Below are 72089 nucleotides of genomic sequence, written 5' to 3'. Positions count from 1 at the left end.
GCTATTTCAATATAGATTAGAAACATTAATGTTTTCTTACAGAATGGGTAGATAAACGGAAAACCAAAATAAAAATAGTAATCTGGTTTCAAACACAAGGCGCAGAACTTTGAAGCTGTGTCGCTAGCAACTGTGTTCCCTTTGAAAAATGATATATGGCTGTGCTTAAACTGACACACAATATTTTTAGCGCAACGCAATCTGACTCAATAATCCCTACAAAAGAATGGCCCTGACGAACATTAACCCATACCTTTCACAAATCACTTACCTCACAAAACTCTTCGTTACTCTAACTACTGCAATACAGCGAACGCCACTACTGCCAGCTAAATAAAAGATTCAAACTACGGAAGGCACTAACTACTGATAGGCATAGTTAGCAAATGAAAGATTTTAATAGAGAACAAACAATGTATTTACCTTAATAGTCATAATATATATAGCAGTTCATGACATTCAGTCTTACAAATTTCAAAACTCCGCCATCTCTCTCCCCACATCCACCACTGCTGGCGGCTCACCTCCAACTGCGCAACGCTACGCGCTGCTTACATCCATCTGCCCAACACTACAATGGCAGACAACAATGCAAACCAGCCACAGACTGCACACAGCACAGCCAGTGATTTTCATACAGAGCGCTACGTAACGTTGCCAATAAGCAAACATAAACAGCCTACTTACAACTGTGCCAGATCTTCGGTTGACCTCTTTGCTCGCTAGAAGGCACATGGAGTACATCGAAAAACTTTGACATCGTTTCGTCAGAACCGGTCGAATGTCTGCGGAGAAACCGAAACACGTGTTTGCTTATTTTGACCCGTCTTCCAATGAGCGAAGTTTCTCTGAAATCGGGTTATGGCATTTGCCGTGCTCTCCTCGTGAGTCGCAGTCTGCAAAAATCAGCGTCGCCCGGAGCACGTCTGAAGGCGTCCACGCAGCTCTGGACGACCAGTCAGGAACTGCGGAGTTCCTTTTGCCACGGCCGTACAGCCCACAAGACTCATCAGCGACTAATCTAATACTCCATCTTTTCTACTGGCGGTGCCGCCTCTGTACATGTATTATGAAATTTTTTGTATTGAAGGTCCACGGTATTGATTCATTTCTCTTCAACTCGCAGTCTTTGATTGTGAATCACAGGGAAGCTTAAACCACATGACGAAGGGCGGGCTAAGCTATGCTCAGGCACACACACACACACACACACACACACACACACACACACACACACACACACACACAGAGAGAGAGAGAGAGAGAGAGAGAGAGAGAGAGAGAGCGCTGTAAAACGCGAATGGCACAACAGGACGGAGAACGGACGGAGTCAGCGGTGTGCAAGTTTTGTAATTTCCCGTCTGCGCCGCATCCTGAATTAACGCCCGTGGCCGGGCCCGCGGCTGCGCAGCATCGCCGCTGGTGATTCCTTCCAGAGCGGCGCAGCGCGTATCGGGGAATTGCGGAGTAACTCGCGCCATTAGATTAGGCTGCGGCGCGGTGCCGCATTGCATTACATTACCGAGCTGCGGCTGCCGCGAGGTGGCACACCGCACTGTGCAGAGCCGGAAACCGCCAAACGCTTTCTTTCACCGGCTGCTCGTCCTCTGCGGTTTACTGCAAATGTGGTTAGAAGCCCACCTCGGTGAACAGTTTGGGTTCCAGAGAAATGCAGGAATATGCGACACAATACTGACCCTACCACTTACGATGTGTGTGAGAAAAGTAGTGAAACTGACAACGATGCGAGCGATTTGGCAACACTGTGTTGTTCCACTTGGGTAGCCCGGTGTATTCATCCCTTCCAGATGCTCAGTCAGGATTTCAGTTCCGTACAACAATCGTGTAATTTTTTAGAGCGCCGTCTGTGACGTGCTGTTTTTCTGTATTAAGGCAGAGGAAGATTGAAATTTAGAGCAACATGTGACATCTAGAATGAGATTTTCACTCTGCAGCGGAGTGTTCGCTGATATGAAACTTCCTGGCAGATTAATACTGTGTGCCGGACCGAGACTCGAACTCGGTACCTTTGCCGTTCGCGGGCAGTTTGGAAGGTAGGAGACGAGATACTGGCAGAAGTGAAGCTGTGAGGACGGGGCGTGAGTCGTGCTTGGGTAGCTCAGTTGGTAGAGCACTTGCCCGCGAAAGGCAAAGGTCCCGAGTCCGAGTCTCGGTCCGGCACACAGTTTTAATCTGCCAGGAAGTTTCATGTGACATATAGTTTCGTGTTAAATTGAGGAATCCGCGAATGTGACTTTTGAGAAACTGAAACAGGTCTGTGGGGATCATTCCATATCGAGAGCACAAGTTTTTCGCTGGCAAAAATCATTTTTGAAAGGCTGAGAACATGAAGATGAACCTCGCTCAATTTCAACAACTGAAGGAAACGTCAAACATGTGCATCCTCTTCCGAGATTGTTCCCTAGGACAAATTGTCAAGTAATACGATAGTGATGAACGCTGAAGAACTGAATTAAAATTTGTGCCACAGCCCAGATCATCTTGCTTTCTAGGCAGGTACGCCAGACATTACACAACCACAGGATTATAACTAACAACTTCACAGGGCACCATAACCCAATGTTCTCCTCCCCAACACAAACCTCACGTCAAATCTTCAGCTTATTTCCCCCCCCCCCCCATAGACTATTGCCGATGCTCTCTGGTACTGGAATAGCACCTCAGCATTGCACTTAATGGAGAAATCCTGCCTTATCTCAGCCAGAAGATAGATCTGATATTATCAAATTTTCCTTGAGACATCTTTATTGTAGATAAAGATGAGTCTCAAATGTCTGGAGGAACATTTGATCATATCAGATCTATGTCAAGTAAGTGTTTTACAAATACATTCTTGAAAGGATGAGGGAAAAGGTGGATTGAGTGAGACTGGACACCGCAGATAAGGGGTTTCTGCATCATGACAACGTCCCATGTCTCACAACCACTTCCATCACTGAATTTTAGACCTCAAGTGGCATTCCTATTATTCCACAGCCCCTTATTCACCCGATCTGAGACATTATTTTATTTTCCCGAAACAGAAAATTCCTTAAAAGGACGTAATTTTGAGACAGTGGAAAACATTTAAAAAAATGTGATCGGCATGTTAAAGGCCCTACCAGTTGAAGTTTTTCAGCGCTGCTACGAAGACTGAGTGAACGCATTATTGCGGCCAAGATAGACACAAAGCCCATGCCTACTACAGTAGTACAAGTTTATATGCCAACTAGCTCTGCAGATGATGACGAAATAGATGAAATGTATGAGGAGATATAAGAAATTATTCAGGTAGTGAAGGGAGATGAATTCCAGTCACGCATGACTATTAAATTTTCGAGAGTAGAAAAAGGCAGAGAAGGAAACATAGTAGGTGAATATGGATTGGGGGTAAGAAATGAAAGGGAAGCCGTCTGGTAGAATTTTGCACAGAGCATAAATTAATCATAGCCAACACTTGGTTCAAGAATCATGAAAGAAGGTTGTATACATGGAAGAATCCTGGAGATACTAGAAGATACCAGAAAGATTATATAATGGTGAGACAGATTTAGGAACCAGGTTTTAAATCGTAAGACATTTCCAGGGGCAGATGTGGACTCTGACCACAATCTATTGGTTATGAACTGTAGATTAAAACTAAAGAAACTGCAAAAAGGTGGGAATTTAAGGAGATGGGACCTAGATAAACTGAAAGAACCAGAGGTTGTACAGAGTTTCAGGAAGAGCATAAGGGAATAAATGACAGGAATGGGGGAAAGAAATACAGTAGAAGAAGAATGGGTAACTTTGAGGGATGAAGTAGTGAAGGCAGCAGAGGATCAAGTAGGTAAAAAGATGAGGGCTGGTAGAAATCCTTGGGTAAGAGAAGAAATGTTGAATTTAATTGATGAAGTGAGAAAATATAAAAATGCAGTAAATGAAGCAGGCAAAAAGGAATACAAATGTCTCAAAAATGAGATCGACAGGAACTGCAAAATGGCTAAGCAGCGATGGCTAGAGGAAAAATGTAAGGATGTAGAGACATATATCACTAGGGGTAAGACAGATACTGCCTGCAGCAAAATTAAAAAGACGTTTGGAGAGAAGAGAACCACTTCTATGAATATCAAGAGCTCAGATGGCAACCCAGTTCTAAGCAAAGAAGGGAAGGCAGAAAGGTGGAAGGAGTATATAGAGGGTCTGTACAGGGGCTATGTACTTCAGGACAATATTATGGAAATGGAAGAGGATGTAGATGAAGATGAAATGGGAGATATGATACTGCGTGAAGAGTTTGACAGAGCACTGAAAGACCTGAATCGAAACAAGGCCCCGGGAGTAGACAATATTCCATTAGAACTATTGACGGCCTTGGGAGAGCCAGTCCTGACAAAACTGTACCATCTGGTGAGCAAGATGTATGAGACAGGTGAAATACCCTCAGAATATAATAATTTCAATCCCAAAGAAAGCAGGTGTTGACAGATGTGAAAATTACCGAACTATCAGTTGAATAAGTCACGGCTGCAAAATACTAACGCGAATTTTTTTACAGACGAATAGAAAACTGGTGGGAGCCGACCTCGGGGAAGATCAGTTTAGAGTCCGCAGAAATGTTGGAACACGTAAGGCAATACTTACCTTACGACTTATCTTAGAAGAAAGATTAAGGAAAGGCAAACCTCGGTTTCTAGCATTTATAGACTTAGAGAAAGCTTTTGACAGTGTTGACTGGAATACTCTCTTTCAAATTCTGAATGTGACAGGGGTAAAATACAGGGAGCGAAATGCTATTTACAATTTGTACAGAAACCAGATGGCAGTTATAAGAGTCGAGGGACATGAAAGGGAAGCAGTGGTTGGAAAGGGAGTGAGACAGGGCTGTAGCCTGTCCCCGATTTTACTCTTTCTGTATATTGAGCAAGCAGTAAAGGAAACAAAATAAAAATTCGGAGTAGGTATTAAGATCCATGGAGAAGAAATAAAAACTTTGAGGTTCGCCGATGACATTGTAATTCTGTCAGAGACAGCAAAGGACTTTGAAGAGCAGTTGAGCGGAATGGACAGTGTCTTGAAAGGAGGATATAAGATGAACATCAACAAAAGCAAAACGAGGATAATGGAATGTACTCGAATTAAATCGGGTGATGCTGAGGGTATTAGATTAGGAAATGAGACGCTTAAAGTAGTAAAGGAGTTTTGCTATTTGGGGAACAAAATAACTGATGATGGTCGAAGTAGAGAAGATATAAAATGTAGACTGGCAATGGCAAGGAAAGCGTTTCTGAAGAAGAGAAATTTGTTAACATCGAGTATAGATTTAAGTGTCAGGAAGTCGTTTCTGAAAGTATTTGTATGGAGTGTAGCCATGTATGGAAGTGAAACATGGACAATAAATAGTTTGGACAAGAAGAGAATAGAAAAGTTTGAAATGTGATGCTACAGAAGAATGCTTAATATTAGATGGGTAGATCACTTAACCAATGAGGAGGTATTGAATAGAATTGTTGACGAGTTTGTGGCACAACTTGAGAAGAAGGGACAGGTTGGTAGGACATGTTCTGAGGCATCAGGGGATCAGAAATTTAGCATTGGAGGGCAGCGTGGAGGGTAAAAATCGTAGAGGGAGACCAAAAGATGAATACACTAAGCAGATTCAGAAGGATGTAGGTTGCAGGAAGTACTGGGAGATGATGAAGTTTGCACAGGATAGAGTATCATGGAGAGCTGCATCAAACCAGTCTCAGGACTGAAGACCACAACAACAACGAAGGCTGGGAACAACGACTCGACTAGTGTATAGCTGTCGAAGGGAACTACTTCGAAGGTGACAATACTGTTGTTAGAAAAAGAAAAAAGAAAAATCTTTGCTAGTTACACCTCGTATCTTGTGAGATAGGTTAAAGAGAAGCAAGCCTACTTTCACAGCATTTGAAAATGTTGGCAAGGATGCAACCTTCCGAATTATGACTGTAGCAAGAGTAAGCACAACGAGTGATAGGTAACTTGCAGAGTAGTCATCGGACTAAAAAGTGAAAGGAACTGAGAGAAGATTGAAGTTAATTCCTTATTATTCGATCAGAATTATGAGCGAATAGTATAGGGAACCAAAGAGAAATTTGGAAAGGTAATAAAAATTCATGATAAACCAATAGCTACTTTGAGTTTTGCCAAGGACTGCTATTCTGTTGGAGATGGCAAAGAACTTTGTAGATTAGTTGAACGGAATAGAGAGTGTCTTGAAATAAGGCAGTACCATAAAAATCGAAAGGAAAAATGTAACGGATTCAATCAGGGGGTTCTGGAGAAGTTAGATTCCATGTTGGCAAAGGGAATATGGAAATGTACAGCGTATTAAGATTAATCAATTGTATAAATGCGTAATTCCCTTGACTACAGTGATGCAGTGAGAATTTATGAGCGTACTGTCATCACCTTAAGCAATATTTGAACATTAATGGTAGCAGTACCAGTTTTCCGCAACGCTCATTACACGAGGTGGGGTAACTTCGTGCCCACCATGAAGCAGTTTAAAAAACAAAATTTGTTACTTGTTGTTGACTTATATCAACAAAATGCTTTTTAACACAGAACGGTGGAAGCGGTCAAAATGACCTCTGTCATATGTTTTTCGTTTATTTTCATATCCAGTTTATTTACTTCGTTAATGAAATTTATGATTGATTTTTTTCTTCTCTTTCTGAAAGATGTTTTAGCATTTACAAAATATTTTAATTTTCTTCGCCATTTCATTCGATATACCTAGAACGGCGGAAGGGGTCAATTTGACCCCACCGTAATTTCTCTTCTGAATGTAAGTAAATTATCCAACAATGCAATGGCAACAGTGAGCAGTTGCTCTTCATTGTTGCAACGTGGCATATGTACATTCCAGTTCGCCACAGTTTACGCTGTGTCACTCAGGTAGTCTTTGTCAGTGACAAGTTTTCGAACGTGTATCGTCAGCGAGGGCTTCCTGATGAAGTGCTCCATCTCATAGAGAATTCCGAAGTTGAATCGGAAACTGGCTTCACTGATGAAGATGATGATTACGTACCCAGCAAGTGAAGATTAAGACACTGTGAACAAGAGACGAATACTGGAAGAGGATTTAGATGCTGATATACGTCAATAATCACCTGTTTCACTACAGCAGGTACAGTTGGAGGCGTCTACAAAGATGATTGCAAGGGATGGAACTATGTGGGGAAATTGGAAATTATTTATCTTCTGGAGGGCGGTGAGCTGTGAATGTACTGAAGGAGAGAGGACGTCCCGCTGCTTATACCTGCCAACGAGTGGAAAGCTCTGTCATCGGTATCTTCTTATTTGTGATCAGGTTCATGAAGAAACAAATTCTCGAAAAGTACTGAAAAACAATGACTTGACTGTGTCACTTAAGGAACTGGAGAAACGTATAGCCATCATGGATGTTCCGGGTGTGTTGTGTAGAAAAGGTACGTCAGTGGATGATCTCTGGTCGCACTCTTTGGGGCTTGCATTTATCAAGGATATTATGCGAAGGGATATATTTCAGGAGCTTCTCGGATTTCTCCGTTTGAACGAAAAATCAGCCCGCACTGGACACCTGGCAGCCAACAAATTTTCGATGTTGTATATGAAATTTGGGGAAGTTAATTGAAAACTGTTTGCACTTACCGCCGTGGAGAAAATGTAACCACTGACGAGCAACTGTTACTAAGTAAAGCAAGATACAGTTTTCTCAATTCATGTCCAGCAAACCAGACAAATATGGTCTCGAAGTCTGGTTGGTTGGTGGTGTAACAAGGTGTATATATATCCAATGCTTTCCCATACCCCAACAAAGAGGACACGCTTATAGAGAAACAACAACTTTAAGAATATGTCGTTCTGCGTCCCATGGAGCCATTTGTAAATCTAGGAAAAAATGTGACCGCAGGCAACTTCTTTACGTCTCTTCAACTTGCTAAAAAACTCAAATGCATTAGTTGGTACAATGAAAAAGATCCGCCTTGAAGTCCCCAATGAAGTAAGGAACCCAAATGCTGCAATACACTCCACCACAATACTGCACAATAGTGGCAACAGAGACTGCACCTTTGCTGTATACCCAGTAAAGAAGAATAAAAATGTTATTCTTCTTAGTATGCTGCATGCTGAAGTAGCAATAAGCAAGAAAGGAAAGAAAAAACCTGAAACCGTAACGTTCTGCAATGCAACGAAATATGGGGTGGACACGGTTGACGAAATGACCTCTAAATGTACTATGAAGGTCGCATGTAGGAGATGGCCAGTGTATGTCTTCTACAACATACTCGACTTGGCGGCAATAAATGCGTAGGTCATCTATAACGGAGTAACGAACAAGAAAATGGAAAGGCAGAAGTTCATAATTCAACTAGCAAATGAACTCAAGGGAACGAAAGAGCAAGGACATCAGGCAAAGGAAGAGCATGTAGGACTGAAATCATGTAGAAAGTGAAGGAAGTGCCAAATCAGCCTCTGCAAAGGCAACAAGACCAGTGAAAACTTAAGTGCCACAAAGCTGTGTGCAGAAAATGTGCGCGTAAAACAGAAATCACCTGTGCTACAGATTCAGGAGGATATAGGTTGCAGTAAGTACTGGGAGATGCTTGCACAGGATAGAGTAGAATGGAGAGCTGCATGACACCAGTCTGTGGACTGAAGACCACAACAGCAACAACAACAACAACAACAACAACAACAAGTGGGTCTAGCAGCTTCAAATGACTTGGATGAAAAGTAATACAAAGCTGTTTCTAAAACACATGTGAGAGTAAAATGGACCAAATATACTAAATGTGTCTAGAAGGTTGCAGTTAATAAAACAAAATCTATAGTTAAGAAACTTGTTAACAGTAGGAGCAATAAATTTGTATGATACATTGTTGTTCGGATTGATTAGTAATTATTGTTTATAATTGTTGTGATTACTAGAAATAAATTATGGATTAACAAAAACTAGGGAAGTACTTGTTTCAGTTAAATATGAAAATATTTTCTGTGGCGTCAAAATGACCTCTTTCCGCCTTTTTAGGAATGTCAAAAACTCCGCCATTCTAGTGTTAAAGAGGTACCGTAGTGAAGAAAATATCTTTTAGCGCGCTCTTAACAATATCAACCCATGTTCATTAACGTGTAATACCAAGCTGGCGGTGCATTTTACATCTACATCTACATTTATACTCCGCAAGCCACCCAACGGTGTGTGGCGGAGGGCACTTTACGTGCCACTGTCATTACCTCCCTTTCCTGTTCCAGTCGCGTATGGTTCGCGGGAAGAACGACTGTCTGAAAGCCTCCGTGCGCGCTCTAATCTCTCTAATTTTACATTCGTGATCTCCTCAGGAGGTATAAGTAGGGGGAAGCAATATATTCGATACCTCATCCAGAAACGCACCCTCTCGAAACCTGGCGAGCAAGCTACACCGCGATGCAGAGCGCCTCTCTTGCAGAGTCTGCCACTTGAGTTTATTAATCATCTCCGTAACGCTATCACGGTTACCAAATAACCCTGTGACGAAACGCGCCGCTCTTCTTTGGATCTTCTCTATCTCCTCCGTCAACCCGATCTGGTACGGATCCCACACTGATGAGCAATACTCAAGTATAGGTCGAACGAGTGTTTTGTAAGCCACCTCCTTTGTTGATGGACTACATTTTCTAAGCACTCTCCCAATGAATCTCAACCTGGTACCCACCTTACCAACAATTAATTTTATATGATCATTCCACTTCAAATCGTTCCGCACGCATACTCCCAGATATTTTACACAAGTAACTGCTACCAGTGTTTGTTCCGCTATCATATAATCATACAATAAAGGATCCTTCTTTCTATGTATTCGCAATACATTACATTTGTCTATGTTAAGGGACAGTTGCCACTCCCTGCACCAAGTGCCTATCCGCTGCAGATCTTCCTGCATTTCGCTACAATTTTCTAATTCTGCAACTTCTCTGTATACTACAGCATCATCCGCGAAAAGCCGCATGGAACTTCCGACACTATCTACTACGTCATTTACATATATTGTGAAAAGCAATGGTCCCATAACACTCCCCTGTGGCACGCCAGAGGTTACTTTAACGTCTGTAGACGTCTCTCCATTGAGAACAACATGCTGTGTTCTGTTTGCTAAAAACTCTTCAATCCAGCCACACAGCTGGTCTGATATTCCGTAGGCTCTTACTTTGTTTATCAGGTGACAGTGCTGAACTGTATCGAACGCCTTCCGGAAGTCAAGTAAAATGGCATCTACTTGGGAGCCGGTATCTAATATTTTCTGGGTCTCGTGAACAAATAAAGCGAGTTGGGTCTCACACGACCGCTGTTTACGGAATCCATGTTGATTCCTACAGAGTAGATTTGGGTTTCCAAAAACGACATGATACTCGAGCAAAAAACATGTTCTAAAATTCTACAACAGATCGACGTCAGAGATATAGGTCTATAGTTTTGCGCATCTGCTCGACGACCCTTCTTGAAGACTGGGACTACCTGTGCTCTTTTCCAATCATTTGGAACCTTCCGTTCCCCTAGAGACTTGCGGTACACGGCTGTCAGAAGGGGGGCAAGTTCTTTCGCGTACTCTGTGTAGAAACGAATTGGTATCCCGTCAGGTTCAGTGGACTTACCTCTGCTGAGTGATTCCAGTTGCTTTTCTGTTCCTTGGACACTTATTTCGATGTCAGCCATTTTTTCGTTTGTGCGAGGATTTAGAGAAGGAACTGTAGTGCGGTCTTCCTCTGTGAAACAGCTTTGGAAAAAGGTGTTTAGTATTTCAGCTTTACGCGTGTCATCCTCTGTTTCAATGCCATCATCATCCCGGAGTGTCTGGATATCCTTTTTCGAGCCACTTACTGATTTAACGTAAGACCAGAACTTCCTAGGATTTTCTGTCAAGTCGGTACATAGAATTTTACTTTCGAATTCACTGAACGCTTCACGATAAGCCCTCCTTACGCTAACTTTGACATCGTTTAGCTTCTGTTTGTCTGAGAGGTTTTGGCTGCGTTTAAACTTGGAGTGAAGCTCTCTTTGCTTTCGCAGTAGTTTCCTGACTTTGTTGTTGTACCACGGTGGGTTTTTCCCGTCCCTCACAGTTTTACTCGGCACGTACCTGTCTCAAACGCATTTTACGATTACCTTAAACTTTTTCCGTAAACACTCAACATTGTCAGTGTCGGAACAGAAATTTTCGTTTTGATCTGTTAGGTAGTCTGAAATCTGCCTTCTATTACTCTTGCTAAACAGATAAACCTTCCTCCCTTTTTTTGTATTCCTATTAACTTCCATATTCGCAAATTTCGCAAATTTCATTAATTGTTGTTGACTTTTATTCACAACACAAGATTTGAACAGAGATTTGTGTGCAAGTAAGGTCCTGAACCAGTTTTCGAAATTGTAAAATACAAGGTAACTTACTGGATTACAGTATCTTCACAATTTGGGTTGAAAGTACCCCTCCCTTGGTATGTAGCGCGTCGGCGCTTGTAGTGTGGTTTGAGGCGTTGTCGCTGGAGCTGATAATTGTCGTCAGCGTTCGTTTGTAAACACGCTAAGAACTGTAGAGTGCCGTATCGTTGTGCGGAAAGTGGTGATATTTATACTAATCCTTTATTGCAATGTAGTTTGAATGTTGTAAAGAATCGGCCAAAGGTAATATTGAAGAAGTGTAGCATGCTCGGTAACGAATGGTAAATTTTTGCTCACTGGGATTCTGCAGAGGATGGTTGTAATCTAACTTTCGCTACGGGTAAACCAGTCTAGATGGAATATTTTTCACCAAATTTTTGTATTTAAGTTATTTATTAATTGCTATTATCTATATACATCAAGAGATTGAATGTTGCACGTAAATTGGCGTGAATACAGCTGAAGCATTATCTGTTTAAGGGGGAGAAATTTACATAGAACAGCTACAGAAAAAGAGAAATAATAATTATGGAAGTCTACATACTACTATTTGACCATCTGGAGTACAGATATATGCTCATCCGGAATCCAAAAGCCACATGCTACTTGTGTGTTACACTGTGCCGAACTGGTACATCACAAATTTAGTAATTAATAATTAACGACTACTACTGTAGAACACTTCAGTACACAGCACTGCACTTCAGAACAATACTGTACTCAACTTTAGAGGAATGATGTTCAAACTGTGCGCTGCAGGATTTGGGAGGTTAGTGATATGAATCGCCATTAGCCGCCGGTACTGGTACGGCGACGCAGTGTCAAACGAGCTTCAGTGTGCATTAGAGTTGTAGACACTTAACTTGGGTCTGGAGAAGATGAGCGAGGATTTACTCGTAAAGCTGTTTTATTTAAACAGTAATAGTGCTGCTGTTCCTCGCGACTATAGACGCATTTAAGGAATACGGAGTGTTCCTCTTTCCGCGCCGTGCCTGAAGAAGGTAATTGGGAAGTTCGAATTAACTGACTCCTGGAAGAAGCATACCGCCTGTTGCGCAAGACATTGTTGAAGTGCTTGTTGCCATGGCTGGGACTGCTTGTGTGATCTTCAGGCAGCACAGGTGCTGTGTCACGACAGCTGAATATTCCGTGATTCACGTTAGAGAATTGCTACGAATACTTGTTAAATGATACCTCCAGTGTAGTCCCAGGCTCTCGTCACATTGTCGAACACTTGTAGCCTGGAAAGTAAACATGGCACGCAATTAAGAGATGTTAACCCTTTCATGTGGAAATTAAAATATGATTCTTTCAATGGGTTATTCGTTATTTACCTTCCTCATGTCCTTAAAAATGTATCCACGAAGTTTCGTTGTATCACTCGTTTCTCATGGGGGCCCTCTGAAGTAGCTTAAGTTTAATTACGACCACCTCATCCTCGCGAATATGCATAATTATGAAGGTACTGCGGAAACTGTAGCTATGATGTCGAACTGAACTGTGCCGTTTGTGTGTAAACCAGTTTACCAACTGTATGACGCCAGTATTTGTAAACGTTATTGCAGTAGTATGTAGCAACAAAAAATATGAACTTGCTGGTAAAACAGTCAATCAAGAATTAGATCTGGCCACGCCGTAAAAAAAAAAAAAAAAAAAAAAAAAAGTTAAGTGCAATTATTTATGATGATTTAAGGAGTTTCACAATATATGTAAGTATAGTTACGAGTCTGTGGTGCGTATTTAGCAACTCTTCTCGGGTCCTACGTAGCTCTTTCAGGTCCTGTCTGCAGCTGTGTTGACATTTAGTGGTTCCTGTCCATGTAGCTGCAAAAGTTTGCATGGCCGATATAAACTGGGTCATGCTCTGGTTGGACGTGCCAATGTACCATACATGTGTTTCTTACTGCATCATGTGCAAGCACAGCAACGTGATCAAATACCGTAATAAAAATAATACCGGTATATGGAAGCAGTATGAGAAAGGCTCACAACTTTACCTAACTTTTTTTGTTATTGCCGTCACACTAAGAGTGATCCCATATTGGATGCTACAACAATTATATGCTGTCTGGTGATGGTTTAGATTGAGACTGGTAGCAGGTGGAGGTTTGTAAGTTTCTTTCAGTAAGTGTTGTACCTATATATCTGGCTTTCTGCAAATATTTACTAGGCACGGAGCACCTCCTGCACACATTATTTCAACCCACCTGTTGCAGTGGCTGGCAAAGGCAAAGGCGAACAGTGTTATGCCATGTTAGTGGCTTATCGTGGTGGGAAGTGTCAACAGAGTGAGGTATCGAGCGATGCTGATTAAGTGCAGTGTAAGAGAATGTCACTCAAAGTTTAGTATCGTTACTTTTCTCCGTGTATTTATTGTTAGCACTGGAATCAAAATCATATTAGGCTATTGTGACACCCATCACGCTGAACACATCTGCTTGAAGAGCTACTGTAAAGGTAGGGCCGGGATGTCGACTCAAAGGTACGCAAAGTGTCCCCGTTAATCTGCCATAATTACCTGTTGCCCTCTAAAGCAATGAATAAGGAAGTTATTAATTACAAAACAAAATAAGAGTTACAATTATGTAAGTTTGTTATATTTACATTAAAAGTTAAAATATGATTCTTTCAGTGGGTTACTCGTTATTTCCCTTCCTTATGTCCTTACAAAAGTATCCACAAAGTTTAGTAGTCCTATTACTAGTTTCTCATAGGGACCTCTGAAGTAGCGAATCTTGGCAAATCTGGTTGAAGGAGCCGGTGGGGTCTAACTGTAATAAATGTGTGTCAATACGAAACAATTATATTTATGAAGTCGTGGCATGATTGATGGACTGTTAGCATTAAAAGACGTATAGTTCCAGAGGAGGCCATAGGTTTGCATCTGTGGGCAGAGTTCAAAGGTTATTGACTGTAAATTCTGCAAGCATATCTTCAGATTGAATGTAAACAGTACTTAAGCTCAGTAAAAATGTTTTGACTGCCCCTACCGGTGTCTCACTGTAGCAGCTACATCTCACTCATTTAATCTGTAGGTGTGGACTGAAGTCGCTGGGAAGTCAGTCGTTGATTTCATACCAGTGACATGCGTTGAGGCTAAGTCCAACTCTGTCGGAAAATTGTGTGTGTTCCCTGTCCACCTATTCGAAGAGGCGCCTGGGTGCAGAGACACTCGGCTGGTGAGTTGGCAGACAAGATGTATGGAGGACAAGTCATGTTGAGGAGGAGAAGAAGATTAGCGGACAAGTGATTTTATACCGATTTCTAAAAAGACAAACTTGTGTTTCGCCTTTTTCGCTCGTTCCATTTTGATTGACTGAAGTACTGATATTCCGAGCACCTACAAGTAAAAAGATGCCTCTTAAAGACATTGGTCATCTTCCCTGACTCTTGTGTCAAGTAGTTAACCGTAAATGCTCTCCCTAAGACTTGGTGCTGAAAAACGGTGGCCTGGTGTCTCTGTTTTTGTGGGACCTCGGCAGCATAGGCGAGTTTCTCTCCCTGTAACTTCTTAACTATTTATGTTAGCCAGTCCTGGTCGCGCTTTCGCTGTGTTGAACATTTGAGTTATCTAGTGCCTGAGCTCGGCGGCAGCCCATGCATAGAAATTTTGAAACGTCCCCTTAGAAAAAATTATGAATTACTCTGCTGGTAAACTTCTACGTTATTTTATTTACAAACAGCTGAGCAAAACTGAACGTACTCAGACAGTTCTCTCTTTACTTATTCAGATCGTCACTGAACTGACAATATTTTTTTAGCGCAACGCGATCTGACTTCCAATAACCCTTACAAAAGAATGGCCCTGACTAACAATAACCTATACCTCTCATGAATCACTTACCTCACAAAAATCTTCGTTACTCGAACTACTGCAATACAGCGAGCGCCACCACTGCCAGATAAATAAAAGATTCTAACTACTGAAGGCACTAACTACTGATAGGCATAGTTAGCAAATGAAAGATTTTGACAGAGAAAAAACAAAGTATTTACCTCAATAATGTTCAAAAGTAATGATATTAATGTTTCAGTTCATGATATGCAGTATTACAAATTTACTCTTTCTGATGGAAAAATGGTTCAAATGGCTCTGAGCACTATGGGACTCAACTGCTGAGGTCATTAGTCCCCTAGAACTTAGAACTAGTTAAACCTAACTAACCTAGGGACATCACAAACATCCATGCCCGAGGCAGGATTCGAACCTGCGACCGTAACGGTCTTGCGGCTCCAGACTGCAGCGCCTTTTAACCGCACGGCCACTTCGGCCGGCTCTTTCTGATGGACACACGTCCAGATCGTCCGCTCCCAAAATTCTGCCATCTCTATCCCGACGTCCACCACTGCTGGCGGCTCACCTCCAACTGCTCAACTCTATGCGCTGTTCACATGCAACTGCCCAACACTACAATAGCGGATATTACAATAATGCCAACCAGCCACAGACTGCACACAGCACAGTCAGTGTTTTTCATACAGAGCGATACGTGGCGTTACCAACATAAAAACCTAAGCAACGTACTTACAATTTTATCTAACTATGGGTCCTCACTCCACTTTTTCAATGCCGTCTATTGTGGATGATTTATTTCGAAGAAACTCTGCTTTCTATGTGATGTTCACAGTAATGTTCAAGGCCTCAATAAAAATTCCATTTCTCCTCCTTGCACATTCAGATTATTAAAAACAGACTCTTCCAATAGCCTTACACTTAAGGAAATGTCATCTGCATTGTGATTCCTGGCAAGCGACACACAGGGGCGGTTCTTGAACGGGAGGACGGTCCGACGCAGTGGCATTGACCCGTGCAACTGCTGGCTGGTGCCTTCCGGACCTTCTCTTGTGGGCCGCCTCCCCTGTCCAGCTAACGTGACCCTCTGTACACCCGTGTACTTGCAGCTCCATGGTGTTCCTTCATAGTGCCCTTTTATTTAGGTGAACCATACAGTTCAGTATGAAATGTACTCTACGTTAGCTAAATACTGGCCATCACTGCTACTGAGAAGCATCTCATTTATCGACGCGGATTACTTATTCCAATTTGATTGGTCCTTTTGATTCTAGTTTTATATCTATGACAGGACAGTTTTGGGAGAAACGGTAGTATAACACAATCAATATTCATTCCTTCCTTCCACTAGTACACTCTGGATTCCTCCAGACTGTCTTACGCTAAACTCTCATAGTGTGTTAAATTTAAGATGGCAGAGTTTAGAGAGGGCAATGGGGAGCAGAGGAAGCAAGCCCGGCCACCACATAGACCGGTGCGGGTTACGGAGCCTTGTGTGTGGGTATGGTGGGGGCAGCAAGTCACTCCAGGCCTCTGCATTGCTGGCACCAAATACACGTCGTGCTTCCGCGAAAAGCAGGAGTCAAGCACGGAAGTAAAAATCGCTAAACGAGACTGAATTGGCCTTAGGCATTAACGTCGTCCATGAAGATCGTAACTGCAGTAGTTAAGTACACTTGTCGCAAGGAAAGGAAACAGTAGGACATAAAAATAAAACTTACGACTCACTGAATGGCAGACTGTTTTCGGCGTTTATTGAGGCGGTCACATTTTGGTAGAAACATTTTAAGCCATGTGGTCATTCGCTTTCACTGTTATGATCTTACACTTGTGTGGTCTTTTCTTGCTTACAACTGATGTGGCTGTATTAATGATAATTTCATCGATAATAGAACTGTACTGTATTATCAGTATGTTTAGAAATAATACAAAAACCAGTGGTATTTTAATACGAAGCAATACGGCAGTAATCGAACGTACGATGTAAAGTAAGTCGAATCAAATAGAGGACTTCTTCGAAACGATGTCCAACAAAATAAAATGAAAACTTTTCCTTCCTTCCCAGACGTTTCCCGTGATTCGCCCGGATGACTCTTCGGAAGTGTTTGAACCTACCAGCGCTACGCATGCTTTGTCCTGTGTAGGCAGCAGCTCTCACGGAAGATTTTTGGAAGGGGCGGAGTAACTCTTTCCGCTCCCTTTCCGTCTCGCAGCAATCAGTCGCACTTAATACAATTTTGCGTGCTTTGCTACGTGGCACTAATTTTCCCTCCAACAGTAGGCCCACCGAAGGCGTTGTAGGCGACTCCCAGATTGAACAGGAACTGTCATCACTCATTCTGATGAAGTATCGTACACTAAAGGAACTAAGAACACTGCAGTGCAAAACAGTAATAAAAGAAGACAACAGCTACCTCACACAATGTAGTCAGCTACCTACTTTTAGCTGCAGCCAAAAAAAAAAAACAACAATAATAATAATTAGTGCCGTCCGAAGCCTACCGACGTCTAGTGATTTCTACTAGTTCGGGATTAGGGAGCGGACAACGCTTTTTGTTTTGTATTCTGCATTTTGTAGGCTTTAGGTAGTGAGCACCTACTGCGCACAGTAAGTAAGAACTTTGGGTTACTCTACGTTTAATGATGGTGTTATACAGGAAATTAGTATGATATCGCATTGCTGTTCAGCCAGTTTTCAGTATCAGTTTATGATACGCTATTTAGTGAAAGATTAGTAGATAGAGATTGTTTACTACATTAAGTAACAGTTTTAAATAATGTTACAGAGTAACCCTCGTGAACGAACTGTGGAACTGTGTCCATATAAGGGTACCCCAGGAGGAATGTAAGTATTCAGAGATGTGACAGGATATATCATTCGAAGTAAAAAAAAAATCTAGCAAATATGAAATCTAAAATGTATACCTTAGTAACTATTAGCACCTTCTGATCTTCTTTGTCGCGAAAAATTTCTTCTGCGGGGAAAGTGCTCATAGCTCTTAAGGTAGGCATAATAACGCCCTTGTTTCCTAGACTTGTTGGCTCTGGTTAATTATTCCGATCATATCCTTGAATACTGGCTAATCTTCCTGTTACACTGTGTGTGTTTAGGCTCTCGCTCTTTTTCTAATTAATTATGTAAATGTTACTCCATGCTCTGAATTTGCTGGAAGCTCTTTAGCATTTCCATGCATCCTTTGTGCTCGTTAGATTTGTGTTATACGGTGCCCTATTCATTTTTTAAGGAACTGAAATCGCAGTACACTAATCTTTTACACCTACGTATGTAATTTTGTGTTTTAGAATCATGTTTCAGGCAGCAGACAGCACCGACTTCAACACATTTTTGTTTAGAAAGTAGTGAGGTGTGATGTGAACACAGAAGGACTGCATGTTATAGGAAGTGTGCCTACAAGAAAGGTACGTAGGTAGATGGATGGATGGATGGCTACAGACGCTGAGCACAATGATTGTTGAAGGAAGAAGAGAGATCGTGATTTCATGTCCCATGCGAGCACATTGCAAATGGATTTTAAGTTCAGACTATGGAAAGCCATCAGTAGCTTATTAACGAGTAATCCTCACAGTTGTCCAAAGAGGTTTGCAGAACCCACGAGAAACAAAGGGAGTAGGATGGGAAAGTAGGAAACAAATTATTGGAATTATATGACAGTGATAAGCATCGTCCAGTGTAGAGCTATTCGATTAGAGATTACAGAGCCGACTACAGACCCGACTACAGATTTGTAGCATCATGAGTCGGATGTTCTAAGAGTGCATTAGAACCTTGGCCTGTGGTGTTTTAGGAGCAATCCTGAACACCTGAAAAATTTATCAACATACTGAAACTTTTTTTCTCTTAGGAACACATGTGTACGTTGCTAGTGCAAAATGTGATGGAGAGAAGAAATGATCTGTATAACCCCCCCCCCCCCCTCACCTATATTTTTTCTTCTTTAATTTAAGTGGGAAGGTTGCTCTGAAAGGAGAACAGTTTATACCATTTACTTCGTTCATTGAGCTTTTGAGTCTCACTTTTTCTGACGAGCCAACCATGCCAATTATAACAGTCAGAATCAGTCTCATTTTCATACTGACGTGTGCCACTGATGTATAGTTTTTCCAAATTAAATTAGTGCATTTCAAAATTATCTGGTTGGCGTAATAACTGTTCCAGTAGTAGTATGGACCGGCAACGACTGTTACTGCTAAAAATAACGAAACATATTTGTCGATTGATTTAGTGCTCAGTCACAATCTTCACGTATAGACAGGTTAATCACTGTTACCGTACCGCACGACGGAAAACTTCGGAACTCATTTTTGTAAAAGAGACAAAGCACTTGGGCATTGTTGACGAAAAACCAAAAGAAAGTGTTTGTTGGAAGCGCTCCAGCTGCGAATGTTCCAGAGAACTACAGTAGCAGACACGAAAAATATAGGGCTTTAAGATCATCTCGCTGTCTTACAGCATTGCCCGTTTTTTGTAGTGATAATTTAGAATGTTCGTAAATATTCATAAAAATATTGGATAACTATTTTTAGTCTAGAATATGATGGAGTCCTTTCGAAAAGAAAATTATCACTAGCTGCTAGGGAAAAAAATGGAAACTAACGTTAAAAGAAATTTTGGAGCAAAATAATTTTTTACTTCAACCTGTGGTAGTAACACTATCACTAGTGTAACTGGACTGAGAAAAAAATGAACATCTTCAAAGTTTACAGATGCAGATACTGCGTCTTTTATTTCGGATTCATAAAAGTATTCTGAGATAAAAAAAATATTGTAAGAGGTGTGAAACTTTGCCGACTGCGTAGCGGAAAATGTAGTCGCTGATGAATTTTCGTCCTGTAGGGCTGCGAAGAAACTTCCCACGATTAAGTTGTTAAGAAAACTACGAAATTATTTTGCTAACATTTCAGACATCATCATTGTATCGTATGACGTACAGAGGAAAATTACTTCCGCTATATTCCGTGCGCAGCAGCGCGCGAGTCGTCATAGGCCATCACCGAGAGTTTTGTTCGGTGGAGGGCTTTAATATGGCCGAGAATATTCCTTACTTCCCAAAAATATTTTACTGGCTGCGAATATATATCCTTCATTGCATCCCTCACTCAAAACGCCAATATATGAGAAGCAAAAGTAATTGTAGTTATTTTGAAGGCAATATTTTTACTGAAGTCGAGCAAAGTATTTGGTTTTGTGATGCCCAAGTTTTATCTAAATTTGCCGTAAACCTATTATTCCCAGTACGCAACACGTGCTTGGTACACAAAAACCTCGTTCTTACTACTGCAATGTCCCTGTCTTGTGTTATAAATTTCGTTCATCATTACAGTTTCTGAATTAAAAACCAAAAGGGCAGAGAAGACAGTGCATTGAGGTGAATGGCCAGAATAATCTGTTTTATCACGGACGTCACCCTGTATTTCTCTAGCCATTTGATACTATCCTCTGTCTACATTGTAGCTTTTTGTAAAAGTCATCAAATGTCAGATTTCTATGTTGTTCTTGGAGAATCAGAATAGGTGCTGGGACTGTTCTGATGTTATTGCACTGTTTATGTATACAGGCTATACAGAAGCACCACAACGTTTTGTCATTTTATGAACTACATTACGCTTACTAATAAACAGCCATTAAATCATCCTATGAAAAAAACGAGTTAAATTTCGAATGTACAAGTAAACCGACTGCAATAAAATTATATCCGAATGTAAAGACATTAGATACAGGTTTTTAGGAAAACAGTTGTTAATTAATGCGGAATTGAAAATATTTTAATTGACAGTTAATGTGGAGTAAACTAATCGCCACCACTTGTGATAAATGTATCAGACACCTACTGTAAGGGAGAAACATTCGCAGTGTGTGCTCCATAACTGGTTGGTTGGTTGGTTGGTTGGTTGGTTGGTTGGTTGTTTGGGGGAAGAGACCAAACAGCGAGGTTATCGGTCTCATAGGGTTAGGGAAGGATGGGGAAGGAAGTCGGCCGTGCCCTTTCAAAGGAACCATCCCGGCATTTGCCTGGAGCGATTTTAGGGAAATCACGGAAAACCTAAATCAGGATGGCCGGACGCGGGATTGAACCGTCGTCCTTCTGAATGCGAGTCCAGTGTGCTAACCACTGCGCCACCTCGCTCGGTACTCCATAACTGAAATGAATAGACAAGTAAATCAAGTCAGATTTCTACATAGACGGCACTTACCTGAACTGAAGTATGTTCTGGCTCCATGTCTTCAGATTCAATGTCGCTTTTTTCCGCCGGGTGTATCATCACAGATTCCACTATGGTGTCTCAAATTCTGTTTCAAGAAATCAGTTTCTCGCAATGCTTCTGCATGTCTTACGCACCTCTCCCAGTCCTGCTGAGTAACATTGTCAAGAGCTTCGTGTGTTAGCTTCTCGGCGTCAGCAAGCTTGAAAGTAGTATTTTACTTGAGCCTTTATCAATCCAATGGAATTATACTGGCAGTGATACGGTGGTAGACATACCATTTGGTGTCCCATTTCATTTGCCAGTTGATCTAATTCTTGAGTCTTTTTGACACCTACTATTTCTTCGTTAGACTGGAGTTCAGCCTTCGCTTCATGGACTGAACATGGAACATTCTTTCTGTTTAACCACTCCATAATATCTGCCTTGCGCCAATTTGGACGTGGCAGCTTTTTTATCTGAATGATGTGGTAGCTGGCGTTATGCATCACAATAATTGACCTTTCTTCAAGTGCAGACAACAATCGGATAAACCAATTCTTAAAATCTTCTCCATTCATTTCTGAATGGTAAGTGGATTGGCAAAAACTTTTCCCACCACGAAAAACAAGTTTGGCCTCTGGTATGAAGCCTACGGTTAAGGAACCAGCATGCTGTTTCCTTTGGAGTCGTGCCATATATACTTATTGGTGTGGTTCTGTGAAACCCAAGTTTCTGTGAAACCCAAGTTTCATCCAGGTACACTACAGGCCTGGTGTCTTCAGCACGCAGGAAGTTCACTGCACGCACAACCTTCTCTCTTGCTGCTGCAATGTCTCTGTGTTCCATTAAGAATTTCCGTTTGTCATTACATTTCTTGAATCGGAAACCAAGGGAGTGGAAAGGACGAAGAAAGGAGGTCTCTGAGGACGAGTAATTAATTTTTTCATAGAGGCCAGCCTTTTTTTTTTTTTTTTTTTTTTAGACGTTGGATACTCTCCTCTGATGTAATACCCAAGCACACGTCCATGCAGGAGCTCTTTATTAAAATCGTCAAAGTCGGTTGATTTCTATTGACGTTTGTATCCCTTTCTTGGAGGACCGAAACACTCATTCATGTCCGGAGATTTTGCCAATGACATTTGCTAATATGGCCTACAGTTGACTGGAAGACACCATACACTTTAGAAGCAAGTTTATGAATTCGCGCAAAATTTAAGTTATTCCTCACTTCTTCATTGTCGGCCAGATCAGTAAAAAACTTGAGTACATTCGATACGACGATAAGTATCGATTGTTTACGAATGTCTTTCCGTCGTTTACGCACACCGACCAGTGGAGTACTGCAAGTAGGTCATTGCTTCAGCATTGTTGTGGACCACTGAACACACATCAAAGCACCTTTCTGAAGGCAGTAAGACACAGAGATCAGACGTGAACACTCGATATAGCACGCTAACACTGAGCTTCCAGCTGTTGTGACCATCCGCATGTCTATTAGTACCTTCATCGCAACAAAGCAGAGAGGTGGGCGAATCACGGCCCTCAGCCCCTGCTGGCGGCAGGCAGCAGCCGTGACCTTGACGGCTCTAGTTTAGTGCCAGCCACTATAGCGACGCTTGAAGGGTTAGATTGACTACTTCATACCACTCCTGGGAGTATTACCCTTGTATCTTGTAATGACGCAGTTAACTACTGCCAATATACATTGAAGAGGTACATTTTTTGAAACAAAGGTGCAACATAATCTTTGTTCATATATTTGTTAATTTCAATTGATAATGTTGTTTTGGGTATTTTAACTCAGTGTATGTCACAAGTAATGCCTTCTGTTAGTGGCGTAGGGAACTGTTTACATAAATGTCATTTTTCTATCTGAGCAATATAGTATTTCTAGATTTTTGTGAACTATTCACTCAAAAGTTGAACAGAGAAACTGGAGAATGTATAATAAAAAGAAACTGAAATAAAACGTTTTTTATACCTGCAAGAAACCACATTAGTGGGGCAGCGACTTTATTCTAACACCATGTGGTCTAATGCGTAGTCTGTTGATGGCAGTGTAGTGATGAATATTGTTTGGAGTGCAGCTTAATAAAACAAAATTGTAAGGTGCAAATGTACCACATCATTGCCACTGAAATATGATGTACACGTCAGTACATTCTTCTGTGAAATGCTATTTCACGACGACTCTTTCCGTTTATACTGTGAAATTTACAAATTAAGTACAGTGTAAAGCGCTTGCTTGTTTTATTGATTATTTTGCAACCCATCTTAATAAAGTTGTAGTGATATTTAATCGAAGTTTGGAATCAAAATATGAATTTGCTTTTTGAACCCACTTTTCGCCATTGCATTAAACTAATAGATTTGTTAACTACATAAATCATTTGTGTTAGTATCAGTGTTGCTTAGTGTTTGATAGTATAGATGGCGTGTATGTTTGTGTTATTACCGTATTATTACGATTACAGACTGCTGTGTGATTCAGTATTGCAGTATAATATAAAGCATCATTAGATATATCTAAGTCAACCTTCCAATTACAGCGGATTTTTTTCTTAACTTTTAAGTTATTAGTATGTTCAACTAATAGCGAAATATTATTACCCTATGTACTTAAAATTTTGCTGTAACGTGGTGTTGGCTAGCCCGTTGTTCACTGTCACATTGATTAATGAAGCAGGATAGATAAATAGTAAATTTCGTCGGTCGAGGTTTAGCCTGTAAACCAATTTTACGAGCGATTTACGGAATTCAAGACGTTATGATCTTTCTGGCAAAGCAGTCCGGCGTAGAAGAGAACGAACACTTCCAGTTTACATCACACACGGTCGATGTTTCGCAGATTCTACACACAATATTTTTCCGATAAGGCCGACGAGTATAAAGTTCTTCACTTAATCCTAGTCCTTAGACTGCTTTTGATTATCCGCTTTCCGAATTTGTAGAAAGTTCTCATGCATTTCTTAAGAGGAAAACTACCTGTTTCACCATTTTCTGAAATATGTACTTTAAAAAAATTATAACCTCGAACAATTTGATGTATTTGACAGTTCTCAATATGAAGACGAAGTAACTGACACTGTGCCGTAACGACTTTATTATGAAGACTGATTACCTGTGACAAAACAGGTTTTACTACTTGACAACGCACGGGACTATTCCAGGTATTTTTGACCTATCTCATGTGCATCTGTTACATTACCGCCATTGCAATTACCAAATTTGCATGTTCCAGCTGATGTGTTTCTCGCAAACACGGAACACTGTGCGATCGATGCAGCATGCAAACTTAAGCACGTGCAAACACGCACCGTTGCAGCTCTTAAAAAATTCATTTTGCGTGTTATCAGGTACCAACGTGCAAAGCAGCTACTGCTCTGCTGGCATAGAAAAGGTGATATAAATTCCTGTCAATGATCAACGTTTAGATGTTACCGAGACACGCTAGGGCCCCTGTATTGAGAATGGACGCTGGGGTTAAATGGTAGGGATGAAAGCTGCTTTTGTTTGGCAGTCAGGACAATCTTATTAAATCACAGTCCTCCCCGCAGTGTCTCAGGTCATCTGACACCGCTGATAGCCACTTGAAACTGCGTAATTTACAACGTGCCGCAGTAATATTCTAGTGTTATATTTCTACGGTTATCTGAAATCAGTCACTACACACACATTTCGGTAGGGTTATCTTGCTTAAGCAGTGAGCCTCATTCGCTGGAGGTGTGCCCTGCATATAGAACACTATATTATGCTATACAACACTATATTAAGCCGTTCCAGTGCAGTTTCCCAGTCAAATAACGTACTAATAACCATACGCGCCTACGTTCCTGACCGTCACAAGATTCTCAGATAACGTATTAAGTTGACAGTACGCCAGGAGTGATAAAATGAAAGCAATTTCTGACTTTCGGCTGACACATCTAATTGATTGATGCTCTATTAAACGTATCTGGACGATCCAGCAAAATAAACCAGAAAATTAATTGGTTGGTTGGTTGGTTGATTTATTTCGGGAAGGGACCAAACAGCGAGGTCATCGGTCCTATATGATTAGGGAAGGACAGGGAAGGAAAATATCCCGTGCCCTTTCAAAGGAGCCACCCAGGTATTTGCATGTAGCGATTAAGGTAAATCGCGGAAAATCTGAATCAGTGTGGCCGGACGCGGTTTTGAACCCTCGTCCTCCCGAATGCGAGTCCAGTGGACTAACCACTGCGCCACCTCGCTCGGTAACCAGAAAGTAAGAAGTTAATATCTCTCCCTACGTCTCTGTACTATGAACTTCAGGCTTCTCCGCGACCTCGATCAAGTCAAGCTGCTTACGTAAACAAAGTCTGGTGAATTCCAAGAAACGATGACATCGAAATCGTCGCCTCACTACGAGCGATATGCACCGATGCGCCGAAGAAACTGGTGTAGGCATTCAAATACAGAGATATGTGAACAGGGAGAATACGGCGTTGCCGTCGGTAACGCCTATATAAGACAATGTGTCTGGCGCAGCTGTTAGATCGGCTATTGCTGCTACAAAGGCAAGTTATCAAGATTTAAGAGAGTTTGAAGGTGGCATTATAGTCGGCGCACGAGGGCTGGGACACAGCATGTCTGAGGTAGCGATGAAGTAGAGACATTGCCGCACGACTATTTCACGACTGTACCGTGAGTATCAGTAATCACGTAAAACACCAAATCTCCGACATCGCTGTGGCCGGAGAAAGATCCAGCAATAACGGGACCAACGGCGACTGAAAAGAATCGTTCAACTGGACAGAAGTGCAAACCCTTCCACAAATTGCTGCAGATTTCAATGCTGGGCCATCAAAAAGTGTCAGCGTGCGAACCATTCAACATCATCGAAATGGGTATCGGAGCCGAAGGTCTACTCGTGTACCCTTCGTGACTGCACGACACAAAGGTTTACGCCTCACCTAGGCCCGTCAACATGGGACTGTTGATGACTGGAAATATGTTGCCTTTTCGGACGAGACTCATTTCAAATTGTATCGAACGGATGATGTACGTGTACGGGTATGGAGACAACGTCATGGATCCATGGACCCTGTATGTCAGCAATGGACTGTTAAAACTGGGGGAGGATCTGTAATAGTGTGGGGCGTGTACAGTTGGAGTGATATGGCTCCTCTGATACATCTACACACGACTCTGACAGGCGACACGTACGGAAGCATCCTGTCTGATCACCTGCATCCATTCATGTCCATTGTGCATTCCGACAGACTTGGGCAATTCCAGCAGGACAATGCGACACCCCAAACTTCTAGAATTGCTACAGGGTGCATCCAGGAACAGTCTTCTGAGTTTAAACACTTCCGCTGCACACCAAACTCCCCAGAGATGAACATTATCCAGAGTATCTGGGATGCCTTGCAACGTGCTGTTCAGAAGTGATCTCCTTCTCTCGTACTCTTACGGATTAATGGACAGACTTGCAGGATTCATGGTGTCAGTTTCCTCCAGCACTACTTCAGACATTGGTCGAGTCCATGTCACGTCGCGTTGCGGCACTTCTGCGTGGTCGCGGGCCCCCTACACGGTATTAGGCAGAGATGCTGACAAGGAAGGCGACAGAAGATGAAGATACTGAAAATGGAAAGTCATCAAAAATACTGAAATTTATTAAAGAAATGAATAATATCACGTTACTCATTAAGTATATCATCTTCGTGTACAATACCGTGTGTGGTGTGGGCAATGGGCACCATTCCTTTTTCTGTACCAGGGTACACTTTTAAGGAAGTTGTTGAGTGTCACGTGAAAGAGATGTGCCAGATTTAAGTTTTGAAAATAATTCCTCTCGATCTTCCTGGTCTCCCCTCTTTCTTAACAGACGATTTAAATGACTTCCAGAGACGCTCTATGTCCTGCGTGTACACAGAAGGGTCGTCGGACGATACAAATTCTATCGAATGATTGACGAATTCGTGAATAATTCAAAGTTTATAATGATTTCGAACAATCGGGCATCACCTTCGTACGTGGTGAAATGAAATTTTAGAAGAGTGGTACTAATATTTTCTTTCCGCTGGAACACAAATGTAAAATGAGGCACTTTCTTGACTATCGTTCAATTCCTCCAAACACCCAGACGTGTTCAAATATTCAAATGTGTGAATTCCCAAGGGATCAAACTGCTGAGGTCATCTGTCCCTAGACTTACACTCTACTTGAACTAATACAAACTAACTTATGCTACGAACAACACACACACACACACACACACACACACACACACACACACACACGCCCACGCCCACGCCCACGCCCGAGGCAGGACTCGAACCTTCACTCAATCCGTGACATAGCGCCTCAAACCTTACGGCCACTCCGTACAGTTCCAGACGTGTTCTAGACTATACTTGCGGGTGACGATGTGAGATTCATCTACTTCTGCAATTTCGTTTTGACATCCAATGGGACACTATCATTAGAAATAGTAACACAAAACATCTTCCAAAAACCCTAATAGCCAGAAAAAGTGTTCACTGAAAGTTCGCACTCGGACGCTATCTCTTTTCATTGTAAAATTAAGTTACCAGCGTGCAATAAGTATTACGCTCTGATCAATCCATAATTTTGTACTGCCCAACTACATTTTCTAAGTTGTACTACTACCCTTGCAGCATTTCTTACAATTTAGCTGGTAAGGAAAATTAAATTTGAGTGTCCTCTTCGACAGCGTCACAGAACTTTCGAAGCCAGAGTGAACGTAATTTCTCGCAGGTGATTTGAAAGCAATCCATATTGCGGAAAGAATTCTAGGTCTTTTTCAGTATCACAGAAACGGGAAATCAACTGCTTCCATGTAAGAGAATTCGACAATGACCTTGCACTTGATTCACTCATAACTTGTGCTACTCTCACGCGACGTTCCGTTATCAAAGCGGAAACCAATATCCATATTTTCCGTTTCGAGAGTTGGGCGTGCGATATATATTGCTCGCTGTGATGCCGCGACCTCGATGTGTACCTTTTGTTGGAAATTAAACAGAATCTAGAAGTTCAGCATTAAATCAAATTTCTATGGCATTTAAAACGTTTAAGTTTGCTTTATCAACATCTTCCGAAGTCAGAAGAGCCCAAACATTCCTCGCTGGTTTGTTTAAAAGAGGGGAGAAGGGACCGAACTACGAGGTCATCGGTCCCTTGTTCCTAAGAAAACGATACCACAAGTGAGAGAATAAAAAAGACGCGACATGTACCACAAAACGGAAAGAAAGGAAAAACCACAAGAACGAAGAAAGACAACGAACACTAAAAGGAACAAAAGAGGACAAGAAAGCAACAGAGATATTCTAGAAACAGAAGAGCGTAAAACATGAAAGCAGATTACAGTGGCTAGCCAACCACGAGAATAAAAAGGGAAAGCCAGCCAGTCTGCAATACATTAAAACCTCCACCCTAAAAGCAATAGGTTGGAGGACACAGAAGGACAAAGGACATGCACTAAAACTTAGATTAAATGATAAACCACCCCCCCCCCCCCCCCGTCACGAAAAAAACGTGTAAGTAAAGCTGCTGTGGAGGCATTGTCGCCCAACACCGAAGGCAGGGTGCTGGGAAAGTTAAATGTCTGCCACAGAGCGGCTAAAAGTTGGCAGTCCAGCAAGAGGTGGACGACTGTCATTTGGGAGCCATAGCGACACTTAGGAGGGTCCTCGCGACCGAGTAGTTAACCCATGCATTAGCCACATATGGCCAATGCGGAGCCGGCAGAGGACAACTGATTCCCTGCGAGAGGCTTGCATGGAAGATTTCCACACATTCATAGTCTCCTTAATGATACGCAGATTGTTGTGCGTACTGTTATGCCATTCCATCTACCAAAGCCGGAAAACCCTGCGGTGTAAGACAGAACGCAGGTCAGCTTCGGAAATGCGGTTTCCGCGTCGCCTGTTTGGCCAGCCTGTCGGCAAGTTCGTTGCCGGGGATTCCGACGTGTTCTGGGGTCCACACAAACACCACGGAACGGCGGGATTGTTCCAGAGCGTAGATGGACTCCTGAATGGACGCTACCAGAGGGTGGCGAGGGTAGCACTGGTCGATAGCTTGTAGGCAAGGAGTGCTGCTCAATATGTCCTCCATGAACATAAGCGAAGCCTACGTGACCATCAGCCATTGAGCCGTCGGTGTAAACCACTTAAGAGCCCCAGAACACGTCAAGAATCGAGAGGAAGTGAGAGCGGAGAGCGGCGGGATTAACGGAGTCCTTAGGGCCATGCAAAAGGTCCAGACGAAGTTGCGGCCGAGGCGTACACCAGGGAGGCGTACGTGAACGGACCGCAAGTAGAGGTGGTAAAGTGAAGGACTCCAGTTCGGAGAGAAGGGACCGCACGCGAACCACAATCGTTAGCACCGATCTTCTCCACTATTGCTGCGTTATCTTACAAGGGAACATCCCCATCGCACCCCCCTCAGATTTAGTTATAAGTTGGCACAGTGGATAGGCCTTGAAAAACTGAACACAGATCAATCGAGAAAACAGGAAGAAGTTGTGTGGAACTATGAAAAAATAAGCAAAATATACAAACTGGGTCGTCCATGCGTAAGATAGGCAATATTAAAGGCAAAGTGAGGCGAGGAGCGCCGTGGTCCCGTGGTTAGCGTGAGCAGCTGCGGCACGAGGTCTTTAGTTCAAATCTGCCCTCGACTAAAAATTTTGCTTTCTTTATTTTCGCAAAGTTATGATCTGTCCGTTCGTTCATTGACGTCTCTGTTCACTGTAATAAGTTTAGTGTCTGTGTTTTGCGACCGCACCGCAAAACCGTGCGATTAGTTGACGAAAGGACGTGCGTCTCCAATGGGAACCGGAAACATTTGATCGCAAGGTCATAGGTCAACCGATTCCTCCACAGGAAAACACGTCTGATATATTCTATACGACACTGGTGACAGCATGTGCGTCACATTACAGGAATATGTTGTCGACCCACCTAACTAGTACACTTGGCGAATGGGTAAAACGATTCTTCTACCTTGCCCGATTTAGGTTTTCTTGTGGATGTAATAATCACTCCAAAAAAAAAAGTGATGAAAACATAGGAGTGTCACATAAACTGAAAATAAAAAGTTAAAATTTTCGGTCGAGGGAAGATTTGAACTAAAGACCTCTCGTTCCGCAGCTGTTCACACTAACCACGGGACCACGGCGCTCATCGTCTTACACTGCCCTTAATATTGCTTATCTTACACATGGACGACCCAGTTTGTATATTTTGCTTATTTTTTCATAGTTCCACACAACTTCTTCTTGTTTTCTCGATTGATCTGTGTTCAGTTTTTCAAGGCCTATCCACTGTGCCAACTTGTAACTAAATCTGAGGGGGGGGGGGGTGCGAAGGGGAGGTTCCCTTGTTAGTCTATATCCGTTCCAGGGTACGCCTTACAGTCCATGTGTCTAATTTCGGCATCTCTGCCTGACCCGTATCACCTGTTGCGTTCCTTTAACAAAGTATTTGCTATTACTAGCTGAAATTTATTACAGAATACTATTACTTTTTCTCTTTTCTCATTCCTTGTCCCAAGCCCATATTCTCCTTACCTTTTCTTCTACTCTTTCTCCTGCAACTGCATTCGAGTCCCCCCATGACTATTAGATCTTAATCTCCCTACTGCATGACCCTTTCAGCTCCACAGCTGCGTTGAGACATTTGGACAGCAACGGCGCATTCCATGTATATGCTTAAGGCACCTTGTGGTTCCCCCCACCACAGCCATGTACACGGTGCCATATAAACGGCTGCCGGACAAGTGCAAAAGGGTCCTAAGCGCTGCCTTCGAGCAGCCCACATAGCCTTCAGGAGCCTCCGCGCCTACTACACTGATACGATGACTCTATGGATCGACGCGAGGCTGGCCCACCCAATGAGGGCGACTAACTGTATCTGCCCTGTCCTGATGAAAAATAAAGTTTTCCTGAACACCGTCTATTCTGCTATGGTCACCTTCGCGTCCTGTAGCCCCGAACAGCCTACCAAATCTCCAACATCCAGACGGGAGGTCAGAACGCTATCCAGACAAACCTGAACAACAGTTCTCCATCCCTCTGTTTCGTTCTTGGGGGAGAGGGTGAGGGGGTCATAGTGACGGGAATGCCACCCTCTACCACTATTGCAGCCGACACTGCGACAACACGACGTATATCTATGAAAAAGAAATTCCAGGAGGTATTTTCGCTCATGAGTGTGCGGCGATTTCGTTCCTGGGTGGTTAAACTGTGTACCAGAACGGGACTCGAACCTGGGAGGTCGCAGGTTCGAGCTTCAATCCGGCACCAAGTTTTCATCTGCTAGGAAGTTTCAACTGAAGTGTTAGCTGTTTTGGTTCAAACAATTCAGGATAAATTATGAACTAATTTTGTTAGCGGTAACTACCATTAATCAAAGTGGATAGTTGACTTTGAAATAAACACAGGCATTTTAATCCATTTCTGCAGAGCACGTACGTAGTCTTTCAGTTTTATTGATGACATCCGCACCCTCAGGAATATTACGTAATTCGTCATTGTGATCGCCCTTTGCTACACGTAAGTGCACTACTTGTAAACAAAAATTGGAACTGACGTAAATTACCTTCCCAAATGGATAGCACAATAAATTCACTGCGACATATACAGTTACCGTAAAGTTCACCAGAAGCACAACGCCTGAAGAAGCTTCAAAGAAAACAAATTATTCACCTTAAGTTTCATTTGCAAGAACGGCTTAATTTCGTCATGTCAGTGATTGGGAAAGTTATGAAAAGACGCTTTCTTCGAGCAGGTGAGAACAGATCGGAAATAACCTGTTCGAGCTGTACATCATCTTTAGCCGGTATCATCACTGGGCAAATTAAGCACACGCAAGTCACTGAAGTGGCGTCAAATAGGAAGACGGTTACCAGTACATTGAGCCATACGAAGTTGTTATTACCTTCAGGCACACTGTAAGGACACCACTGAAACGGAGAACGTGATTCAGCTGACACCCAGAGAAAGAAGAGGTGAAGTGCAAGAGGGGGGGGGGGGGGGGAGAAGAAGAGGTGGAGGTGGAGAGGGAGAGTAGAAAAGCTGTTACCGTAAGGTAAGGAGCTTTCCGCAGCGCGCAGGTCTGTTCCGGATGTGAAATGCGGACTGGGTCACCCAGAGGATGACGCGGCGTGACGTCAGAGGGCGCGATCTACAGGTGGTGCGAGGACCAGGGTGGTGGGGAAGTGTGGAGGGGTAGGGGGAAGAGTGTAGTGGAGAAGGGGGGGGGGAGTCCACATCTGGCGCACAGCCTTGCCCCGCCGAGCCACGACCCGCACTTTGATATTCATATTGATGTAATCGCCGTCCGCATCACAAAAGGGATAGCTGAGATGCGGGACCCGATGCCAAAAAGGGCGGCGCTAAATGTACGGCCTCTGCCAAGTCTCTAAGCCCCGTGGAACCCCATCATTTTCCCAGCCTTAGCTTTCTCTCTCTACCCCAGCTAATCCCGGCTGTTACTCCCCCTTTCAAAAGAAATGCTCGCTATCTGAACGTACACCGCCACGAATAATATATATAACACTTGTAGCTGGGCGTAATTACGTCCCTCTTTATCATTCCATCTTCTTGTATTGCTTTCTGCAATTCCCGTGCCGTAAAATCCGATTCCTCTAGGAGACGTTGCAAGGCAACAGTTAGTACCGTTTTTCACACGAATAACACATATTAGCAACTTCCTTTCAGTATAGCAAAAGATAAGATGCAGTAGCAGATTTTATTTAAATTGCGACCTAAGATACACTGATGTAAAAAATTTCTGAGCCCCAAGGAGAAGCTGTGCGAGATAAACCAAGTCTGCAAGACAATCTGGAAGATGATTCTATTCGGATTTCGCACCAGTGGCATGACAGATGCTAATAGTACCTTCAAAACGATGCAAATCAGGTTTGCTTTAAATGCAGGGTGTAACGGTCTTTAGCGTTATTTGCCTTTGAAATTGGACGCAATGAGCTGACGTTATTCAGAAATGGCTTTATCAGCAGCTCACGGAGTTTGAACGAGATCGTGTAGTTCGACAACGAGAAGCTGAATGTTCCTTCCGTAATCCTGCACACAGACATGGCAGGAATGTAGCCACTCTACATGATTTCTGGCTGCAGTGGCCACGAGAGTGTACTATAGCAAGGATGCCGGGCTGCGGACGGCCACGTGGAACTGTCGAGAGGGGAGACCGTCGTATTCAGTATATGCCTGTGGCATATTGTTCAGCATCTGCAGCAGAAATTCGAGCAGCAGTTGGCACCAGGGTGACACAACGAACAGTTAAAAATCCTATTTCGAGGACAGTTCCGAGCCAGATAGCCTGCAGCGTGCATTCCACTGACCCCAAATGACCATTACTTGCGACTTCAGTGGTTTCAAGCGAGAGCAAACAGGATGATGAAGTGGAGGTCTGTCGTGTTTCTGATGAAAGCCGGTTCTGCCTCGTGCCAGTGTTGGTTAGGAGGTGGTCAGATGAGCGTCTGCCACCAATCTATCTTCGTCCTAGCCATGATGGACCTAGTCTTATCATCTGGGGTGCAGAGGCCCTCTCGTGGTTGTAAAACACACACACACACACACACACACACACACACACACACACACACTGTAAATTTGTGCATCTACATCTACGTGGATTCTCTGCAAATCACATTTAAGCGAACCACTTTCACAAGTCTCTATTATTGCAATATCGTATAGCGGGCGGAAAGAACGAACACCTATATCTTTCCGTACGAGCTCTGATTTCCCTTTTTTTTTATTGGTGATTGTTTCTTTTATGTAGGGCGGTGTCAGCAAAATATTTTCGCATTCGGAGGAGAAACACCTTTCTTTTAATGATGTCCATCCCAAACCCTTGATCATTTCAGTGCCACACTCGCCCATTCTTTTAAGTCAGTCTGGTGAATCCATCTGTGGTGCTGCCATTCATGAACAGCATTCTAGGAGGGGGAAGGGGGGGAGTTCCCAACAGAGTAACGCCCACCCACGTACCGTTGTTGTAAGCCAACATATCCTAGGAAATGTCGACACATTGCCTTGGCCTCCTCTGTCACTAGATCTCTCTCCAATCGAGCACGTTTTGTGGGCATCATCATACGACTCCGTCCTATAATGACCTTCCAAGTGCAACAGTCATGGAAGTCTACCCCACAGTTCCGGCAGTTACACCAATTATTAATGTACCAGCATTTCGCATAATTACGCAGTATATCGCGCTTACATTAACAGGTGATCTGGGAACATTAATCACTCAAATATGAAACCTACACAAATATACTACAGGAATTTCATTACTACAAACTGATTATTTCTTGGTGTTGGTATTTTTCGTCAGTGTACATTTATTACATTTTACTAGAATGTTTGACACATTTTTGTTAGTGTTTGTGCATCATACCGAAAGTAACGGGAAAACAAATAGCTGGGTGTAGCTGTTTGTAGGGATATAAAATAGATTGATTATATAGGGTGAATCTAGGTAAACGAGGCAGCAGATTACGGTTCAGTGATAGGATGCTGGCCAAATTTGTTCAGCTTGCCGAATTTTTTCGAGCTTACCGATTACCGGAGCACATCTGTGTCTGGATTCAAGGCTTCTTCCTTGCAGACAAAACTCAACACATCGCACTTAACGGAAGAAAAGCAACAGATGTAAAGGTAATTTCATGACTATCCCAAGGTAGTGTGAGAGGGCCGTTACTGTTAAAATATTCGTAAATGATCTAATGGCTAACGTCAGTAGCTTCATGAAGCTGTTTACAAACGATGCCATTGTCTGCAAGAAATTACACTATGTGATCGAAAGTATCTGGACACCAGGCTGAAAATGACTTACAAGTTCGTGGCGCCCTCCATCGGCAATGTTGGAATTCAATGTGGTGTTGCCCTACCCTTAGCCTTGATGACAGCTTCCACTCTCGCAGGCATACGTTGAATCAGCTGCTAGAAGGTTTCTCGGGGAACGGCAGACCATTCTTCACGGAGTGCTGCACTGAGGGGAGGTATGCATGTCGGTCGGTGAGGCCTGGCACGAAGTCGGCGTTCCGAAACATAGCGAAGGTTTTCTACAAAATTTAGGCCAGGACTCTGTGTAGGCCAGTCCATTAAGGGATGTTATTGTCATATAACCACTCCACATTATGAACAGGTGCTCGATCTCGTTTAAAGATGCAATTGCCATCCCCGAATTGCTCTTCAACAGTACGAAGCAAGAATGTGCGTAAAACATCAATGTAGGCCTGTGCTGTCATAGTTCCACGCAAAATAAGGTGTGCAAGCCCCCTCCATGAAAAACACGACTACACTACAACACCACCGCCTCCGAATTTCACTGTTGGCACTACACACGCTGGCAGATGACGTTCACCGAACATTCGCCATACCCACACTCTGCCATCGGATCGCCGCATTGTGTACCGTGATTAGTCAAGTCCAAACAACGTTTTTCCAATGTTGAATCGTCCAATGCTTACGCTCCTTACACCAAGCGAGGCGTCGTTTGGCATTTACCGGCGTGATGTGTGGCTTGTTGAGCAGCCACTCGACCATGAAATCCAAGGGGTCTCACCTGCCGTCTAACTGTCGTAGTACTTGCATCGGATCCCGTTCCAGTTTGAAATTCCTGTCTGCTTGTCTACATAGATGTCCGCCTGTTACATGTTACGGCTCTATTCATCTGAAGACGGTCTGTCAGTCAACAGACGAGGTCGTCCTGTGCGCTTTTGTGCTGTACGTGTCGCTTCACGTTTCCTGTTCACTATCACATCGGAAACATCGGACCTAGGGATGTTTAAGTGTGGAAATCTCGCGTACAGATGTATGACAAGTGACACCCAATCACCTGACCACGTTTGAAGTCCGTGAGTTTCGCGGAGCGCCCAATTCTGCTCTCTCACAATGTCTAATGACTACTGAGGTCGCTGATATGGAGTACTTGGCAGTAGGTGGCAGCACAATGCACCTATTCTGAAAAACTTATGTTTTTGTGGGTGTCCGGATACTTTTGATCACATAGTGTATGAACGACGTAAGACCGTAGCTAACTAAATTGGTTCAAATGGCTCTGAGCACTATGGGACTTAACGTCTATGGTCATCAGTCCCCTAGAACTTAGAACTACTTAAACCTAACTAACCTAAGGACATCACACACATCCATGCCCGACGCAGGATTCGAACCTGCGACCGTAGCGGTCGCGCGGCTCCAGACTGAGCGCCTAGAACCGCTAGACCACCGCGGCCGGCCGTAACTAACTGCAGGAAGGCGTGCGGACGAGTGGTCAGTAGTGAAGGGCCTCTCGGTCGATCAAGGACGTACATGTAACACACTGTGCATACATATGACAAGAAATTCATTACTGTACAATCACATTATTGTTGTCAACTTGCTAAAAACTTTAACTACCATAACATATTGTCCAGATCGATAGTAATAGGGTGATAAAATAAATAGTAGGAAAAACATGCTAGACAGATTCGTAGGAAGTATCTTTAGGAAACGTAGTTCAGGCCCTGAGAATCCGAAGAGCCTGAACCACGACGCCATTGATTTGAAATTGCAGCCTGTATGCATGCGCCTGACTCCTGTTGTTCTTGTAGTGAAGCAAATTTATCTGTGCTGTACCCCTATGCTTGCCTATATGAATATTTCTGAAAATCTGTCTAACCGATTTCTCTGATATTCATTTCCTTATGGGCCCAAACCCGGCTCTTTAAGGGATACCCCACCACAACCTCACGTTTCCTGATTTCAGCACTTAAGTCTGTAAGACAGACGCTGAGGATTTCAAAACCTTGAAGACTAACTACCAAGTTGATGTTCACGGTAACAGTGCACATTTCAGAAATTTTATAATTAAGTTTTCAACAGTTGCCATGAACCGTTGTTTAAAGTAAAATTCTCCATTGGAGTCGTGTGATGTCTCCATTTTCTTCATGTCACTTCTATGGAGACCTCAGTTTGTTATCTCCCCACAGTTTGTAGATGTCTTGCAGTATCTAGTGCCCAAATAAGTAGGTGGAAGGCGAATATCAACTTTGAAAAATGAAGACTTAACAAAACTACTAGATCAAATTCGAGACACACGAATACCTGTATCACGAAATTATTTGCTTCCATGTCTCGAGCAAACAGTTTTGTCTGAACTTTAAGCCTGAGTATGAGTAATGAAAATGAGGATAACGACAGTCAATCAGCGTTTGGATTGGTCATTGCATTTAGTATCTGCCTTAATGTTCTGATTCTAGTTTGACATTCATTACAAAAAATACAATAGTAATAAAGACATTACTGATACTAGCATATATATGAAAATTTTGTGAACTAAGATTAGTAGTAATAATCCTAAATATTAATTAAATTACATAACGTGTGAGCCATGCCGGCTTTGCAGCTATCGATATTTGTTCAGAGATGCTAACCTTTCGGCGCTTGTGAGCCCGTCGCGAGGTGGCGCGGCAAGGAGCGGATCGAGAGGCGAGCAAGAGGGAGTTGAATTGTGAGGTGGAAAGGAGACGGTGCGATTGCCCACGGAGGTGAGGTATCCCGGTGGGTGAAGAGGTATTTTAAAAAAGGATTGTACAGGCGACAGTCTTAACAGCTGTGTTTTGAGATAGTGTGCGCAGCCAAGCAGTTAGTGGCGGTTTACCGATTACATTTTATTGGAAGGTTTTAGTGGCGACGTACCTCTCTGATGGTGTTGGACGACTGCTTTGCTGACCTGATAAGGTGACATTCGATTTCTTTCACTGGCCATGCACTTTCTGCCTTTCGTATTGCAAGTCTACCTCACCTGAGAAACTATTAGCGAGGGCTCAGTTACGAAATTCTGTTAGTAATTCCTGTTGGGGTCCGGCGCTACGAAATTTGTTGCACCATTCTGATCGAACTGTTATTGCTTGGTGTCTAGTAGCGTCGGCATTCTGCCTTACCATCCAAGCCGTCGGGCTTGTGTATAATGTTCTAAAACTGAGCGTTTAGTTCGTTCCAGACAATATTGTGCATCTTTAACAGTATGATGTACCAAAGTACGCAAACTCCACGAGACACTGGTGTGGAGGTTTGAATATCGGCATCCGGGAAGCAAAGTCAGACGCACCTACTGCACTTCGCGCCCTCAGTCGGGCTGATAAATCGGGTCCGACCGGCACAACGAGATGTGGTCCGTATTGACTGTTCCGCAGGACTTTCATGCCCACAGTAGGCTGACGCAGTGGGCTGGGAACTATATGTAAGAGAAGTGTGCAATATATATTATTGCCTGTCTAGTTGAGGGTCCGTATGGAAGGCTACTGTTTCTTTTGAATGAATGTATTTGGGTGAGGTCTTGAATCTTGGAAGTGAACTTACGATAGCTCTTTGTGCGTGCAGTGTTTTCTATTTCATATAGAAAGGTATTACCTGTCCCATTTGAGTGCTTGTTGAACATTTGTTTGTAACTAAAGCCAACTGAAACGCTTCATGTATGAATGTTATCTGACTGGGAATTTACTATTATAAATGTAATTTCTTCACTTTGTGCCACTGATTCCTAGGTACTACTCCCTAGCGTAGGACACTCACCAGGTTGTATTAACAGCAAGACATTACCCAACGGAGAGCGGCGTGTTTCGTCACGGTCCAGAATGCTACTCCAGGCGGATGTAAAACGAATGTGCGCAACGGGAAATACTGAACGAAAAAAATGAAGATTTGGCCCTGTCTGACTACCCCTTGAAGCAGATATTTTTGTTGTTGTTGGTGTCTTCAGTCCTGGGACTGGTTTGATGCAGCTCTCCATGCTACTCTATCCTGTGCAAGCTTCTTCGTCTCCCAGTACCTACTGCAGCCTACATCCTTCTGAATCTGCTTTGTATTTTCATCTGTTGGTATCCCTCTACGTTTTTTACCCTCCACGCTGCCCTCCAATACTAAATTGGTGATCCCTCGATTTCTCAGAACATGTACTACCAACCGATCCCTTCTTCAAATCAAGTTGTGCCACAAGCTCCTCTTCCACCCAATTCTATTCAATATCTCCTTATTAGTTGTGTGATCTACCCATCTAATCTACCTCTTAATTATATTATCTCCTCTTCCTTGTTCTTTAACATATAAATTAAAACAAACATAAATGAATGATTAAGGTAACTAGTAACTACCAAATGATAAAGGCTTTTTCCGCTTATACATTTATTGTCGATTACAACCCCTGTATAAATTACAGCTGTTCGTGTATCAATGTCCAATGGACATAAAGAGCTACAAATGAATTTCGTAATTAATATGATTGATCAATTCGCCAAAACTGCCTCTTTTTATGGCTACGCGATCTAGTATAAATAACGCGAGATGAATGACATCATCTACGTACCAAACACTAGAATACACTATTTTTAAAGGTGATCTACAGTGGTGCGCAGCCGCAGTGGAAATAAAACATGATCACAGCTGTTTAGCTTTACAGTCCAAATATGCCGAAGCAATTAGCATTATCACTGCATATACTGCTTCCGGTGCGTCGGAGTGGTGGTTCTCGTACACGTCTGCGATGATGGAAGAACTCCAGCCACAAATAAAAACTCTCTCAAAAACTAGGACGGCAGAAGGCGGTCCTCTGACTAGTATAATCTAATACTGTCTTCTCCTCTGTGTTCTACAGACTAGAAACGCGAACTCACAGCCACAAGGACGGAATTCAGATAACGTCTCTACATGACTATAGGCAGAAGAAGTGCTCTCAATCACTGAACGCTGCGTGCACAACCAAGACTCCCCAGCCGGAGACAAAGTCTAGAATCGTTTAAGTTCGCAACAGTACAGTGCCTAACCGTTCTAACTATAAAATCTCCTGAGAGCAAAGACATCAAGTCCGTCTTTACCAACAAAAGCTGATACTCAGCGACTGTCAAACACGAGCGCTCAAAACGAAGACCCTCTTCTCTCCACCGCTGGCTTCCCAGCAAAGCTCGGCTCCCCTCCCTCGTAGCTGCAGAAGGCGAGTCATATTCTCGAAACCACAGAATATTCTCCCTTTCTACAGCTTCTTCCGAACGCCAACCAAACATTCTTTTGTCGTCCAGCGCAGAAAGTTTGCGAGGAAATACCTATCCCTGTTAAGTAGGAATTCATACAATGGTACGCTTCTCAGAGTAAAAATCCTTGGAAATAACCCAGTCCGTGTGATTTCCGAGGTAAGGATTCCTCGTTCCTCTCTGCTGCGTCCAAGATTTTCAGAGTTTCCGGTTACCCTTCCGGCCCCGCTACAATTCCGGCCGGCCGCCGCTGTGTTGTGCTTCAGCACTCAGATGACCCCACCGTCCGTCTTGGCTACTTCCTGTGTCACGCAGGACCAACACACCTGTGCGGGCTTTTCCACTCAGGGTTTGAGTTACGCCTGCCGTTTCATTTCCACTGGCGTTCTAACCTCTACCAGTACAGGCAATCATTCATTACGCCGTTTTGATAATAAAGACACTCCGTCACCTTTCGTGCAATAAGCGTTAACAACTATTTACAAGGTGTACGTGGCAATGTCAGTCCTCTTTAAATATTCGTATATACGATGTGCAACCTATAAAATGATACCTAATTCCGGTCGTAAATCACGGCGAAGTATGTAGATGACTGCTTGTAAGGTGCGAAATTATAAGCATCTTAGAACGGGATTGTTTAGTCGGCGCCATGCTCAACGAACTCCAGAGACAGAAGCTACAAAAGACGCTTACTTCAGAAATTCACCGAGTACGTTCCGAGAAGAGTACGATGAAGTATCACATCAATTCACGAACGTCTCGTGAAATGACCACAAACAAAAAATTTCACAACCGGAGCTAGTATGGAGGATTACCGAAATTAATTCTTTCCCCCCACCATTCTGGAATGAGTAGGGTTGCGGGGATTGGATATTGGTATCTGAAGTCCCTCCGCCACACCGAAAGGCGGCGTGTGGAGTATAGATGTAATCGTAGAGTAGCGCGTTAATGCTGAAAACCTGAAATAACAGGCGCTTGACGGTATTCGACATCATGCTAAGTCTTACTTTGAAGTTTCAAGAACCAGTACTAAGTAAGTACTAGGCCCCCCTCTGCAAAACAACGCTCGCACAATGACGGTAAATATTAAACTAACAATTGTGTGCACAGAGACACTTAGCAAGTAATTCATTTTCCGCTCTCTAAGCTAATTAATCGGAAACCAAAGCCTCGTAAGCAATTCTGTGGAAAATACCGTCTGCTATGCACTTCAGTGATTCTCTCCAAAAAGATGTATATATAGATGTTTTTGTGCATTGTGTGATTATGGTGAATGCCTGTGTAATTTAGTGTAGAGTAAGTATCGTTAGGTGCAGTTACTTGCTTCCGGCACGAGGTACTCTGCTTGGATACAAGGAGTTTTACTGGTCTCAGCTCGATGGTAAGGTCACGGTTGACATTTACGTCTCCTCACTATATGAACACACTTCAGGTTTACCTCAGGGTACAGTTGAAAGACTAGTGACATGAGAACTTTGCACCGCCATCCATTCCTGTCTGAAATATTCAAGCGGTGAAAATTATTTCTGCCACCAGGATTGTAAATGGCTATCTGATGATCAGAATCGGGAAGCCATCGTAGTGTCGTTACTGCAGGGCCGGTTATATTAGATGAAAGCAATGAAAAAACTAACAACATGTCATTGTTGCTCTAATGAACCATCTTTTCGCCTGGTGGGTATCACGGTGGTATATTTCGTAGTCTTTGTATATTTTTCTTCGATGCAGCGGCGTTTGTCACTCCTGAAACAGAATCCGAATCGCACGATGGACGTGCTGCGTACGTTGTTGGCGTACTAGCATCTCCAGTGTTAGTTGGACGCAGTTTTCATTCTTGATCAGAGAGTGAAATAAGCCTCCACTGTGAAGGGTAAGGAAACTGAGGGTTAAGCTATAGGAGGGTCTTTAGTGTTGCCTGTTCTATTTCTGTTAAATCGGTCTCACCTGGTTAAGGTGGAGAGCAGACCGGACCACAATGCCAACAAAACATGGAAAATGCCCCTTTGGCCAGATGAACTCAAAAAATCCTGCCTCTGGCCGATTGACGGAAATATTTATGTGCTATCGAATATCCCAACTTGCCTATATAAGCTCAGGATTTAAACGAAAATCCAAATTTACACAGCTGATAACAGTCTAAAGGTGATAGTTGGATCACTGGCTTCATTAACTCGTGGTTTCCGATCGTCGCAGTCTGAATCTAAGACCTCATTGTTTATGGAGTATTGTAGATAGATGACGCACAGTATACGTAGTTTTGTGCGAAGACATGCTGATATAAATCATTTAGTAAATCCCTTGTTAAGGAACTATCGCCGTGTGTGTATTGTTAATGGACTGTTGTATGAAGTGGAAACCGATGTATTCTCAATGACAGAATGTCACCTTGGGTGAGGAATACCAATAGCCTCCATTTACAAAGGGGATGTGCACCATTAAAAGTCGTGTGGGAGAAGTTAAGGGACATGACGTAAGGTGAATGGTAATAGCATACCTGACTGCGATGTCGCATCACGCGTAAAAGCAGTCGAGCAGTGAAAGCTCGAGGACAATATCGCTAGCAAACCGCTTACTTGATAACCGACGTTGATCACTCTTACAGCTGTAGATGCCCTGTTACCTTGTCGCAGCTAGCAACATTGCAGTAACTTCTAGAGCGGATGGGCCTATACTGGGCTTGGACGCTAATGGAATCTTCATGCAGCAGGGAGACCCTGGAAGGGTCACGAAGGTCTGCCGTCGGATTATTTGGAGGACTATATGGTATGACCATGATGAAAGGAGTAACATTTTCTATCTTTACACTTTAAAGGAACCAAGAAATAGACGATTTTGCCACCTAACAGCCAAGTAGCTCAATTTTCGGAAGCTTTTTGTGGTTATAAAACAACAATCTCAATGGGATATCTTGAAATTGAAACAGTCCTGATGGCGATATGGGGTTTTTGTTTCGTGTTAGAGGGAAATGAAAGTCATAGAAAAGTTATCAGCTGAGGCAACGTGTGCCAGGGAGGAGTAAACTTCATGAGCATTGTGGTTCCATTAAAACGACTTCCAGTCAACAGTCTAATTTCTCCTTTTTTGTGATTCTGAAAACCACGCATACAGTTTGACTTTTAAGGTCGATAGAAATGTTGAGTAAATATTACAGTGGCCTATGTAGATAAATTTTTAAGTAAGCTAAAAAGCAGCATTCTGTGTGTTGTACAGGACGAGCTGTCATTGCCAGCATGAGAGGCAGCTCTGGCTGTGTATCACGTGACAGATGTAGGATCATCGTCCATGTTACACGATTGTGACAGACCAGTTAAACGCTGTCATCTGTTAACAGTGTTCTAAGAAGTGTCTGAAGGTATCCACAGAGATCCAGCACCACGGTTTAACTTCATTGTCTGCAAATAATCGTTTAAAGAGGAACTTAAAAAAGAAAGTGAGAACTTAGTGACAGTGAAAAATTGATCAATTTTATTATATTTACCGCGTTTGACTGATCTGAAACGATGCACCATGAATATGCCCGCGTTTTTGCACAGAAACGCAACAATTTACGAACAGCAAGCACATGTGTTTCAAAATACTGACCAAGGCTGGCATATAGACGAAGTAGGAAGTACGAATGTATCACGTAGCGGTGATCCGAAATGGACAGAATATAATGTTACATTATGTACCAGGTATTCACTCCGGAGTGAACAGTAGAAGGAAGATTCTCAGTAAGTGCAACGTACAGTTATCTACAGAAAATGGCACGGTGTTCTTCACATCGCCATTCCAGGAGGCACAGTTCATGACGTTAAATTAGTTTCCTCAAATTGGAAAGATGAAACATTAAGTCCAGAGCTGTTTGTTACGTCATTGCTTTTAATACAATATTTGAGATGTCCCCTTAGAAGAATTATACAAGACTGTGCTTAAACTGACACACAGTATTTTTAGCGCAACGCAATCTGACTTTCAAAAATCCCTACAAAAGAATGGCCCTGACTAACATTAACCTATACGTTTCTCAAATCACTTACCTCACAAAAATCTTGGTTACTCTAACTACTGCAATACAGCGAGCGCCACTACTGCCAGCTAAATAAAAGATTCAAACTACGGAAGGCACTAACTACTGATAGGCATAGTTAGCAAACGAAAGATTTTAATTGAGAATAAACAATGTATTTACCTTAATAGTCATATATAGCAGTTCATGACATCCAGTCTTACAAATTTCAAAACTCCGCCATTTCTCTCCCCACATCCACCACTGCTGGCGGCTCACCTCCAACTGCGCAACGCTACGCGCTGTTCACGTCCAGCTGCCGCTGCCCAACACTACAATGGCAAACAATGCAAACTAGCCACAGACTGCACACAGCACAGCCAGTGATTTTCATACAGAGCGCTACGTAACGTTGCCAATAAGAAAACCTATACAGCCTACTTACATATTGTATCACTAGATACAGTGATTTTCTCACCAACTTCGCATAAACTTGAATTCAACACACATTACGCTCGTCCTATTTTCTTCTTCTTTGTTGTTTGAATGATATTTATATGCGTATGGGCGCGCTTGTGCAGATGTTATTGCGTATGGTACATAGTGAAGTGGTAGTATCTTTTGTATGGTAGTATCTCCCGTGCCAAGGTGTTCTGGTTATCAAGTTCAGCATGTGTATGAGCAAGCGTAAATTACGCACTACCTCCAGATACGGAATTAAGAAGCAAAGGAAGGCCTGAGACATTCTAAAAGCGTAGGAACTTCTAATAACCCGGCGACTGTTAAAGGCGTCTTCTGTGGGATAACCGGAACTCTAATGACAAAAATGGCTGATGTTCCTCAACGAGATTTTCTGAGAGAATTCTAAGAAAATATCTGTAAACGATCTCCGAAAGGGTCTCGTCGTTTCCGTGGCTCGTCACAGCTCCATTGCATAGCCACTAGCTATTCGAAATGTATCTTGCCGGCAAACCAACTTTTTCCATCCAAAATGGTTCAAATGGCTCTGAGCACTATGGGACTCAACATCTTAGGTCATAAGTCCCCTAGAACTTAGAACTACTTAAACCTAACTAACCTAAGGACATAACACACACCCATGCCCGAGGCAGGATTCGAACCTGCGACCGTAGCAGTCCCGCGGTTCCGGACTGCAGCGCCAGAACCGCTAGACCACCGCGGCCGGCTTTTCCATCCACTCCGGGTACTCTCTAATATAAGTAGTGACGCCCACTTTACTCTTCGCTCTCACGCAGGTATTGATTACAGCTTTCTGTCTCGGATTTGCTTTTCCGGCAGTGAACGTTGTACATTGGCAACTGATGATAGCAGGATAGCCAGTTTTACTAATGAAGAGTTGACCGATATGCACTTTGTATCTGGGTTCACTGAATGCAGTGAGAGCGTGACAAGACGTAATCTGAGCTGTTCCCGAAGTGACACTGGTTGTGCATATGTCTATTATGTTGTACGTTTTGATTATGGCACTTTGCGAGCTTTTTCATTGTTGTGAAGATCGTTTTACATAAACCAATATTGCTAACAAATGGAATAGATTTTAATCACTTTTTAAGACAGTTATCTACCGGAATCCACACATTCACTATAAGCAAATATTTCGAAATAAACTACTGGCCATTAAAACTGCTATACCACGAAGATGACGTGCTACAGACGCGAAATTTAACCGACAGGAAGATGATGCTGTGTTATGTAAGTGATTAGCTTTTCAGAGCATTAACACAAGGTAGGCGCCGGTGGAGACACCTACAACATGCTGAAATGAGCGAAGATTCCAACCGATTTCTCATACACAAACAGCAGTGGACCGGTATTGCCTGGTGAAACGTTGTTGTGATGCCTCGTGTAAGGAGGAGAAATGCGTACCATCACGTTTCCGACTATGATAAAGGTCGTATTGTAGCCTATCATATCGGGATACTCCTACTCGCGTTGGTCGAGAACTAATGACTGTTAGCAGAATATGGAATCGGTGGGTTCAGGAGGGTAATACGGAACACCGTGCTGGATCCCAATGGCCTCGTATCACTAGCAGTCGAGATGTCAGGCATCTTATCCGCATGGCTGTAACGGATCGTGCAGCCACGTCTCGATCCCTGAGTCAACAGATGGGGACGTTTGCAACACAACCACCATCTGCACGAACAGGTCGACGACGTTTGCAGCAGCATGGAGTGTCAGCTCGGAGACCATGGCTGCGGTTACCCTTGACGCTGCATCACAGACAGGAGCGCGTGCGATGGTGCGATGAACCTGGGTGCACGAATGGCAAAACGTCATTTTTTCGGATGAATCCAGATTCTATTTACAGCATCATGATGGTTGCATCCGTGTTTGGAGACATCCCAGTGAACGTACATTGGAAGCGGGTATTCGTCATCGCTATACTGGGGTATCACCCAGCGTGATGGTATGGGGTGCCATTGGTTACACGTCTCGGTCACCTCTTGGTGCATTGACGGCACTTTGAACAGTGAACGTTACATTTCAGATGTGTTAAGACCCATGGCTCTACCCTTCATTCGATCCCTTCGAACCCTACATTTCAGCAGGATGATGCACGACCGCGTGTTGCAGGTCCTGTACGGACCTTTTTGGATACAGAAGATATTCGACTGCTGCCCTGGCAAAGACATTCTCCAGATATCTCACCAAATGAAAATGTCTGGTCTATGGTGGCCGAGCAACTGGCTCGTCACAATACGCCAGTCACTACTCTTGATGAACTGTGGTATCGTGTTGAAGCTGCACCGTCAGCTGTACCTATACACGCCATCCAAGCTCAGTTTGACTCAATGCCCAGGTCTATCAAGGCCATTATTACAGCCAGAGATGGATATTCTAGATACTGATTTCTCAGGATCTATGCACCCAAATCGCGTGAAAATGTAATCATATGTCATTTCCAGTATAATATATTTGTCCAATCAATACCCGTTTATCATCTGCATTTCTTCTTGGTGTAGCAATTTTAATGGCCAGTAGAGTATTTCTGAAATTTTGTCAATAGAGTTCAGGTCTGCCCTTTGTGACTACTTTAACAACATTCGGGGACACACAAATGATATAGTACTACGTGAACGCCTCTATAAAATGGTTTTGTCACAGTTAATTGCTGTCGCTGTTGCCGCTGATGTTTCACGTAACGGGCCATCCTGAGGGATAGACGCTGTCATTTTGTCAGCACCCGATTGCTGAATAGAAGTACAGGGTCGGGTACAGCGGATGGTGTCGTGCAGCCCATAGCGGGCAACACCGTGAGAGAGCAGTGGCCACGCAGTGGGCGCCATATGTCACGGGCGCTGTGCTGTGGCGTCGCGTCTCCGGCGTGCTGGCGCCCGCCGGGGCCTGCGCCGCCGCCGTACTGGTCGATACGGGCGGCCGCGTGACGTGACGCCAAGCCAAGCGCACAGCCAGACGCCTTACCCTGCCGCTATTGATTCCACGCGCCGTGCTAAATGTCCACCGCTCTCTCTCTCTCTCTCTCTCTCTCTCTCTCTCTCTCACACACACACACACACACACACACACACACACACACACACACACACACACACACACACACACACACACACACAGAGAGAGAGAGAGAGAGAGAGAGAGAGAGAGAGAGAGATATGGGAGAGGGGGGAAGGAAGAGGTGAAAGAGAAAAAGAGTGAAGGAGTTGTGGAAGAGAAGAGGGGGTGGGGTAATGAAGGAAAAAACGAAGGAAAGGGGTGAAGGGAAAAAAACGAAAGAAAGGGGTGAAGGGAAAAAAACGAAGGAAAGGGGTGAAGGGAAAAAAACGAAGGAAAGGGGTGAAGGGAAAAAAACGAAGGAAGGGGGTGAAGGGAGAAAAAACGAAGGAAAGGGGGTGAAGGGAGAAAAAACGAAGGAAAGGGGGTGAAGGGAGAAAAAACGAAGGAAAGGGGTGAAGGGAGAAAAAACGAAGGAAAGGGGTGAAGGGAGAAAAACTAAGGAAAGGGGTGAAGGGAGAAAAAACTAAGGAATGTGGTGAAGGGAGAAAAAACTAAGGAACTGTGGTGAAGGGAGAAAAAACTAAGGAATGTGGTGAAGGGAGAAAAAACTAAGGAATGTGGTGAAGGGAGAAAAAACTAAGGAATGTGGTGAAGGGAGAAAAAACGAAGGAATGGGGTGAAGGGAGAAAAAACGAAGGAATGGGGTGAAGGGAGAAAAACGAAGGAATGGGGTGAAGGGAGAAAAAACGAAGGAAAGGGGTGAAGGGAAAAAACGAAGGAAAGGGGTGAAGGGAAAAAAACGAAGGAAAGGGGTGAAGGGGAAAAAACGAAGGAAAGGGGTGAAGGGAAAAAAACGAAGGAAAGGGGTGAAGGAAAAAAAACGAAGGAAAGGGGTGGAGGGAAAAACGGTCAAGGGAGAAATGAAGGGGTGGAAAAAGCTGAGGAAAAAAGAAAGGGTTGGAAAAAGGAAGGATGAAATAAAAGGAGGGGGGTTGAAGAAAGAGAAAAGGGTGTGAAGAATAGGATGGAGAGTAGCTACATTTGATCACTTTATTATTGTTCTTTATTCATAAAATATCGTTTTTTGAATATACATTTCATAAACAGATATATCTGGAAAACCTACCGCATCTATATCGATTGAGTGAAATACGACCACTGAGTGAATACTCGTTTTCCACTATACCATTTAACCATGTACGTAAAATCGAAGTATTTTTTATTTACTTTACCGCTCATACTAAACCTAAAATGGTTTTTACTTGGTACACTCCTTCCATGAAACAAAATTTAAAAAAAAATCTTACAACTCTGTGTGATTTTACTTATGTAGGTAAGTTGTTGCAGGATACTGGTGGGTATCAGCGATCAGTGCATGAGGATATTTACAGAATCGGAGATGCTAATGGTTTATCAGATACATTTGTTATAGTGTGTATACCGAAAGCAATGATGTGTGTTATATGGAGGATAAACATCAATAAAATGCAATCTCAAGAAGTGCGTAATGTTTCACATAACGAAATACATTTCGGCTGCGTGCCGCCTCCGTCGTCAAACATGCCAGCTTCTTCATTGTGTATCCTAATGAATTAGGGGTTAAGGGAATGCAGTGCTGTATGCCATACGGTCCTATGAAATATCAGCTGACTGACAGCGAGAAGAGAAGGGGGAAATCGTGGTGACTGCTGCTAGCAATTTTTGAGAGGAGATAACGTGCCACCTTTGACAAGAAGTTTTCTTAAGCCCGACGAAGTAAGCTCTATGTAGCTCCGAAATATTTGTCTCTCGGTTTACCAGTAGGGATGGAACGATATTTAGTACCGAAATCAGTACATATCATTGTATGCATACCTCGTTAATATTTAACGAAGATATCAAATACTGCAGTATGGTGAGGTATTCTTAGATTTCTTTACGTACTTTTGAGTTTTGTCTCAAAATGACATTTACAATGTTAGAATAAATACAGGAACATTAATACAGTTGTTTTACCTTAAATAAAAATTAAAAAAAGCCGTAAGAGATGAAAGAAAAATTCCAACCACAAACATTTTAGCCTTGACAATTTTATTCCATACGTAAGTGGATCATTACAATGCATGCGCACAAGCTGTATTTACAGTAAGCTGTTCTTTAAGACAATGCTCCCATTTATAAAACAAAATATAGTAGCTACGCCTCTTCTATATAGATCAACTTCAGTTAAAGTTGAAATATATGGGCAAACGACATACATTGTCTTCATCACAGTTTTCACGTAATTACAAAACAAAACATGATGTAGGAGTTGTATATCGTTATCATCCTCATCATTTTGGAAACTGCTGTGTAATTGGGCGGCTTTTACAGTTCTGCACACTTCTACCTTCTTGTGAATTATTCATGAAACCAGCGTCATGCGTGTTACCAAGAAATTTGTTACATAATTTGTGTGATTTCTAATTTTTACTAATTTAGTAGCCGTTGTACGGTTTTCCTCTTATATAGCGAGAGTTGTGAAGAGAGAATATAGAGAAAGTGCAAAGGTGACCATAACTGCACTACACCAGAAGAAGAAAGTTCCCTTCATCCACTTTAATAAAAATAGACTTTAGTTCACACACAGGGTAATATCGCTGTTTCTGAAACAAAGTACCGTGCTGTGAGAAAATTAGACGATGCAAGTTGTCACGACCTGATGATGGCCAACAGGCGAAACTAGTACTGTATGAAGCATCGAAGTATGAATTTTTGCGATCCAGATTCTTTACTCGTGTCCAGCCCCTTAACCTCTTTTTAACTTTGTGGTTGGATTAGCTTCTCGGCACTGTTTGCTTTATTTAGCATCTCTTCCTCAAATTAAGTAGACTACTTATGGCTAGGAATGACCTCTTTGCCCTTGTTAGGCTAATTTCTATTACGTCCTTGCTTGATCTGTCTTACGTTACTTTGCTTCGAAGTAGCAGAATTTCTGCACTTAGTTTCTTTCTCGATCCCCAGTTATGATGTCAAGATAATGACTGTTCTCATTTATGCTACCCCTCATTACATTTTGTTTCATCAATTTACTCTCAGTCCATGTATTGTTGACATTGGACTTCATTCCATTCAACAGGAACTAAAATACTTCTACACTTTCACTGAGGATAGCAATGTCATCAGCGAGTATCTTCATTGATGTCTTTCCACTCCGAATTTTCATCTAACTATTGAACGTTTCTTTCAGTTCTGCCAGTGCTTCTTCGATGTATGGATTGAAGAGTTGGGGGCGAAAAGCTGCATCCCGTCCTCTGTACGCCTTAATCCAAGCACTTCGTTCTTCGTCTTCCAATCTTATTGTTACCAATTATTCTTGTGTATGTTCTATATTACCTGTCTTTCCCTGTAGCTTACTCCTATTTTCGTAAGAATTTGTGTACCATTTTGCCTTGTCCAGTACATGTTCTAGGTCGACAAATCCAAGGAAAGGGTCGTTTTTTTCGTAATCCTTGCTTCTACTAACAAACGCAGTTTCAGAACTTGCTCTGCCGTTACTGATTGTTATCTCAAATAACCAAGATGCAATGGGTGCAATGGAGGACGGGGAGGGACTGGGGGGGGGGGGGGCGTTGGGGGAATGAGGAGGTGGGAGGGGGCTGGGGGAAGGAGGAGGGGGAGGGGAAGGGGGGGTCCCTAAAGGAACAAGGTTAATTGAAGTAGATGGGTTTAAAAGAATGAGTGAAATTGTATTAATAATCATTTGATTTATTTATTTACAGTTATGCCAAGAATATTTAATCCTCATTATTATTTCATACAGGTGTACTGAGGCAACATCTCGATAAGGTAACTGTGCGAACGCGTATCTGTTAATGCGACCGGAGAGACGGGTGGGGGGGGGGGGAGGGGGGGGGGCGAGGGGATAACTTACAAAAGTTGCGGAAGTACTGAGTGATCGCCGTGAAATGAGTTTTAAAGGTCAGAACTGCTCAAGGTAACATGTAGAATCATGGAAGATGGTGCCTCACACCTTTTTTGGTGTTTGGAAGCAAACGTTTCATGACTAGCCAGATAAACCGTTAGAGCGAAGCTGTACGATTTAACTGATTTGACTTTTCCTCTTCTCACTCTGTAGCTGCTCGATCGTACCACGTTGTAGCGGCTGGTGGCAGAAATGCTGCAACCTCACTCTGCAGTGGCGCCAGCGTCCTTTCCTGTACGTTGGCGTCAAAACGAGAAGCTCTGCGATATTACCTGGCGAAAAGTCAGATGGTTTCTATTCGTACTGCGTGACGGTGTCCGTCAAGGAAGCCTCGCTTTGCCCAGTTTTTCGTTGCGAGCTAATCCTGATTGCCTGGATTTTATTTCTTTTTAGTTCCGACCACTACAAAGGCTTCTCTGAGAGTTCAGGTCCCCTTTCCTGGACTATGGTTCAAATGGCCCTGAGCACTATGGGACTCAACTCCTGAGGTCATCAGTCCCGTAGAGCTTAGAACTGCTTAAACCTAACTAACCTAAGAACATCACACACATCCACGCCCGAGGCAGGATTCGAACCTGCGATCGTAGCGGTCGCGTGGTTCCAGACTGTAGCGCCTAGAACCGCTCGGCCACCTCGGCCGGCCCTGGACTATGTTTAACAAAGTTGAACAGTGGAATTTCTCTAAGTAGTTTACTCGGAAAAGTCTTTTCTCGGTCTTTGTCTCTTTTCAGAGAATAACGGAGCTTCCTATCGGCATCGCCTTGTTCTCAGTCCGGGGAAAGTTCCATTTGAACCCGTGTCCGTCCTTATGTTCCACTACCACCTTCTCGGAAGAAACGCAGTGGCGTGCCAGGTCGTCCCGGAGGTTGGTTCACTGGCCATGTCATCTAGTTTGCTTCCATAGCATTTCCTTACTACCCAGTAGCACGCAAATACATTTTTATACTCCTCCAAGTAAAGATCACTTGTACACTTGAGATAGCATTTGCTCAGCTGTGTGTTAATAGCCCCAAATTCAGCTCCAACCAACATTTTTCGAACTAGGATGGGGTAGAGAGAGAGAGAGAGAGAGAGAGAGAGAGAGAGAGAGAGAGAGAGAGAGAGAATAGGTTTACCTGTATCGTATTTTTCTAAGTACACAGTTGTGTGACCCTTCTCCCACGCGATGCAGCGTTACCTTCTAACGTTCTTCTGTGAGAACAATTCGTTACAGTGAACTTTGGCCAAGTCTCTGATGCTAACGAAATTGTTTATCTGAAGATTCTGCTTGCGCTTGTTGTGTTTATACGTACATCCGATGGCTTTAATCATCCTGTCCAGTCCATGTTCTTCAAATGAGCCCTTGACCATAGATACATTAGAAATAGGCGCCGTACATCCCTGTGTCTTCTGTTTTTAACGTTTGAGACCAACATCTATGTCAAGTGACACCCGAGAAAAGAAGCCAAGTTTGTCGCCACACTCACTCTGAAGTGGAGACGAACGTTAAAGTTCTCAATTATAGCCAGAATTTGTTATTGATTTAACTTTCCAACGACTTATTTTAGTATTGCACATTTCACCAAATTCCTCAGAAATTCCGAATATTAATACTACGTTTATAGTTTGTACACTTGTCCAGGAGGAAGGGTAACAAGCAGTTTGGAACCTTGAACTGTTTTTTCTTTTTTTAGAAACGACAGTTTTTCATTAAATTCATCTGTTTAACTACACGCTACTGTGGTAGAAGAAAACCTAACATCAATTTAACAAGAAGTATTCCGCTATATGGAGATACAGATACCATTCGTGATCTTGCAGATATCGAAGAATGAAATTACAATGTCTATCCGACTGAGCTATCGAGGACACATAATAGTGCGACTGCAGGGACTTATCTCCGTGAGACCCACACTTCCAACTACTATCCACACACTACGTTTGTAGTGATCCTGCCGACTATACTCGTTACTCGCGGCAGTTAATCTACCGATTCGCGTAAGAGTTAGAGCAATGTGAGTGCATCCGCACTGAAGAAGATCATTGGCCGCTAAGCCTCATCTATATGAAAGAACGGATACCACTGGTGATATGGCAGCTCTCGAAGATGAAATTACAATGAAATCCAGACCATAAGGGGCTTACAGGCGTTGGTAAAGATCACGGTAAACGGATGCAGCCACCAGTCACCTGATCGAGTTGTTTGTTTCGATATAACGTCGTCATACGCTGCTTATCTTTGGCGACCAGTGTGAGAAAGAGCGGTACACTGTACCGTCGACACATTACAGACGATCGTTTACTGATTTTCAAGGTGGCGCTGGCAACTTTCATATGGCAGACAATTGTTTGTTATGAAACAAATGGCTCACACTTCATTTAATAGCTTTTACCGCCTTATGTATACACACATTTTCGATCAATGGTACCTTATCTAAAATATTCATTTTATTACCTTCTACCATCTGCTTAATTTTGACCCTGACGCTTCTGTGTGTTTTATTCTCCGAACAGGCCAAGCAAAACGCGTTTGGGGCGTTCGCCCATCGTTTGATGCTTCAATATGTCAGTGTCTCTCGTGTAACACGTTCTTATACTGAAAACGGATTATAACGCAGACCACACAGATAACGGACAGCAGAGCACCGAGAAGACGAAAAATATGTGTATGTGCACATATCTTAATTGTTCGGCTCTTGTACGAAGCTAATTATTTGTCACAACCTAAGCCAGTGAAATGTCAAATTGCGCTAAGAACTTTCAAATCTAGGAATTAGCTGAATTTCGAAGTAGCTAGCGCATTTTCACAGGTAACTGAGGTAGGGTGTGCTTTTAGCCGATCTGTTAACCTTAACTCTGGAATGTGTTTATACTAGGTGCTGCTTGCTTTTTTCAGTTTTTAACCTTTCACTCCCACAATATTTCAGCTATGACGTTAACACCTACTCACTGATCTCCGTCCTGACACATGCAAGACAAGTACGTTGTTTTATTCATATTGGATATCGTGAACTCAGCGGCCTTAAATGATAGCAGGAGCCATCTTATCTTTTGCCCCCAGACAATTTAAGGAACCCAAAATCAGCATGGCTGTATCTGTATGAAACCTGTAACCTCCACTCTAGCCCGCCACCCCCTCCCCCGCCTCCTACATCCTAAACCCCGAAAACAGGATCCGTATACTTCGAACATTCTACCTCTTTCGTTCCTAGAGTACAATACTGCGAAGAAGCTCTTTGACAATGTAATAAGCGGGAGACACACTCCATTTCTCACTCCCAGTCGCTACACACTATGGACATTTCATAACGTAACACTGCACTCACAGCTGACATTATGAGCAGAGCGACGATGTTTGGTTTCCACCTATTATGCCGCAACTTCCGATTTTTTAACCAGAGTGACTGCATCCCTCCATAATGAGGTGGTGTTCTCAAAAAGAGGGCAAGGTGTTGTAGATTGTATAGCTTTGGCAATGAAATTTTCCAGGCATGATGGAAAAAAGTGTGAGAATAAGCGAGAAAAGTTGAAGTTAAGTATGTGAAAATCTGCATTGAGGAAGGCAGAGCAGAATTGAGCTGCGAAGGATACTATACGGCAGAAAGCAAGATCGTCTAACACCACGTTCAGAATCTCTATAGCACCGATGAAGGACTTCGGCCCGGCGATTGTAGAGCTTCGCGTCTGCTGCTACTTGTTTCACTCCCCTGCCTGCCACTCAGCTCCCTCCGTGGAGAGAAAAATGGAATCGGCCTCATCCACCTACTTACGATTTTCCGCAGCAGAACGAGAACACCATGTGCTGAACAGTACGACAAGAATACGGGTGGAGAAGAGCGACGAAAGTGGAGGGAAGGAACACTTCTGGACGTTAAGTGTGTGCGTGAGGGCTGAGAGGGGGGCGGACAGGAATTACGGTTGGAAGATGATACCAGGTCGAGAGAGGAACGATGGAAAAGGGGGAGGGGGCAGAAAAGGGGAGAGGACAGAGAGACGGCCGTAATCCGAAGGGCAGCAGGCAGGCAGCTGGCGAATTACGGCGGAGGCGGCGCTGGCAACAGGTGGCGGGTCGTCGTCTGCGCGGTGGCAGCCACGCCAGCGATCCGGAGGCGGAGGCCGTGCATGGCTGTACGACTGGCGCCAGCGCGCTCCTGGCGAGACAATGCGCGGGGACAGGCCGGCCGCGTGGCCGCTTTATTGATTGCGACGCAGGCTCGCCGTCCCACAGTCAGCTGGAGCTGCCGCTGTCGCTGTCGCCACAAAAACGCCGTAAAGCGGGTCGCTGCTGCAAACGAGCTGCGCTACTGTTCTTGCCGGAAATAGGTAACCTGTCTTCTAGGACCTTCGGATCGCTCTATCGCTCCTAAATGCGTTTGTAAAACTACCATAGACTAACGTAATCACAAATAATAGTGAACTGTGGTAGTTTTCCTAGCAGCTTTGGTCAGTTAAGACTAACTGCACTACCTGTGTGTTAGGTAGGTTGCATACCAATCGGGCGTCAGCTAAATGTGACCGCTTCGTTTGCGTATGCGATCGGTGTATTACTGGATTCACCTAGGACCCGCCTAGAAAACTGAGTCAAGATATATCGTAAGGAGCTCTGTAACCTACAGAACACTTTTGTTCTACATAGCTACCTTCCTGTCTATTACTTAAAAAGTAAACATATTCATGACAAAATTGGAACTGTCAATATTTCATTAAGGTTTTATTCGAAAATCGTTGGTCGGTAACTTGAAACAGACATGTAGGAATAAAAATAAAAAAGTTACAGATTTATCACATAGTTCTAGATAATGCTGTTTATTCAGAAAAAGGTAAAATTAAAAACTCGGCAACACAAAAAATGGTATCAAACATTGCTTCGTCACTTTGTTGAGCATATGTAAAACATGTTTCTGTTACTCAAAAACAACTTTTGCATGTGTCAATAGTAACAGGGAACACTTGCCTTTGAACATGATAAACATTCTACTGAGTACAAAGCAGCAGCAACAACACACATGTTTATATTATGCATATAAACTGTTTTTGCGTCAGAAGTAATCGATTTGGTTACAAAACCGCGGAAGTAGCACGATCAACAAATTTTTATTACTTATAAAACATAGTATTTTTGTAAGTGTATAGAGTACACAAAGGAATAAAACAGAACGAGATGTGGTTCTAATAATGTGCCAAACAAAACAGAAAGATGTCAGCTTCCATTTTCTCACATATTAATTTGTGTTTCTTTCCATAACAGTGCTACCAATACCAGGTCATTTATGCAGGGTACCAAAACAACCGAACCGTAGGTTTGGTAGAGGGCAACTCTACTGGTAACTCGTCAAAGCTCTTTTACAGTTACATCCCATTAACCGACTGTTCTGTTCGTTCGTGACAAATTTCTTATGTTACTAATGAGAAACATATGCCACTTTTGGAATATTTGTTATTTAACAAACTGGTTTTCGGCTGTTGGGCTACCATCAGATACGAACATAAATACATGTGGCTGTAGCTTGAGTTATCGACCATTTTAAACTAGGTGTGCCTGAAGTATCTTTCCATTCGCTCTCTAAGCCAAAATTCGATATGGGGCTAAAGTGAGAAGTGGTATTGAGACAAAATGTAAAGTAAATACTATTTCGCTCACACGTAATATAGGTTACGTACCGTCATTTATGACTGTATTCGAAGTCGCATTCAGGACATTTGCTTTAGATTTATTTTGAAGCATCTTCACTGGGCATTGTAACAATATAAGTTTTCTTACAAATCTCTCTGCTAGAATCGTGAACAGGCCTCAAGTTGTAAATTATTTATATTAAACAGCATTAAATTATTGCTTATAGCCGCGTTGTTTTGTATTCCACTTCATTTTTATGTTGTTTTGCATATATGGGTTCGATTTTTGAACTAGATATTTCGTGCCAATGAAATGCAATGTACAAAAATCGACCACAAATGTGTAGACGAAAATCAGAATGAACTATGACGAAAAAAATAACTTGAATAATACCAGTTATTTCATTCTGCTTGAGAGTAGTAATTCAGAACACGATACTAGCAAAGAGATTTGTGAGAAAAAGCATATTGTTACAGTGACCACTGAATATAGTTCAAAATAAAATGAAACGTGTATTCATCTACATCGATACTCTGCAAATAACATTTAAATGCCTGGCAGACGCTTCATCAAACCACCTTCACAATTCTCTATTATTCCAGTCTGGTATAGCGCGCGGAAAGAATGAACACCTATATTTTTCCATACGAGCTGATTTCCCTTATTTCATCGTGGTGATCGTTGGTGATTGGAATTTCGTGAGAAGATTCAGTCACAACGAAAAACTCCTTTCTTTTATTGATGTCCAGCCCAAACCCTGTATAATTTCTGTGACACTCTTTCCCATATTTCGCGATAGTACAAAATGTGCTGCCGTTCTTTGAACTTTTTCGATGCACTCCGTCAGTCCTGTCTGGTAAGAACCCGAAACCGCGCAGCAAAATTCTAAAAGAGAACGTACAAGCGCAGTGTATACAGTCTCCTTAGTAGGTCTGTTACAATATCTGCATCTACATTTATACTCCGCAAGCCACCCAACGGTGTGTGGCGGAGGGCATTTTAGGTGACACTGTCATTACCTCCCTTTCCTGCTCCACTCGCGTATGGTTCGCGGGAAGAACGACTTTCTGAAAGCCTCCGTGCGCGCTCTAATCTCTCTAATTTTACATTCGTGATCTCCTCGGGAGGTATAAGTAGGGGGAAGCAATATATTCGATACCTCATCCAGAAACGCACCCTCTCGAGACCTGGCGAGCAAGCTACACCGCGATGCAGAGCGTCTCTCTTGCAGAGTCTGCCACTTGAGTTTGCTAAACATCTCCGTAACGCTATCACGGTTACCAAATAACCCTGTGACGAAACGCGCCGCTCTTCTTTGGATCTTCTCTATCTCCTCTGTCAACCCGACCTGGTACGGATCCCACACTGATGAGCAATACTCAAGTATAGGTCGAACGAGTGTTTTGTAAGCCACCTTCTTTGTTGATGGATTACATTTTCTAAGGACTCTCCCATTGAATCTCAACCTGGCACCCTCCTTACTAACAATTAATTTTAGATGATCATTCCACTTCAAATCGTTCCGCACGCATACTCCCAGATATTTTACAGAAGTAACTGCTACCAGTGTTTGTTCCGCTATCATATAATCATACAATAAAGGATCTTTCTTTCTATGTATTCGCAATACGTTACATTTGTCTACGTTAAGGGTCAGTTGCCACTCCCTGCACCAAGTGCCTATCCTCTGCAGATCGCTGCAATGTTCAAATGCTGCAACTTCTCTGTATACTAAAGCATCATCCGCGAAAAGCCGCTTGGAACTTCCGACACTATCTACTAGTGTCCTGCCAATAAAACGCAGTCTTTAGTTAGCCTTCCCCACAACATTTTCTGTGTGTTCTATGTATTGCGTTAATAAGACTTATTGCAGTCGCAAAAGACGGTAGAAAACGTGTATTCGTTTCATATATCCGACTGTGAGGGGGGAAAAAAGACGGAAACAAGTAAGTCAATACGTATGACACTTTAACACAGTGATATTTTTATTGAAATAGACCTCACTATCGCTACAGCCAACTTAAATAACAAGTCTCTGGCAGCCTATTGGAGGACCCTTTGGATGCTCCTAGTTAACAATGTCGTATCTCTCAAATATTACGTATTTTTTCTTTCATCACACACAGATAACCGTACAGTACGAACAGGCCCGGATCTACATTTCCGAACCAGGGGAAATACAAATAGTTTATAGTGGCGCCTCCCTCCCCTCCCCCCCCCCCCCATCTCTCTCTCTCTGCTCCTCTGAGCTTTTCAGATAGGGCGTCAAAAACTTTATAAATCGATTTTTCAGACATGTTCATTTTGTAGCGAATATCTTGTTTAAGAGTTTGATATATACATATATATTCGAGGAAACTTAAGAATGTTATGGGGCCTTAAACGTGCCAATGTGCAGTTCCACGCCTTCTCACGCAGCATCATTGTAGCGCATGTCACTGTATTTCGCTCTGTGGAACTCATGTGTTTATATTTTGCAGTGGAAGCCATCAAATCTACATTCGGGACAGTGGAAATTAAAATGTCCTATTGTGCCTCTCTTGCTCCCAGTCGACATATTTGACATTCTGCCCCTAAAACACACACACACACACACACACACACACACACACACACACACACACAAAATCACTCTGTCTGTGTGTTAGTGCAGGGTGGAATTATTTGTGAGCGGGAGAATAACAACTCTTCTGAAAAATTGCACTCTTTATTGCCTATTAGCTAATATTTTTCTCTTTTGTTTGACATAAAATTATATGTAGGAAAAATATAACCAGTGAAGGTAAGAGACAAGAGGTACAGTATACATTTCTTTAGCATTTTTTTCTCTCTAATCTTGCTACAGCTTTACACAGTGAGCTTCCCTTTTTACGAAATAATCTGTTACGTCATCTAATTTCGTTAAATGTTTTGCCACATGAAAAATCAGAATATCGTTATCTAGTACAGAAAAATCTTAAATTAATAGTACACAAAACTGGTGAGGTTTATCGATTTGACTACGTCTATTTTGTCACTGTGTGCTAGATAAAACGCAACAGGCAGTATCCAAAAGGTTTTTGTTACCGTTACAGATAGTAAGGCACTGAAATTTATATTTGTGAGTTTAAATGCTTTGTTAGGAATTTTTTCTAGTTAATATTGGTGTGATTCCTACAACGAAGGCGATTAAGAGTGAACGCTTCTCCTTCTGCCTGTCAGGGTTAAAAGTGTCAGGAGATGAGTGGTGAAACTGGAGAAAATTTAGATGGTTTGTGGGACATTGAAATTTCTTAGACTAAAGTGAAATATTACTTAGAAACGCGGGACTTAATTATTCAAGGTCGTCAGGAGCACATATAGGGGTACTTAAAATATTTCAGAGTAAGTCTGAATCTTGGATGTATAATATGAAGCAGGAATATGGCAGGAAGCTGAAGAGTTCATGCGTTTATCAGCAAAGACTACGCAACACATCGGCCCATATATCTGCATGTTACAGTGAGATTTTAACAAAACGTGCTACGTTACGGTAAAATTTTAATGAAATGGCTCATGTTACAGTGAAATTGTTACAGGCATCGTGAACATTTGATGCCACATACCTCCTAAAGCCCACCAACAGGGAGTAAAATGTGTAACACATTCTGCAGGTGGTTGTAAGATTTCGGCTCTTCTGCATCGATACTCTTTAAGAGGTCTCTCTGATCTTGACTGCATGTTGATCAACCGGATCGTCGTCGTCGTCGTCGTCGTCGTCGTTTTCTTCAGTCCTGAGACTGGTTTGGTGCAGCTCTCCACGCTACTCTATCCTGTGCAAGCTTCTTCATCTCCCAGTACTTACTGCAACCTACATCCTTCTGGATCTGCTTAGTGTATTCATCTCTTGGTCTCCCTCTACGATTTTTACCCTCCACGCCGCCCTTCATTGCTAAATTTGTGATGCCCCGATGCCTCAGAACATGTCCTGCCAATCGGTCCCTTCTTCTAGTTAAGTTGTGCCACAAACTCCTTTTCTCCCCAATTCTATTCAATACCTCTTCATTAGTTATGTGATCTAATCTTCAGCATTCTTCTGTAGCACCACATTTTGAAAGCTTCTATTCTCTTCTTGTCCAAACTATTTATCGTCCATGTTTCACTTCCATACATGGCTACAATCCAAACAAATACTTTCAGAAACGGCTTCCTGACACTTAAATCTATACTCGATGTTAACAAATTTCTCTTCTTCAGAAACGCTTTCCTTGCCATTGCCATTTTATATCTTCTCTACTTCGACCATCATCAGTTATTTTGCTCCTCAAATAGCAAAACTCCTTTACTAATTTAAGTGTCTTATTTCCTAGTCTAATTCCCTCAGCATCACCCGATTTAATTTGACTACATTTCATTATCCTCGTTTTGCTTTTGTTGATGTTCATCTCATATCCTTCTTTCAAGACACTGTACATTCCGTTCAACTGCTTTTCTAAGTCCTTTGCTGTCTCTGACAATTACAATGTCATCGGCGAACCTCAAAGTTTTTATTTCTTCTCCATGGATTTTAATACCTATTTCAAATTTTTCGTTTGTTTCCTTTACTGCTTGCTCAATATACAGATTAAATAACATCGGGGATAGCCTACAACCCTGTCTCACTCCCTTCCCAACCACTGCTTCCCTTTCATGCCCCTCGACTCTTATAACTGCCATCTGGTTTCTGTACAAATTGTAAATAGCGTTATGCTCCCTGTATTTTACCCCTGCCACCTTCAGAATTTGAAAGAGAGTATTCCAGTCAACATTGTCAAAAGCTTTCTCTAAGTCTACAAATGCTAGGAACGTAGATTTGCCTTTCCTTAATCTTTCTTCTAAAATACGTCGTAGGGTCAGTATTGCCTCATGTGTTCCTATATTTCTACGAAAGCAAAACTGATCTTCCCCGAGGTCAGCTTCTACCAGTCTTTTCCTTCATCTGTAAAGGATTCGCGTTAGTATTTTGCATCCGTGACTTATTAAACTGATTGTTCGGCAATTTTCACATCTGTCGACACCTGCTTTCTTTGGAATTTGAATTATTTTATTCTTGTTGAAGTCTGAGGGTATTTCGCCTGTCTCTTACATATTGCTCATCAGATGGTAGAGTTTTGTCGTGACTGGCTCACCCAAGGCCATCAGTAGTTCTAATGGAATGTTGTCTACTCCCGGGGCCTTGTTTCGACTCAGGTCTTTCCGTGCTCTGTCAAACTCTTCACGCAGTATCGTATCTCCCATTTGATCATCTGCATCGTCTTCCATTTCCATAGTATTGTCCTGAAGTACATCGCCCCTGTATGGACCCTCTATATACTCCTTCCACCTTTCTGCCTTCCCTTCTTTGCTTAGAACTGGGTTGCCATCTGAGCTCTTGATATTCATACAAGTGGTTCTCTTCTCTCCAAAGGTCCCTCTAATTTTCCTGCAGGCAGTATCTATCTTACCCCTAGTGATATATGTCTCAACATCCTTACATTTTTCCTCTAGCCATGCCTGCTTAGCCATTTTTCACTTCCTGTCGATCTCATTTTTGAGACGTTTGTATTCCTTTTTGCGTGCTTCATTTACTGCATTTTTATATTTTCTCCTTTTATCAATTAAATTCAATATTTCTTCTGTTACGCTAGGAGTTCTACTAGCCATCGTGTTTTTACCTATTAGATCCTCTGCTGCCTTCACTACTTCATCTCTCAAAGCTACCCATTCTTCTTCTAATGTATTTATTTCCCCCCCATTCCTGTCATTTGTTCCCTTATGCTCTCCCTGAAACTCTGTACAACATCTGGTTCTTTCAGTTTATCCACGTCCCATCTCCTTAAATTTCCACCTTTTTGCAGTTTCTTCAGTTTTAATCTACAGTTCATAACGAATAGATTGTGGTCAGAGTCCTAATCTGCTCTTGGATATGTCTTACAATTTAAAACCTGGTTCCTAAATCTCTGTCTTACCATTATATTATCTATCTGATACCTTCTAGTATCTCCAGGATTCTTCCATGTATACAACCTTCTTTCATGATTCTTGAACCAAGTGTTAGCTATGATTAATTTATGCTCTGTGCAAAATTCTACAAGGCGGCTTCCTCTTTCATTTCTTACCTCCAATCCATATTCACCTACTATGTTTTCTTCTCTCCCTCGAATTCCAGTCACCCATGACTATTAAATTTTCGTCTCCCTTCACTACCTGAGTAATTACTTTTATCTCATCATACATTTCATCAATTTCTTCATAATCTGCAGAGCTAGTTGGCATATGAACTTGTACTTCTGTAGCAGGCATGCGCTTCTTGTCTATCTTGGCCACAATAATGCGTTCACTATGCTGTTTGTAGTAGCTCATCCGCACTCCTATTTTTTTATTCAGTGCTAAACCTACTCCTGCATTACCCTTATTTGATTTTGTATTTATAAACCTGTATTCATCTGACCAAAAGTCTTGTTCCTCCTGCCATCGAACTTTACTAATTCCCACTGTATCTAACTTTAACCTATCCATTTCCATTTTTAAATTTTCTAACCTACCTGCCCGATTAAGAAATCGGGCATTCTACGCTCTAATCCCTAGCACGCCAAGCTTTTTTTCTCCTGACAACAACGTCCTCCTGAGTAGTCCCCGTCCGGAGATCCGAATGGAAGACTATTTTACCGCCGGAATATTTTATCCAAGAGGACGCCATCATCATTTAACATACAGTAAAGCTGCATGCCCTCAGGAAATATTACGGCTGTAGTTTCCCCTTGCTTTCAGCCGTTCGCAATACCAGGACAGCAAGGCCTTTTTGGTTAGTGTTACAAGGCCAGATCAGTCAATCATCCAGACTGTTGCCCCTGCAACTACTGAAAAGGCTGCTACCCCTATTCAGGAACCACATGGTTGTCTGGGCTCTTAACAGATACCCCCCCGTTGTGGTTGCACCTACGGTACGGCCGTCTGTATCGCTGAGGCACACGAGCCTCCCCACCAACGACAAGGTCCATAGTTCATGGGGGGACCGAATCTTTATATTCCTTAAATGCCTCCCAAGTTGGCGTTTATACCAACTATTCATAAGAATAAGGAGATGGGACCTGGATAACTTTAAAGGACCATAGATTGTTTAGAGTTTCAGATGCAGAATTAAGCAATGACTGAAAGAACAGGGAAAGGGATACAATAGAAAACGAACGACTACTTTGAAAGATGATTTAGTGAAGGCAGAAGAGAATCAAATCTCTAAAAAGTGAAGGGCAAGTAGAGATCCTTGAGTAACACAGGAGATATTGAATTTAATAGATGGAGTTAATATAAAAATACAGTAAATTAAGCAAGCGAAAGGGAATACGAACCTCCAAAAAATTAGTGATTGGAAGTGCAAAATGGCTAAGCAGGAATGGCTAGAGGACAGATGTAATGGTTCAGAAATGTGTATCTAGGGGAAAGATGGGTACTGCTCACAGCAAAATTAACGAGCCCTTTCGAAACAAGGGAAGCAGCTGTGTGAATATCAGTATCTCAGATGGAAAACCAGACATAAGCAAAGAAGGGAAAGCTGAAAGAACTTTGACAGACTGGGGAGAAACATCCACAACAGAACCTTTGCATCTGGTGTTCAGGAAGTGTGAGTCAGGTGAAATACCCTCTGACTTAAAGACTGTAGTAATTCCTATCCCAAAGAAAGCAGGTTGTGACAGGTGTATTGCCAAACTATCAGTTTCATGTCATGGTTGCTAAGTGGAGGCACTGGTAGAAGCCAGCCACTGGGAATATCAGTTTGGATTCCAGAGAAATGTAGGAACACATCAGGAAATACCGACCCTAAGACTTATCTTAGATGATATGTTACGGAAAGACAAACCTATAGCATTTGTAGAGTTAGAGAAAGTTTTTGAATAGCTTGACTGCAATAACCTCTTTTAAATTCTGAAGGCAAAAAGAGTAAAATACGAGGAATGAAAGGCTATTTACGACTTGTACAGAAACCAGAAGGCACTGGAGCATCAAAGGGAAACAGTGGATGAGAAGGGAGTAAGACAGGGTTGTAGCCTATCCTCGATGTTCTTCAAAAATGGTTGAAATGGCTCTAAGCGCTATGGGACTTTACATCTGAGGTCATCTGTCCCCTAGACTTAGAAACACTTAAACCTAATTCATATAAGGACATCCTACACATCCATGCTCGAGGCAGGATTCGAATCTGCGACCGTAACAGCAGCGTGGTTCTGGACTGAAGCGGCTAGAACCACTCGGCCACAGTTGCCGGCTGATGTCCCTCAGTCTGTACACTGAGCAAGCAGTAAATGAAACCTAATAAAACTTTCGAATAAGAATTCAAGTTAAGGAGAAGAAAGAAAAATTCTGCAGTTTGCTGATCACGTAATTCTGTCACAGAAAGCATATGATGGAAGAGCAGTTGAACATAATGGAGAGTGTCTTGAAATGATGATGTAAGATGACTGTCAAAGACAGCGAAACAAGGATAATGAAATGTAGTCAAAATTAAAGCAGGTGATACTCAGGAATTAGATGAGGAAACAAGACACTTTAAGTAGTAGATGAATTTTGCAGTTTGTGCAGCAAATTAACTGATGATGAACGAGGCAGAGAGTATGTAAAATAGACTGGCAATAGTAAGAAGTGTGTTTATGAAGAGGAGTTTGTTAAAATCGAAAATAGATATACATGTTAGGGAGACTTTTCTAAAGGTATTTGTCTGGATTGTAGCCATGTATGGATGTGAGACACGAACGATGAACAGCCTAAACAACAAGAAAATAGAAACTTTTGAAATGTGGTGCTACGGAAGAATTCTTAAGATTAGATGGGTAGATCACGTAAGTAATGAGGTGGAACTGAAAAGAATTGGGGAGAAAAGAAAAAGTCAGTGGCACAACATGACTGGAAGCAGTGATTGGTTGATAGGAGCATTCTGAGACATCAATGGATCACCACTTTAATACTGGAGGGCAGCACAGAAGGTAAAAATCGTAGAGGGAGGCCAAGAGGTAAATGAAGTAAACATATTCAGAAGGATGTGGGTTACAGTAGGTACTATCGGATGAAGAGGCTTGGCACAGAATGGAGTAGCATGGAGAGCTGCATCAAACTTATCTTTGGATTGAAACTACAACAACATTCTTAAGAAATATTTCGCTAGAAGATGCAGAAACTGTGACATTTAGCTTTGTCTGTTTAGGCAGCAAAGTGTCCATAATGTTATGTTTAGATAGTTGATATAGAAACTGCTGTATTTAAAATTACATTTTGTTATCTCCTGAGATCCTTAATCGAAAAAAATGTTATCACCTCTTTATACTACTGCACCACTATCAAATTTTATTGGGGTAGTGGTTACTGTAGACGACAAGGTAACTGTAAGGAATTATGTAATTTCTGGACTTTTAGGTGAGGCCGGGAGGCACAGAAAAACGCCAAACTGATGCACTCAGATGCATGCATCGGAGTGCAGAGTGTATCACCTACCATTGGCTGCTGCCAGGGCAGAACGCTGGCATGCATGACTCACGTCTCAGGTATGTGTTCATGGATCAAGTGCTGTCCTGAAAGCACGTAGTGCTCGAACTCGCTGAGAGCTTTCAACTGTACAGTTATGCTTCTCGCTTGACAAGAGGCATCTGTGATCTGCACCTAACACTACTGATAGTTTTCCATGTTGAAACACAGTGAGGATGGGGACTATAAAGCTGCAATCTCAAAAATGTCATTGTTTTAGACGTCTGTAGTTCTACCATTTTGTCAACGAACACTGTCACTTCATACAAACTAATTTAATTCTCATTGTGCTTATTGTATGCCCTATGTATATTCATACACTTTGATGTGTCTGTGTGACTGTCTATTGACACAACTGTTACCCACACTGCACATTAATACTTCATGGTGAATTCCACAAGCATAGCACCTTAACTTATTTTTCATTTACTCCTGGGCCATTTACACGAATTCTCATAGTGCAAGTGCGTTTAAATTTTTAAATTTCCTTGTTGAATGTGTGTATGCAACAGGCTATTTTGAATTTCCCATCTTTTTCAACATACTTTGAACCGTGCTTATCCCATTTTCCACTTTCCTCTTTACTTTAACTTACATGACATGGACTGTGACTTCAGATACCATCATAAACAGTGTGTTAGTAGTGGGAATCTTAACTGCTATCCTTGACCTTGCCTTTTTAATTTGAATTGGCAGTATGCTGGGCTGCCCCTGTTCAAGGAGTTTGCACTAGTGGGTGATGCCATAACTCTCAGTTGAACTGATTTGTTCTGTGCTGGACACCTATATCGGTGTGCAATCGAGGCATGCTGCCTATCCAGCAGATGTCTCCTGCCATATGGCAGCAGCTCAGCCCTCCAGTATCAGCATCATGTCGATGGTCGCCATTTTTCATACTGGACTGGAATGCATGGGCGCGCCCCAGTGAAGTATTCAAATGAAAATGCATTTGTCCCTATCCTATTCCACTACATAGCAATTTCACACAGAGTAAGTCCGTTATGGTGTTTGAACTTACGGTATCTGAGGTGGAGGAAGTTGTTCAAACTGTGATGTCAGAGGTACATGGAGTTCTTTGAACTTGCTGGCTCTAGTGCTTTTGAACTTTAAGCAAGTGAACTGAAATGTAAGGGAAAAACAGGTAATTCGAGTTTACCGCCATTTTACACTTCGGATAAGATTCTAAACATGGAATGCATGGTATCTCAGAGCCATGCAATCTGTCCTCGTATAGCCAGGTCCACCGCCTTCGATTTAAGTGACGTGGCAGTCATACAGACTATACTCTAATCTCCAGGTTGACATCTGGGACTGCCATCTTGGTTTTTTGCAGTTCACACCAACAGGGCAGCCTGATCATGAAATTTATTTCCTGCAATTTTACACTGGACCACTACTCTACTTCTGCAATGACACCGTTTGAGTCAGAGGAAACCACCTAGAACAATTGGGTTGTTTTGAATTCCTGCTGTTTTTCAATTTCCCGCCAGTTTATATATGGGGTAATTGGCCTTCAGAGGAGAGGGGGTGGGTGAATTGGTAAGAGTGCCTGATGTCATGGGCGGGGGAGGGGGGGGGGGGGGAGGGCGAACAGCTTTGAATTCTTATCAAAATCTGACTGAATATTTGTTCAGACTGTGTTTCACTACAGATAAATGTATCATCTTAGACGTCTGAATTTGCTTTTAATATTGGGTGCAAGATGATTAACATAAAATATGAAGAGCAGTGGTGCCAAAATACTTCGTTTCCCGCTCGTTAGAAGCTGTGATTCTGAAAAAGAAAATGGATATAGGGTCTAACGTACAGTTAACGTCGAGTTCTTGGGAGACGGAAATCATTAAAATAAATACGCTTTTTGTTGCGACAAGAACTTTCACCAAATTTCTGTCACCAACTGCTTCCTCAGAATGCGAGAATATATTGTTAATGCCATACTACAGAGGGAGAAATAATGACAGTAATAGAATAAGCAAATCAGAGCTTGCACGGGAAGATTTACGTGCTTGTTTCTGCTGCGTGCTATTCGAGAATGGAACAGTAGAGAAGAATCAAAGCATTTCTATGATCCCTTCGCTAGGCACTTAAGTGTAATGAAAGTCATGATAAAAATCTGGAGAATCAGAGATAGTTAAAACTGTTTTTCCTTAAACATCCCCTAAAAGTTTGGTTTCAAAGTAATTCAGTCACATATAAAGTCAGTCTTTATGTTCACAGGCAACTACAGTGTTTTGTTCTCACGATGGCTGGTGTCGAGAATCTGTTCTCCCATGAGAACTGTACGAGGACTTTTGAGGCTTTCTTTGCCACTCCGGGATAAAGAAAGAGGAAACTCTCCCGCAATTCTTCCAGCCCCTTTTGTTTAAACTGTTCTTAAGCAGTCTAATGGTATTACAATTCAATTGCATCTTCTGTATTTCGTCAGAAGGTGCATTCACTCCAATTGCGAAGGGCGATATTGATAACGTTTCTACTTCCTTCTGAGCTATTTGCACCCCCCCCCCCCCCCCCTGGCCCCGCCCCTATATCGTGACTGAGTGTCTGTAGTGGGGATAAATTACTAACCGACTAACCGTATCAATTTAAGGCAGCCTCAACGTCACTCACCCTCACACTACCATATGTTGTGCTGGCTCCTCCTTTACTAACACCATCCTGATTTCGCATCGGAACCATTAGTTGGACTATCACTTTCAAACAGTTCACGTTAATTTACCAACTGTAGATGAAACATGTGTATTTCCCCCACAATTTATCTCTACAGTGCAGTGATGTCTTAGGTGCAAGAGCTTAAGGCATACGGTGTAGAAGCCAAAAACTTTGTGTGTAATTCCATTTACGGAAACATAGGTGAAGGCCTTTGGTAGAATGGATTAAAGCTGCCGTCGCCATTGAGTCCACCTCTTCAACCGTTAGGTGGGGACCGTGTTGTGCCGGCCTTGGGACTTGAAATGAAAACTTATTGTCATTGTGCATACAGTAGAAAGTCTTAACCTATATCTAGTTTTAACAGGACAGCGCTGATTCTGCGTTTTCTTGTGATACAATCTTACAACCTCTGAAGCTGAGCTGAAGCAGCTTCCTGGAAAGAACATGAAGCTATGTTGTGAAGCCAGTACATTTTTTGTGATACCAGTATCTTCTATAGTTCTTATTCCTCTTCCTAATAATAATAATATAAAGAGAAGCCAAAGTAATACTTTGGCTAGATCATGTTCTGAACTTGTACCGCAACTCTTACAGCCCATACAGATACTCTTTTTTCCCCATATTCTTGTCCATAATGTCTTAGCATTTTTTTCTTCCTTTGTTTTTAGTCGCTCAGTGATTTCTCAAATTATTGAACATCAGTTTTTATATCTGAAGATAGCCTGTACTGGCTGAAATCTGTCATCAGAAATGAACAGATCCAGACTACGATATTCAGACAATTTGAATATACAGATGACTGTTGTTTGAGAAATTACAACTGATAGCTTGCAGAGATACTTACATATCTAAAAACGTATGACTAAACATCCGTATCTTTCTCTCTCATAGAAGTGATGAACTGAAAATTCAGCCGAAAATTTTAAAACCGTGAAAAATTATTTTCTGAATAAAATACAGCACTTCACTTTAATTACAGGTCTCTGAATTTCTGTCTCTCAGTTATATTAAAAGTTCCACCCCTGTGGATGCCATTACACAGCCAGAAGAGCTCTGCTAATTGCAATTAAAGTATGCCAGAAATTGCAGGAGAAGGAATGTTAGGGTGAGACAGTATCACTTTTCGTGAAGACAGTAGTAATGATCCTGGAGCCAAGGTACTTCCTAAGATACGAATGGCAAAAAGAAAACATCCACATCAAAGTTGGCTAGCAGACTTTTGCATTACCATGGTTTCACACGAGTGATAGTTTTACTTATTTTTTATGATCAACCTTTCCATGGGTCTGTTGCTATCTTGCATTTTTTGTCCTGTGCTTAAGTTTTTTCTCTCCTCTATGATCCGTTTTGTCTACCTCTACTTTCCTTTTTTACTATACTGATCCCTTTAGAGCTAAGTTAAACTGTTTTCTGGTACCGTACATGATGTTCCAGCTGCCTGTCTCTTCTGATATTGGTATCCTTTCCTCGTCACCTATCCATTTTAGTAGTTGTTCATTTATTAACTACGCACTGAATTTTTCACATTCTTCCATACCAGTACGTTTAAAATGCTTCTATTACTTTCCTCCTCAGGATATGCGCTGGCCCTAGACATATTGTCTCCAACAAAAGAAGAAATTCGAGTGGTTGTCAGTACGGTTGTGTACGTGTCACAGAGCTTATATAGGGACGAAAGAGGGCGTAGTCCCAATGTCGTTTCATAAATACCATTCGTATGGTCGCAGATGCCACCTGCGACTAAAGAAAGAGCTGTCAGGCATCACGAATAAAACGCGAAAGGAATGCTGTTCGTCTGTGACGTTACTCTCCCTGTCTGCTACAGATGCGATCGAGACGGATATTGCCGTCCCTGAGAAAGCTTTCACATCACCAAGGCACGTCACTCGCTTCCACATAGTTTCCGATTACAGTTCAATACAACAGATGCATCAATGGGAAACTGAAGAGAATGGTATATGGCATCGGCTAGAGAAGTTTCTGTGCTGCGTATTCGACATGTATCCCGCTTGCTGGCTCATCCATATCGCTGACAGCTCTAACAGCCACGTCTCCTCGCTTCTGAATAACGTGGGACAATCTTCCGCCAATTTCAAAATTTATTGGTATAGTCTCGGAAATGTCGAATAGGACGAAGTATTTCCTACTAGCTGTGTTAAATGAGTGCCAGATCTTGCTATACTCGCGTAATACAAAGTCCTCTTTTGCACTGAAGCAAGCAGCATTCTCCATTATTTCACTACGAGTCCACATTTTTCTAATACAGAAAATAATGGAGCGACTCCAGGACTTTTTTCCTTGTCATCACTGACGATATATAATCAGCAATATATCTAGTTAAAAGTCAAGGTTTTTGTTTGGTAATGAGGAATTATAAGTTAACCTTTGAAAGCTGCGTTCTTTCGTATTTCGGTCCTTGTCCCCTCCAAAAGTGAAATAGAAGCCAATTTTTTTTACATCTAGAAAGATGTGAATTTATCTACTCTTATTTCAGTATCTTTCGCCTCTGTAACAAAG

Source organism: Schistocerca nitens, chromosome 1, assembly GCF_023898315.1.
Source record: "Schistocerca nitens isolate TAMUIC-IGC-003100 chromosome 1, iqSchNite1.1, whole genome shotgun sequence".
Lineage (NCBI taxonomy): Eukaryota > Metazoa > Arthropoda > Insecta > Orthoptera > Acrididae > Schistocerca > Schistocerca nitens.
This window is presented reverse-complemented; position numbering follows the sequence as displayed.